The sequence below is a fragment of the Rosa chinensis genome, chromosome 2 (assembly GCF_002994745.2).
Source record: "Rosa chinensis cultivar Old Blush chromosome 2, RchiOBHm-V2, whole genome shotgun sequence".
In the NCBI taxonomy this organism is placed as follows: domain Eukaryota; kingdom Viridiplantae; phylum Streptophyta; class Magnoliopsida; order Rosales; family Rosaceae; genus Rosa; species Rosa chinensis.
In genome coordinates this window covers 26,986,349-27,058,437 of record NC_037089.1, presented here as the reverse complement: position 1 = coordinate 27,058,437, position 72,089 = coordinate 26,986,349, and the positions used below count along the sequence as shown (strand labels likewise).

The 72,089-nt window shown below is 39.7% G+C and overlaps 1 protein-coding gene and 2 long non-coding RNA genes across 5 annotated transcripts; 2 read left to right on the top strand and 1 right to left on the bottom strand.

The window, feature by feature from the left end:
- Positions 1-23,489: 23,489 nt before the first annotated feature.
- On the top strand, positions 23,490-27,053 carry LOC112183990. 2 transcript variants are annotated; one of them, XR_002930000.2, is made up of 4 exons: positions 23,490-23,559; positions 23,944-24,128; positions 26,158-26,346; positions 26,499-27,053. It is a non-coding gene; the product is annotated as an uncharacterized LOC112183990 (long non-coding RNA). The 2 variants fall into 2 exon arrangements; XR_002930001.2 differs by lacking the exon at positions 23,490-23,559 and adding an exon at positions 23,650-23,808.
- A 15,290-nt stretch (positions 27,054-42,343) lies between these two features.
- Positions 42,344-44,088, top strand: LOC112187239 (ethylene-responsive transcription factor RAP2-4). 2 transcript variants are annotated; one of them, XM_040514823.1, is made up of 2 exons: positions 42,344-42,521; positions 42,702-44,088. In XM_040514823.1, exon 2 carries the CDS (start codon positions 42,734-42,736, stop codon positions 43,742-43,744), a length of 1,011 nt encoding a protein of 336 aa, XP_040370757.1. In that variant the 5' UTR covers positions 42,344-42,521; positions 42,702-42,733; the 3' UTR covers positions 43,745-44,088. The 2 variants fall into 2 exon arrangements, with proteins under 2 accessions (XP_040370757.1, XP_024181717.1); XM_024325949.2 differs by having other exon boundaries at positions 42,344-44,088.
- Positions 44,089-58,484: 14,396 nt separating this feature from the next.
- On the bottom strand, positions 58,485-61,223 carry LOC112188287. The gene is made up of 2 exons (XR_002931381.2): positions 60,716-61,223; positions 58,485-58,820 (listed from the first exon to the last, which is right to left on the bottom strand). It is a non-coding gene; the product is annotated as an uncharacterized LOC112188287 (long non-coding RNA).
- Positions 61,224-72,089: the final 10,866 nt, after the last annotated feature.

Genomic DNA, 72,089 nt, shown 5'->3' with positions numbered 1-72,089 from the left:
TCATTTGCGCTGCACCAGATATGGCTGTAATTGTAGCTTCCTCAGGCCTCATCTCCTCTGACTGGTCCCTTCCTAGAAAGGGCTCAATATTTAACCCCATCTTCTGTTTTCGATGAGAAAGTTCCGACCTTGATATGCATTTAAGGCCCCTAAAATCTGCAAGCAGTTCCCTGAGTTGTCCTTGAGTCAGGACAGCAGTAATATTAACATCATTTAGCCCACATTTCTCCTCGACAAGGGATCCTAGAAGAAGAGTGGCCGGCTTCCTAAACGGGAAGTCTTCATCAGGCAACTTGTGCATGTCTGCCAAGTTCTCTAGCGTGCCCCTCATGAAGTAAGAAGCGTATGCCCCTAATTTATCAAACATTGTTGAAACAACTTCAAATGCAAGGTCCATGCTCAGAGCAGGAGCATTTGTGCTGTGATAACCAAGTAAGCTTTGAACAGTAGAACACAGCTTTTCAACTATAGTTGGCTCCTGTTCGATCAAGCCTTGATCAATGAAAGCATGAATAAGACACTTGAATGCGTGTGCTGCAGCGTCAATATCCTCTGATTGCTATTAATAGGATTCCAATTTTATCGATTGTAGCTTTTTCTTGATTATGTTTATATAGAATCTAGTCTGTTGTTTTAAGTCCCACTTCATATCGCATGCCACACAACGTGGTTGAAGAAAATTACCATTCTTGTGACATTAGATTTGTGGTATCCTGGCTCTTTGTAATACTTTACCTACTGTATGTGACTATGTCTCATAGACTCATAGTTAATGTCACTGTCTCCTTATACTCAGTTTAGCTAAGGCTACAGGATATTTATATCGGGGATTGCGATCTTTTCACTATCTGTTAAATGTTGGCTTTTTCTTCTGGTGTCTTATTGTGATTTGAGAGGCAGTAATGTGCAATCTGATGCTTGCCTTATTTTAAGATTGTTGTTGCTTCAGATTGTGCTTACTTGTGCATGTGTACAACTGCACAAGTCTATTCTTGTGTTTTCTAAATTTTTTTTAATTATTTTTTTTATCTGAGGTCTATTCTTGTGTTGTTTTGAGGATTATATAGTGTTCTCACCAGTTTTCTTAATAAGCTGCTACCTTTTAGTGAATCTGTGCACTATCACTTCGATCACATGTTGCAGGGACATAATCTCCCTTCTGTGAAGGATACTTTGCCTTCAATCTACATTCCTTTCTTGTCATTTTTGTTCCTGTGGTGAGTTGCTTATATTTTTTTCTATTGGATTTAATTGATGGTTAAGGTAATTCTTTTCTCATATATGCGTATAATTCTTACAAATGAATGGATGCTGCTGTTAGCAGCCAACAAAAAGTAACCATCTATTCATCTTTTTCATTTCTGCACAATTGCTACAATCTGTACACAAGATTGGATGCTGCGTATATGTGTACAATCAATTTCAAAAAAAAAGCTACAATCTGTTAATGTTAGAAACCGAAGACTCTAATTAACGTTAGAGAGAGAGAGAGAGAGAGAGAGAGAGAGAGAGAGAGAGAGAGAGAGAGAGAGAGAGAGAGAGAAGAAGTATAGTGGTTCGTCTCCCGCCTTAGCTTAGCGGGAGACGAACTATGTCCACTTGAAAGCTTAACTATGTGTGTTGGGCCTTGCGGCAAAAGAGGATTACAAAGTGTGTAATGGAGTGAGTACCTCCTCAATTCTCAGTGACCTCTTTATTACTTCCCATCTATCTTTTTTAATGTTTATCATTTTTCATTCTCTGATTGCTATAAAAAAATCCCAAATTAGAGTAGGCCCAGTTCTCTCTTAGACTCCCACAATCCCACTTCAAGTCTTCATTATTCAATTAGAGACTTTGAAGTGTAGAGTAAGTGGGAAGGAGGCTCCTTCCTTTACATGTTTTCCAATGTGGGACAAGAAGCCTCTACTCTAGTGTAGAAAGCTTATCATGGAGGCATCTTGGCAAAGGCCTGGAAGGTGGCTTCCCGATAAGCTCTTGGTGGCTTCTCAACATAGAGCGCCGTAAAAGACTTTCTGTGGAACTCATTTACGGCACACATGGTATGCCATAAAAGAATACCTGTAGAGTTATTTACGGTCCACATAGCACGCTGTGAAAAACTTTAGGCATAATTCTCAATATCATTTGTGACACACACTGCACGCCATTATTGGCATTTCTTCTTTGCAAGAAATTTTATATTGCTGCTCATTTGCCAAATATGGCAGTATATTCAATGTAGCTGCTCAACTAACAATAATTCATTTCAAAACCTTATATAGATTGTCAAAGAGCAAAGGTGAATTAACATATATGATACATGAATTGAAATAGGATATCTATACAAACTTGTTACCATGCCATATGCAACTAAACTACAAAACAATTGCATTTGCATGTCCCTACAAACTTCAGTTTAATTAAAAGTAACATATTACAGTTCAAAAATATATTGCAGGGTAATTGCAAGGTTTCAAGCACCACTATCCAACTGCAATTTGTATCTCCCAATTAGTTCGAGCAATTTACCAACAGTACCAACATAAGGCATTAATCTGCATACACCACAAAATTTGGCAGTACCTGCTGGAAACAAGATTGAGAATATATGTTATACATTGGCTGCACTGTTTTCTTCTTCAATCAAGATAGAGTTAATTAAATAAGATACGCAAAAGATTAGAACAGAATCTAAATCACTGAAAGCATAGTACAATACTCAAAATAATAAATAAGATGAGTTCATGCAGTTTCTAAATCTTTCCTCCTTTCAGATATATTTGCATCCAATATTTGGTTTTCAAAAGAGATTCTTATCTTCACAAACTACTTGAACTAAAGTTTCTGAAAATACCCATAATTTCAATTTGGAAATTAGCATTCACCCGACTACAATGGCATAGTCCTTGTATAACGACCTTAATTCTACAACTATAACTAAATTATAAGCATATCCAGAGAGTTGCAATATGAGAACAAACCATAATACAGAATCTAGATGGATGTTATTTAACCACCAAAAACAAATAACACTTGTCAAAACAAAAATGAAGAGGTGATTAGTGTTAGGATATGTTACCGAAAAGTTCATAAACTAAACTTGTTTGATGTACTTGATAGGCCATGCAATTGTACTTCCTTGAGCCATACTCAGTGTTCCAAACTCCCTAGTTGGTCGATATAAAGCTATATCCTCAAAAACATCAAGCACCTAAACTTTCCAGCATTCATGACCAAGGGGCACATGATGGACCTTTACATTTGGATCTTTTGACTCAAGTTTTGCAATTGCAACAACCTGTTCTTCCATCTCAAACCAACTTAACAATTCGATTCTATTCTGATCATCCTATGTAACTTTGGTCCTTTTACCTTCCTTGTCTTTGCTTTTTGACCCATGATCAGCATAATATTGAATACTTGAAGTTTTCTTTTGGTTGTTTTGCTTGCTTTGTGGCCTCCCATTGTCATAACCTCGAACACTTGCAATATTTTGGTTGCTTTGTACTCTATCACTACTATGATGTTGAACACTAGGATTTTCATTATGCATTTGTAGTTTAGCAGAATGCTGAACACTGTTACTACCCTGCTATTATAACATTAAGGAAATCAGTAACCTAGTTGACTTATCGACCCAAAGTTAATAATTACAAATAAATAAATAATTTAATAGATGTATTTAAAAGACTTACGTGGTTATTCCCTTCTTTCTCTAATCTTGCTAAAAGAGTGGCAACCACTTCTTTCAATCGTTCAATCTCTTGTGATTGAGAAAGCATATTATGTGCTTGAGTGGACACTTGTTTCTCTAAGTTAGCAACATGACGTTAACTTGTCCGTTACCGGGATGGCAGGTGGCATATTTTTAGGGGTATAACAGTCTGTTCATGTTTTCCCGCTTGATATTGTACAGAGACGTTACCAGTTCATCATGTTTCCCTCCAAAACTTGAATCTCTTGAATCTCTCGTATAGATTAATGAATCCATTTAATTTTACCTCCAAAAAACAGAGTTGGTTTTATTTTATGTAATCAACTCCAGTATTGTTGACCATGCAAAAAAAGGAATTTTGGGATGGAAATAAAATGATAAAAACTGGGAAACATTTCCATTCTAAACTGTGAAACCAATATATAATTACTGATGGCAATGACATTGTTCAAAATGAAAACACCAATATGTTACACAAAAGCTGATCAAAAGCAAGGCATTTCAAAGTTAAAGCCCTAAAAAAAGGAAAAAAGATAGAAATGCCATCATAACAGAGTGTTTTACATGCCAATATGCCTAACTTTGGTTTCACCACAAAACATAGTTTTCTTATCAACAACCTTCAAGGTCTCCAGAGTCTCCTTTGCACTGCCTTTTTGGAACCTGAACAGTCTGGTTCCTTTGAGAAGATGCAGCAGCAAGCTGGGCTGATTTTCTTATCATTGGCTTGATCCTTCGTGCCGGCATCTTGTACCTCTTGCTTGATGAAAATGGTCCAACTGATCGTCTCTGTGACATTTCAGTAGCCTAGGAATGTAATGCACAATTGAATGAGCATTGAAACATGAAAATAAATGAAATTTTAAACTTACAGCTTCAAAACTCATACACAATCATGGCCTACCTGGCTGTTTGGTTGCACCACATTGTTGTTGCCTTGAGAAATCACAGATATATCACCTTCATCTTCAACATCTGCATTGAGGTTCACATTGACATTGACATTTTCAATCCCCTGCTGATTGACATGATTCTGATTTGGGAAAACTGATGAAGCCTCAAAGTTTGATTCCTGGGTCGGCATTTGATCCTCAGCTGCAAGCTGCTGTTGATCAGGCACATCATTTTCAACATTAGCTTCTGCCACAGGTGGTTCAACTCTTTCATTGGCACCCTACAATCAGTTTCATTGGTCATTAGCAATTAAATCATACAATTGGACTCCCACAACAATTTATACAATTCACTAAATTGTACCTCATTTCTTCGCACACAAGTTCTCTTGTTATGTCCTTTCTTTCCAGATATCCCACACTCCACTTGAGTATAATGGCTCCTTGGCAATTTTTCAGTTCTAGGAGCTGGTGGCTCTTCACCTACATTTAAAATCAATCAATTTGGTTTAAAAATTAATGCATTAACCTGCAATTGAACTATCAGAAATGGAATATTACCTGGTTCCTTAGTCCTCTTGGTTCTAGGCCTTCCTGGTTGCCTTCTGTGAAGTGGTGGTGCTATGGGTCTCTCTATAACTTCCCATTCAGCAGCTCCAGCAATTGGTTGCAGCATCACCTCATATGCCTCCATAAATTTCTTCTAAGTGTACCATTCAAATACAAAATCTTCTGGAGACCATCCCTTTGAGTAGATAACTGATATTGCATGTCCACATGGGATTCCTGACAAATCCCACCTTCTACATGTGCAGCTCTACAAATCCAACTGTATTGAATATTGAGCAATCACTCCAATTTGACAGCCTACACCTCTTCCATGCAATTCAAATCTCCATTCACTTGATTCTACTGGCATGTACTCAGTGGCCCATTCTGCATTTTTCTTCAACAATTTCTCTATTTTGGGTCCTACCTTTGACCTCCATCTTGGTGCAGAGTTCCTTCTATTTGCTAGCCTAACCATACATCCAACCCTTATTTCCTCAAACATGGTATTATTGGCTTCTTCCTAGCATCAAGGATACTCTTATTGAAGGATTCACTGTGATTGTTCAACAAAACATCACAGTTCAGGATCTCATCAAAGTGAGACCTGGACTAGTGAACAGCAGGCCTATCATTACACCATTGCCAAGCTGTGAATGAAACTTTAGCCAAATCATTCATAGCCTTTGTGTATTGTGTCATGGTACTTGATCGTGCAATAGCCCATAGCCTTTGCTTTAACTCCAAACCAGTATGGCCATCTGATTTGAAATTATTGTGCAAATGCCTCACACAATGCCTGTGGTGTGAGTGAGGAAAAAGATCCTGCAGCAGAAAAGGTAACATTAGTTGGCAAACATTGACATGTCAACAAACACACCATATTGAAAGTCATATTGAATTTACGTTCATGGCCTGTTCAAGCCCTTTCTGCTTATCTGATATAAAGGAATAGTGTACAGAATGATGAATTTCCAAGTCTTCTATGAGAAAAGTGAGAAACTAAGTCCATGAATCCCTGGTTTCTTGCTCAACTATGGCCCAAGCAATGGAATAAATCCTGTTGTTTCCATCTATGCCAACTGCTGAAAGTAACTGACCCTTGTGCACTTCTTTAAGATGACATCCATCCAACCCTATGAGTCTGCATCCAGCCTTCCATCCTTCTCTCAGAGCAACAAAACAAATGTAGATTCTCTTAAACCTTGTTGTTTCACCATCCAGCTCAGTTTGAATCCAAACTGATGTCCCTGGATTTCTCTTCTTCAATTCATGTGCATAACTTTCCAACATATTATATTGCTCTTCAATACTTCCTTGTGCCTGCTTCAAAGCCCTAGACTTAGCCCTATAGCACATATGATATCCCACATCCATACCAAAATCCCTGTTAACTGCATTTTGAATACGCTATCTAGACCATTTACCATATGCCATGAATTGTCTTTATACTCTTCTGCTAAAAAAGGGGCATGACAATGATAGACTCTCTTCACAACTGAAGAACACTGGTGTGTAGGTCTGTATGTCCTAATCTGCAGTGTAGGAGAATTCTCATTCGGGCTGCTGGCATATAACCAAAAATGGCAACCTGGGCTAGTCTTGCACCTGATCAAAACCTTATGCTTTGTGTTTCTTTGGAATCGAAGCTCTCTCTTGGTCAACACTGCATGCTTCCTTACTGCATGCTTGAAGACCTCAGAGTTGGAGAAAATCATTCCAAGCTGAAAATTGGGATTCTTCATATCTGTCTTTGCATTGAACTCTGGCCAACCCGAGAATCTCTTCTTTCCTTTTACCCTAAAAGGTCCAGTAGCCTATCCATCATCATCTGTATCATGAGCACTCTGCATTCCATCAGAATCATCACCATCATTTGATATCTAGCCACCGAACCCCATCTCTTCGTATTCTGGCACCTTATTAGTGTCCCCATCAACATTCTTCTAAAACAGCTCCTCGTCTTCTTGATCATCTAAGTTATAGTCTGAGTCCACGAAGTCTTCATACTCTGGATCATCTGAATCATCTCTCTCCAAACTATACTGTTGAGCAGTTGCAGCACTTGAACACTCACCACCACTTCTAGTATTATAGGTCCTCTTCAGCTCTTGCCTAGGCCTCCCCACTTTTCTTTTTGGTTGCTGAACAACCTTCTGCTTGCCTTTGTCCTTGGTACTTTGGTAGCCTTAAAAGTAGGAGCTTGCCTTGGCTGACCATCACTTGGTTGTGGTTCTCTAATCCGAATTCCTGCACTTGGTCTTTGTACTTTTGGCCCATCACTATTTAAATTTGTTGGCTCAATTAACCTGTTCATATTCCTTGGCCCACCTCTGTTGACATTCCTTGGCCTACTCATGTTCTCATTCCTTGCCCCATCACTTGGCACCTCACTTGGCCCATCACTTAATTGGCCCATCAAATGGTTGGCTGCTTCCACCCACATCTGGCCTAAGTCCAACACCAGAACTTGGCTCGTTAACTTGAGCAAAGTTGAAAACATCTTCCAAATTCACCTCTTCCTCGTCTGCCACTACTTCCTCATCATATGTCAAGGGCAGGTCCCTTAATAAAGTGACCGAAATACAGCAAATGGTCAGGATCTCCATCATTCCACTCCAACTCCCATAGTGCGAAGTTTATCCTTTGAGCTAAACACACCATATAGACATGCAAAATCTTCCTTCCAGCTGGAATGAACTGTAACATGTCAACTGTATTTGCATCGTTTGCTATAGGTAAGTACCCAGTCCCTGCTTCTGACCCAGGTATTCTAAACCAATAAGCTATTGGGCCTTGCATGTAACCCAAATCAAAAGCCCAATAATTAAGCCCGGTAAAAGCAATCTTATCTAGGTCAACCCCATCCACATAAACAACTGGTTCATTTGTTCTGTACTCCCTATTCATACCACTTTGACTATAGAATCTGCCTCTATGATGGATGGCGACAGTAAACACATCCATGCCTGCAATCATAAAACAACATTTATTCATCAACATAGCACTTTTCCAGTTTCCTTCAATATATACCCTCTCTATAACATCACCTACCTATTTCGACTGCCCTAAATTGCTATCAACAACTATAAGAAAACCATAAAAATCCCACCAACCCAGAAACCCTAATAACAATAAATTCCATATTCAATTCATACCCTATTTCCCCAAATGGAGTTGATGTTTAATTAAAAAGCCAGAACACGACAACAACAAATCTATTGTATATGTACAGTACCACAAAACCCTAGAAACCCAAACTTTGACCCGCATAAACAAATCGATTCGGTGGACCACCAGCCACTCAAAACCACAATAAACAGAGACAAAACCCTCAAAAGGAAACAGAGCATGTTTTCCATACCTCTATGGTGGATCTCCATCAAGCCTAAAATAACGCCAGTAATTCGCCATTCTACAATAAAGGAAAGATTCCTTCAGCAAAAAATCTTCTTTATCAGATACACGGATCAGTTTTCCTCTATTCACTCTGTCCTTATTCTCTGCACTCTTTGTTTCCCATAGATTGGGTGAGGACAAAGGTAAGATTCTGTGTCCTTCGTCTTTGAAAGGGAAGAGAAAAGGGTTGACTGAAAATGACCCCATCTGCCTCTTAAGTATCAGATAAGGATAGGGTTATAGGCAAAATACAATTTTGCCCTCGTTTATTTCATAATGGCATCAAACGTTACGGAAAAGTTAACGACATGTACTGAAATGTAGTAGGGTTTCAAAGTCCGGGTACCAAAGTGTAGTTAGTGTAAAGTTAGGCACGTTAATTCATAGTGACCTTTAGTTCAGGTACTATTTGAAAAAATTTCCCTTTACTTTAATAGGTGTTATTTGTTGGAAATTACTTCCTCTTTCTAGGGAGAATTCTGCTTCCCTAAAGGCTAGACTCTAGTCGCCTATCGGCTTCACCACTCCTGATCATCATTGTCGTCCTACTTCTTGGGCTCGGTCCATGCGCTGACATCTATGTAGACCCAGGTAGTCGCTGTTCAAGTATTCGTTGTTTTATTTTTTTTGCTAAAGAGCCGTGGTCTTCTATCGAATGATCACCTATGATTGTGGCTGATTTTTACGTTATGGTGAGTGTCGCGAACCGGGTTCCGACCGGACTTATTGCAGCCTGCCAAGGAAAGATAGAGGAATTTGGTGGTCCTCTACGTACGACTATACTTGATCTGAGGAACATCTTGACATTTTCAGTGAAGACTATAACAAGAATGATCAACCCCAAAACGAGGCTCCCCTCATCAATGTGATTCCAATCAGATTTGGTGAGTATGTCCCTATTGGGAGTCGGCTTTAAGATGGATGTACAACACATGGGCACTTCTAAGAATTGCACAGTGGTCCTCGATGTGGTCTTGACAGCATCTGGTCAATGCTGTAGCAATGCTTGCCTAGGCTTAGTGGGTTGGATTGCTCTCTTTGGGGTTGGGATAGGACCTTTGGGCCTCAAGGGAGTGGGCTAGCCTTTTAAGGCTTGCTTTTATTAAATTCAGTGTTCAATGAGTTCATCTATCACAACTTCTTATATATCTTTCCATCAGTGGAAGGACGTTATTGGGGCTGGAAGTGGCCATGACTTGGTTGTCTATGATTGGCTGATGATTATTTTAAAAAATTGAAAATAATTGAGTTATAGGCCCCCATTGCTCTGTTTTATATGTTTTGTGAAATGAAAATATTAATTAATTCCTCATTATTGCGCCTAATTACTACTTCACCTAGTTATTAGTGTTTTGGAGAAAGAAATTTTTCAAAGGAAAACATTAATACATATTTTAATATGTATATTCTTAGGAAAACAGCAAAATTTTTATTTTAAATAATAATTATATTATTTTCCGGTCCCTTCAAAAATAACTTTCAAGTTCCGCCACTGCTTTCCATAGATGATAAATGGAATGTATGTATTATGTAACGATCATTCTAGCTTCAGTTAACTAACAAATTGATATATATGGAATCAAATGAGCAAAGAATTAAACCCTATAAATATATAATCCCTAAATTGATGATGACATGCACTAGCAATTTGTACCACCGCAAGCCATGATCCACTTTTGATATGGATCGCCTTGCGAGTAGTCCAATACTACTTTATGCAACTTGACAATCTAGATTCTCTCTAAACTTCAAGTAGAACATGCTAATAGGGAACAGCGGCGGAGGCATCCTTGGCTAGCCTAGGATCTCATTCGACCGAGCAAAGACTACGACTTGGCCTCATTGAATAGGAGCGCGGCGCCTCAAGTGTTGTTGCTTAGTAGCTGTTTGGCTGGGCAGCGACGGATTGATGGTCTGCATCAGTTGTCGGTGTTTGTTGAATTTGGGCGGATCCCGCAGTGGTTGATTTCGAGTTTGTTTTGGCAGCCGAGGTTTGAGGAAGAAGATTATCTTCTTTTTTCCTTCTTCTCTCTCTGGATGGGGAGTCACAGCTTGTGCCGGAGGTTGGTGCAGTGTTGCTGAGCTTTGGCGCTTGGTCGGATTTGGTGATCAATCGATCTGCGCTTAGTCGGATTTGTTGCCAATCTGATCTATTGAGAGTGGACCGGTGCTTGGATACAGAAGGGAGGCTATGGTCCCCTAGAGAAGACAGCCGTTGGACCTTGCAGCGGTTGTGGAGTTGCTCAGAGTGGTTTCCTGGGCTTGGAGTTGGGCCTGGGGTTCTAGGTCTGATTTTGAGCTTGGGCTGGCTGGGCCTAGTTCATGGGCTATCAAGGAAGGTGCATCACTTGTTAAATTAGTGACTTGGGCAGGACAGGCCCAAGAGTGACCTACTTGGGCATATTTGGGGCTACTTATGGTTTTCAAGTGCCAATCTATTCAGATCATGACTTCTTCAAGAGTTAGTAATTATATTTGACGTGATTGGTGTATTTCAAGCGACTTATGGATAAAGAGGTGCTCCTTTTGTTGGCTAGGAAGTGACTTTCTGTTGGTACCACAATTGCGTGATTGACTAATAGGAGGCTAGTGAATGATTTTACCTTATAAGACATGAAGTTTTTTTGTTGTAAGTTCACTAATTATAGTGAGCTTATCATTGACTTGTAATGAGTTTGCTTAGCTTAGATTATGGTTTCTGGATTTTCTTGCTTTTATCTTGTTGTAAGTGCAGTTAGACTCTAGCCATTGACTAAATGCCGTCTATTGATTCTAATGATATATATAAAATAATAATAATAATAGTAATAATAAATTGATATGACAAGGGGCAGCCTGATATTCTATTACAAATGCAAGGGCAAAAACGACCTTTCACTGTTACATGAACAGTGTAACAGTGGAACTCAGCTTTCGTATATTGTATAATTTATTTTAAAAAAAAAATATATGTGATGTCCAAAATCCTAATAACAAAATTAAGCCTTAATTATATTAGGAAAGTGTTTAAGTAAATCTCCATTTTGTGTCTGACCCAAACTCTAGGTTACTTGGCCTAGTGGTAATAGGGTTACATTAGAAGGATCTAGATTCCTATTCAATGTATGATTACTTTCCTTGTATGATTTGGATTCTATACATTATAATCCTCTATATAAAGAGACCCCTATTATCAATGAGAATATACAGCAAATTCCTCTCAATTTCAGTTTCTCTACAACACGTTATCAGCACGAGCCCTAACCCTAGCTTTAGAAACCAAAACCTTAGAAATTGATCAAACTCCACCGGACTAGCCTTGCCTGTGCTACTACTACCCCGCAACCCCGCGTCGCAACTCAACGCTAACCCTACCAGGTTAGCCTCGTTGCCCTTGCAACGCCCGCAAGCCCTGCTTGCCTTCTGCACTAGCACGCGCTCACCTGCCCTCGCGACCGCTACTCACCAGCGACCCTGTGACCCCAGTGTCACTGCAACTCACCAGCGACCCCGCCACTCTGCGACTCTAGCGACCTCCGCGACTCCGCACTCTCGCGACTCAGCAGTCCTGCGACCCCTGAGACTCTTCCTCGACCGCGCGACTACTGCTACTCCGAGACCGCCATCTCCCTTGAATGCTCGCCTAGGACTGAAGCTCGTCTGCAATCCTTCAACGAGGATCGAGTACGCCCTGCAATCCTAAGAGGTATGTTTTACTAAAAGTTTCCATTTTTGAGTTTTTCTTCTTTTCTCGGGGACTTGCAACCTCCCTTCTTCTACCCCCCTTTCTTCTTCATAGGGGAGACCAATAGCCGAACTATGGGGGTTCGTGCTCACTCCAAGCTTGGAGCTTGTAGAGTCCTCCAAACTTAGAGTTTGTTGAGAAGAAAATGATCGACCACATACATCGTTGTTTCGATCTAACCCAAAACCCCTCTTGGAATCAGATTTTCTTAGAAGCGACTACGCTCAGATATTTCATTGTTTTCGTGGTAGCCTTTTTCGCTCTGAGACTGACCCTTTTTCTTGTTCTCTTTCAGGATGAGTAACCTGAACAAATTGGACTTTGCTTCATTAGGAACAACTGGCTCTGGATATTACAGGTGGGTTCGTGATGTTCGCCAGCATCTCAAGGCCGATGGAATCTTGGATATGATTCTCGAGCCTAGCTAAGACGTTCTAATTGTTGAGCAAGCTCAAGCTTTGGAAGTAAATAGAGCAGCCTTAGAGGTAAATAAGGCGAAAGACATCATCCTAATGACTCGTCATATGGATGATTCGCTCTAGTACGAGTGTATGAATGAAGAAGATCCTAGAAGGCTGTGGGTCTCACTCAAAGAAAGATTTGGCAACGTCCGTCACTCCCTGCTTCCTGACCTAGAGTGAGATGGCATAGTCTCCACTTCTGTGATTTCAAGTCAGTTCTTGACTACAACTCGGAAGCACTTCGCATTAAATCCTTAATGGAATCCTGTGGTCAAGAGATCACAGATGCGATGTTGATTGAGAAGACTCTTTCTACCTTCCCCTTCTCTGCATTGATGGTTGCTAAGAACTATCGAATCGATGTTACTGTAGAACAGATCACAAGATTTCATAAGCTTATTGATGACAAGGCCCGCCCCGGATTCCACCCTGGAATCCGAAGTGGCCCTGCGAGACCTACTTTTAAAGAAGGTTTACCAAAAATTTCGGCATAACTTTCCTTAAAAATGGACAACCCAAAAACCTGTGGAAAACAAATTTCACTTCTAATAATCCAACCACATACTCCTGGAGCCACCCTGCTCCCATAATTCAACCAACTCAAACTCAAAAATAATAATAGTGTATCAAGTATTTCAAGTCTAAGAAACTCCAAGATTAAAGATACTACAATTCACCAAAGTTAGAACGTGGACCTCAAATATAATTCCTTACAAGTCAGGGTCACAAATCCCATAGTAATCAGAGCAATTCTAGGAACATAAATTAACATAGAGTACAGTAGGCTAAACAGGTAACCTACGAAAAATGATGACGGAAGCGGATGCGGTCACTATGGCTCACTCCTGAATGCCTAGCAGCAACACTGTAAACTGGGCATTTGAAACCGAAGGGCCCAAGGGAAAAGTATTGAAAACACGTTAGCGTGAGTGGACAAAAATAAACAATTTTAAACAAAAGGAATTTTATACTTTCCCCATTTATTTCTCTATAAACTCCCGATGCATGCAATGTTTAAGGAAAATGAAACAAGAGAAGTTATGTACAAGAAAAACCGACTAGCTCCGCTAGTCGCAAACTAAATGAAAAGATTGAAACTCTGGTACTCAAGAAAATAAGACCAGCCCCGCTGGTTAAACAGAAACCGAACTAGCCCCGCTAGTCAAGATAGTAAAGTGAGTAGGGGAAGACGATAGCCATACGAGTGAGCCTCCCAGGCTCGGGTGATAGCCTCCCAGGCTAAAGTACTCCCATTACTCCCGTAATGTACCCTTACGCCACTAAGTGTAGCGATAGGATACTGGGCTTCAGAATTACTGTCATAAAGACAGTAACCAGTGCCACAAAGGCGGAGGGCTTCGGTGATCCCATCACCTCGCCACAAAGGCGGAAGATCAATGCTAGCAATGATAAGTCACCCAAAGTATGGCAAAAGAAAATCCGAAAACCACAGTAAAATCATAAATACATAAGGCTTCCCCATCTCTTGCAAAAGAATTCCCATGACGTGTCCCACACGCCAAGATAAACTCAAATTCAAAATAAATAAGAGAAAATAAGCATAATCCAATGACGTGACCCCGCACGCCATAAAATCTTTGAATAATCAAATATCCAAATCCATTTCCGAAAATAACCATATGCTCAAGAAAGTAATACGATAACAAATTATCATCTCACAAATAAATAAATAAATGCATGCATCATTCTTTGAAAATAAAAGTCCACTCACAGTATATGGTCAATCCTGACATCGCTCGGTATTTTCCTCGTACGAAGACTCCTCTCGTCCTGTACGAATAGCACTCGTAAAAATGTATTTACAGGACAGAAATTAACTTTACGATAATTAGAAATTGAAAATTCAAAACGTCCCCCTTCAAAATCCAACTTCTCAATTCACATCGAATCCATCCGTAATTCTCCAATAATATTCATTCATCGCTATATAAATTCTAAAGTGAATTCGAAAGAAATTCGGAGATCGAATTCACGTAAATCGATAATTAACCATTTATACTCAATTCGTAATTCCTCCAATTTCCACCAAACTTCATGTATAAAATTCTACAATCAATATAGGATTTTTGGAGCCAAAACAGTAATTAAAACTCAGCTCTACGCGCCACCACGCGCCACCCACAGCGGCCGCGCGTGGGGCCCACGCGCCACAGGCAACCACCACCAATGGCCACCAAATTTTGGCAGCACCACCTACTCAACAGACCCAACCTCTTTCTTAACTACAACAAGTTCCAATTTTACCTGGAAGAGCTCCAATTTAGCCGATGAAAAATTTCCAGAAAAATTCAAGAACCCTACGATCGGGTTTTGATCGATTCGATCTCCACACTGCAAATCGTGGCTCAAGGATAGGGGCGAAACGATCCTTGGCAAAAACCGCGCCTTCGACAGTGGTTTGGAGGCCGGAAACGGCCAAAATCGCCGGAAATCGACGAAACCTCCGTTTGGCTATAGTGAATTTCACAGCTAAATCCCGAGCTCCTCCGGTCGAGTCACCGCAAAACACCACCCCAGACGTGACAAGGGAGAGAAGGCTAGCCTACCGGTGTCCGAGTTCAGTCGTGGGTCGGCCGGAAACGGAAGAATTCGAAGGAGAACGATATCGGGCCGAAGAGGAAGGAGTCGGGGGAGAGGAGAGAGAGAGTTACCGTGGGTTTCCAAAAATGAAAACCTACAGTGGTAACTTTCCATATATATATATATATATATATATATATATATATTAATTACCATGAACACTAACTTCCACATTTTAGGCCATAACTTTCACATACGAACTCCAATTTTTACGTACCACATATGCACGCGCTCGGTTTAACGTCCTCTACAACTTTCATGAAGGAAATTTTCTCAAATTGTTAACCAAAAAAAAAGTCAACTTCTAGCACCCCCTAAATGATAAAAACTGAAACCAAGGATGGTAAAACATAAAGAAATTCACTTCGACACAGATAAAGGATAAATCGAAGACGGGGCGTAACAATTGAAGCTATGAATGTTGCTGAAAAGCATGAAAATATCCTTGTGAAGAACTATAATTCGAGATCCGTGGAAATAGAGCATATTCCAGAGTCCAATTATAGTCGCGCCCCTAAGAGAAGGTGCCAAGAGCGAAACCCTAATCTCAGGGATTCTTCTGGACGTTCTGGTCCATATAATCGCTCTACTCGGGAAGGTAACCGCCATAATAAACACGGAACCGAAGAGGTCAACGTGGAAAGAGAGAGGGAGGCAACGCCTCTGGCCATGTTGATGGCGCCACCAATACTAAGAGCCATCTAAATGACGCTTTCAAAGCACCTCAATCAATAGAGTCTGAGCAAAGAGATGTATGTTCTCGATATGGAGTATCCGGTCATTGGGCACATATTTGTAGAGCTCGTGAAGAAATTGTCACCGCCTACAAAGCATATTGTGAAGAAAGAGAAGCTCACTATATGGAACAAGAAGGTCAAGAAGATGATCTAGAGTGAATGGTTGAAGACTACAAATCAGGCTGGGATCAATTGATCGCCAATTCTGTTTAAGTCTTTATTTTTCCAAGAGATGTAATTGGCAATTGCCATATACTATGTAGTAAATATCATTTTACATTAGCTAGCATTTGGATTAGATTCCCCTAAAGGTTAAGAGACAATGATGTACTCCGTTGGCTTATGAATACAATTTCGAGTTCCTTTCATTATGATTCCATTTTGATTCTGGGCATATTTCTTTGTGGCTACGATGGCTGGGCCATCAGTATTAATTCAAGGACATGGAATAGCCCAAGTTCCCCTTGCCAAATGGTACCTTGATTACTGTCACAGAAACTCTATACTCTCCTAGGGCAAATCGCACCTATGAATAGCCAACGGTTTCCGTGCGAAACCGCATGAAAGAACGAAAATGAGTTCCTTTGCAATACATCTAATGATTGCGAACAAAGGCTCATCTTAGAGAAATTTATGTGTCTCTCTAGTGGACTCTATGTCACTATTCGAGCTATTGAATCCAATAAAGTTATGAGAGAAGATCTCTTGGATTTAGACACATATTGGCTTTGTCATGACAGGATAGACATCCATTCTCTCGAGCGAAATAAAGCACGAATCAAAAGTTGATTCCTGGACTAAGTTTGGTCGCCGCTGCGCCCCAGGTGATATTGCAATCTCCAACTTTGCTTCAAATAGCGTTTCAGACGCTTAGGCCCAACCAAAATCCTTATTGGTTGATTGTAAGGGCTCTCGCTCATTTTACAAAACCCGTTCCTTAGGGAAATTAGGACTGAGACAGTCCTATGCAAAGGATATGAAAATACTCATTCTATTCTTACATAGAATCCGTGGGGATTCTGTGGACTGATTCAACCAACCTGCGGACGTCTAAATATCTCATGATGTTGGTTGACACGAAAACACGCTGGTCATGTGTTGTGCCATTGTCCACTTGTAATGCTGCTTATGCTACACTCCTAGCACATATCATATGACAATGGGCTCACTCCCCAGATCATCCTATTCATTCAATTGGACTTGACTATGCTAGAGAGTTTACATCGAAGACTTTCTATGGTTATTGCAATGGGACTGATGTTGGACATCACATTCCCATGTACACACCCAAATGGTCTCGCGGAAAGTACTACGATGGTAGTCCGAATATTGGTAATGCGCACTAATCTCCTTATATCCGCTTGGGGTGATGCAATATAGCATGCAGCTATGCTAATTCGTCTACCACCTACCGCCACTCAATGTATCTCTGCGTTACAGCTAGTGACTGGGTACAAGTATTTTGTACTTACACACATTTGAGTGAGCCATTTATGTGCCAATTGCGCTGCCACAACGCTCTATGATGGGTCCTTATAGACGAATGAGAAACTCAGTTGGATTTGAGACTCCAACAATCGTCCTCCACTTAATGCCCTTGCATGGCGATCTCCTTACCGCTAGATTTGCGGATGCCACTTTGATGAGACAGTCTTCCTGTCGTTAGGGGGAGAAAAGAACACAGATGTTCAGCAGGAACGACAGGAATTGTCATGGCCTGTCCCCACTATGTCTCATCTCAATCCCTACTAAAGTGACGAGATCACACATCTGCTGCAAATATTCCTGCAAGGAAGTACGTCCCTACGAGAAGAAGTAGTGCCACCCTACACGGAGGTAGGCATGGTGCCAACGCCAAAGAGAGTGACACTCTGGCGTTATAGGCCATGGCCCCAGCTAGGATGCGTGGGAGGCCTATGGGTTCGAAGGATACTTTGACACATTCTAATCTTTTGATCATCAAGACTCAAAATCCGTCTTATGAGAATCTTCCGGATTATGGTTACCGTTGAGGGACGCCTTAACGTCAGAACCTATTCCTGAGAATATAGAGCTCTATGAAAATTACACGAGTGTACATGAGACGTGGGATAAAAACTCCATCATAATTGATGATGTAGCCGCGCATTTCATTGCGCATGAGTTTGTTGAGTCTGATGATATCGAACCTCGCTCTGTTGATGAATGAATGCCAACGTAGAGAAATTTGACCTAAATAGAAAGATGCGATACAGGTTAAGATGGATTCTCTAACAAAGAGGAAGGTTTTCGAGTCAGTGATGCCAACACCTCCTAACATAAAACCTATTGACTAATGGGTCTTCGTTAGAATGCATGATGAGAAAAAGAGATAGTAATCTCGCCTTATGGTGCAAGGCTTCTCACAAAACGCCCTGGAATCGACTTCGATGAGACATATTGTAATGCCCCAGAAATTCGTATTTATTTTCTGAGGATTTTCCTGAATCTAAATTATGGTTATTCGACGGTTTCGTGGCTCGTGGATGGAGCGGAACTGTTTCGGATGAATTTTCATTCGGAAAATGTGACTTTAGGGGTGGCGCAAAGGATGACTTTTTATTCGTTGGGATTCTCCAAAAACTTCCTTCACGAAAGTTGTAGAGCGTGTCGATAAGAGTTCGTGGACATGTGGAACGCGAGAATCGGAGTTCGTATGAGAAAGTTATGGCCATTGGAAGGAATTTCCATTTTGGTATAAATAGAAGTTTCCCGAAGGAGAAACTTACTATTTTCATTTGTTTCCTTTTCCGGAAACCATTTCACTTCCTCTCTCTTCTCTCTAGGCTGCTACCTTCAGTATCGAAATAATCCGACTGACCAGACCCTGACCCGGTCGATCCGACCCGACTTTTCCGGCGAACTGCGGCGGTCTCCGGCGACGAAACTTTCCAGATAGGATCGTCTCCTCCGTCTGGTCGTCCCTCTGGTGTCCTCTAGCACCGATTCTCCTCCACGGCGGCGCTGCAAGGTGGTGCAGGTTGGTGTTTTCGGACCCGGTCGGAAATCCTTGTTCCGACGTCGGCGAGGCTTCAAGTCTTCTTGGTTGAGCTCAGAGCAGCCTCGTTGATCGATCCTTGGTGGTTGTTTGGATCGATTCACGTGAAAGTTCGATCAACTCGGATTGGATTACTGTTCACGGCTTGTGAGGTAGTTTTCGACCCTTTATGCTTGTTTTCTGACTTCGAGCTAGTTAGGAAAGTTCACAAGCATGCTTAGATGAAGAACTTTGATGTTGGGAGTTTTGTGAAATATTGAGTGTTCCGGCCACTTAAGGAACTGTTTTTGGTATTATATATGTTCTACTCGTTGATAAGAGCGTTTCGATATATAATATGCAAGTTTTGGAGTTCGTTTGGAATTGTTATGATTTTTGCAGTTTCATACCAATCGATTTATGCTATCCGTGAAGATTTGAGCGTCCGATCGACTTGTGGTTTGGTCACATCGATCATGGACGTATTCCGGAGACTTTGAGAGGTCTCGGATGTGGTTTCGCCTCGATTGGCGCCACTTTGGGGATTTTAGTTCAAAACAAGGGTTTCAGACTTAAATCATTTGTGAATCGTTACTAATTTGAGATCATTGGTGATTAGGTGCTTCTAAAGGTGAATTGGACGAGTTGTTGGTGATAGTGTTAGTTCGGTTCTGTATTGAGGACGCAGCGGGATTCTGAGGTGAGTAATCTCACGAAGTTCATTCACGAACGGGCTTACCTTTATCGTTGTGAGAGTTATTTAGTTAACTGCAAACTATAGATAGTATTAGTGGCATTTCTGAGTAGATGACTATGTGTGTATATATATATATTATGGGATGTACATATATACATACGTATTCATATATTAGTAGGCATTCCTGCGCGGATGACTACATATAGATATATGTTTACATTAAATATATATGTTTTGGTGGTTTGTGGATTTATGAAAACAATATGCATGAAATGATGCTTTTTATTGTTTTGGGTTGTGGCTTTTGGAAAACAAATGGTGGGAAATGGTATTTCTATTGTTTTGAAAAGTGTTTGAGGATTTGAAAGTCACAGGTTGTGATTTCTCCTTTTGATTTGATTTTGACGTTTTGATCTGAGGGTCAGGTTGGCCTAAGGATCCGGGGTTGCAGGTTGCATCCTCATGGCAATATTATATCGTAAGATTGAACCTTGGCCGGGTGACAGGTTACGATTCAGTTAGAGCTCTAGTCTGTCTGCCATCGTACTTCAGGGATCTAAGTAGGTTACTTAAGACTCCTGGGTACATATTTTGTCCAGGTTGGACCTATTTACTGTTTTGTCCAGGTTGGACCTAATTATTGTTTTATCCAGGTTGGATCTATTTATCATATTCTACTTGTTAGGTTAATAATAGGTATAATTTATTTGTGTTGAGGCTTTGTCCAGGTTGGACCTATTTGCTGTTTTGTCCAGGTTGGACCTAATTATTGTTTTATCCAGGTTGGATCGATTTATCATATTCTACTTGTTAGGTTAACAATAGGTATGATTTATTTGTGTTGAGGCTTTGTCCAGGTTGGACCTATTTGCTGTTTTGTCCAGGTTGGACCTAATTATTGTTTTATCCAGGTTGGATCAATTTATCATATTCTACTTGTTAGGTTAACAATAGGTATGATTTATTTGTGTTGATGCTTTGTCCAGGTTGGACCTATTTGTTGTTTTGTCCAGGTTGGACCTAATTATTGTTTTATCCAGGTTGGATCGATTTATCATATTTGAATTGTTAGGTTAACGATTTATATGATTTTGTCACGGTGTGACTTTCGTTGTTTTTTTTGGGAAAAGAGTATTGTTTTTGGAAGCATGGTATGTTTTCTTTATTTGCGAGTTGAAAGGTTTTCCTCGTTTCTGGCGTGAGTTGTGCATGTGTGTTTTGAGTTACTCATACGGGCTTGAAAAAGCTTACCGGGTTTGTTGTGTGGCAACCCGGTGCACCATTCCAACGGTGTAGGGGTTAATCCTGCAGGTTAGGATAATCGAGGTTGAGGCAGCGAATTAGCAGTTTTACGGTAGGAAGCCACCTTTGTGACTTTACCTTTGATAAGGACTTCCGTTGTATAGTTACTCTGAGCAGCCTTTACGTTTTATTTTGTTGTTGACAATTTAATTCGTAAGCTTGTGTAATATATAACTCTATGGAGCGAGTGTATATTAACTTTGAGGGTTCAGGGCATCAATATATGTGTAAGTTAAAGGGAAAAAGATTTCAGGTATTTTGTATTGATGACTGAACGTTCACGCATGTATAATTATGGGATTATATATATCGATTTTCATGTGTGTAAAATCAGGGGCGTGACACATATTTTCTCGTAATGGATGTCATTGCACTCCACTACCCTGTCAGTTTGGTAGTTTCCGAATAACTGAACATGCAGCTTACAAATATTGTCACTATGTATCTCTATGGGGATCTAGATACGAAATGTACATGAAGGTTCATGGTGAACTTCATTTACCCAAGTCAAGTGGCTCCAGACCACGGAGCGTGTTTGCAATAAGATTGAAATGCTCACTAAAGTGACTACTTGATTGGGAAGGGATATGCTCACGCGTTTCCATAACAAGTTTCGGATTCTATCGCGGTTCATGTTGGACATGATCTTCATTGGAAACCCTTAGAGCAAGTTCACCCGTTGGGTCACCATGTCACCCACTATTCACTACTTTTTAGTGTTAATTTCACCCTCTGGGTCACGAGCACAGTGTATTTCGTGCCCTGGGTCACCCTGTACAGTGTTTTGGGTCACCATAGTGACCTACACAGTGTATTTCGTGCCCTGGGTCACGGGCATAGTGTATTTCGTGACCCAGAGAATGAAAATATACACTAAAAAATAGTGAATAGTAGGTGACCCGGTGACCCAACGGGTGAACTTGCTCTTAAAGAGTTAAGGGAAACCGCTGAACACTTGAAATCCGAGTTTGAGATAAAGGATTTTGGAAGAACACAATTATGTCTCAGTTTGGAACTTGAGCATCGTGTTGATAGATGTTTAGGCATTTTGACAAGGTCAAGCCTTCAAGCACCCCCATGATCATCCGTAGTCTTGATCATGAAAATGATCCTCTTTGTCCAAAGGATGATGACGAAGATGTACTAGAGGCAGGAGTGCCTTACTTAAGTACAATATGCGCAATATTATACTTAGCTCCATGCACAAGATCGGACATCTCATACGTTGTGAACTTGTTAGCTAGATATAGCTTTGCGCCAACGCGACGCCATTGGATTGGTGTAAAAGATGTCTTTCGATACTTGAGATATGTACGATTGATATGAGCTTCTTCTATCCCTACAGGGAGGTGATGGATTCGGACCCATCACATACCAAGAAAGCCGCTAACACTGGCCTGCGTCCCCTCTCCCCATCCCAAAACTACGTTAGCGTTTTGGATGGTTTTGCTGATGTTGGGTACCTCTCTGACCCTCACAAAGGTTGTTCCCAAATGGGTTATGTGTTCACTATGGGTAAAAACTGTGATATCTTGAAGGTCTACAGAATAGACCATAGTCGCTATATCTTCGAACAATGCAGAGATTATTGCTCTTCACGAAGTGGTTCGTGAATGTATATGAATTGGATCCATAATTACGCATGTTCGAACAATTGTGGTTTGAAGTCTACCACAGATGAGCCTACGAGCATTTAGGATAATGTTGCTTGTTTTGAACAAATGAAGCAAGGCTACATCAAAAGCGACAACACCAAGAATAATCAGCAACAATAGAGATCTCCTCAAGATCAAGCTGAACTAGGTTCGATCTGAGGACAGTATGGTAGACTTGCTCACTAAGTCATTGCCTAAATTCCACTTTCGAGAAACATGTTGGTAGCATCGTTTGCGGAAGTTATCCAAACTCCCATGACCATAGTCATTAGGGGGAGATGCAGACATCAGGGGGAGATGTCTACATGCATGGTCTTGAAACGTGAAGGGTGTGTTGTGCTCTTTTTCCCCTTCGATCGAGGTTATTTTTGTCCCACTTCGTTTTTGTTACTCGGCAAAGTTTTTAGCGAGGCAACGAGAGAAGCATCGTGTTTAGGCGACAGAAGGGGGAGTGTTTAAGTAAATCTCTATTGTGTCTGGCCCAAACTCTAGGTTACTTGGACTAGTGGTAATAAGGTTATATTAGAAGGATCTAGATTCCTATTCAATGTATGATTAATTTTCTTGTATGATTTGAATTCTATACATTGTAATTCTCTATATAAATATATCCCTATTATTAATGAGAATATACAACAAAGTTATCTCATTTTCAGTTTCTCTAGAACAGAAAGTATATTTTTATTTATCAATATGACAATATGGTAGCTTTTGCCCTTTGTAACAAAACTTAGTGGCTCATCAAGTGTCGTTCATTCACTTTCCGCGAGAAACAGAAACAAAGAGGGTTGGGGGGGGGGGGGGTGTGTTGTCAGACTCTTCCTCTTCCGCCGATTCGTCGAAGTCCAGGTGGGTCCTCACTTCTCTTAGTTACTTGTATTGAGGAGTGTATGTGGGGTTTTACTACTCTTAGATTACTGTTTTCCATTTCTGAAGCATCTGTAATCTCTTTCGAAATTTGATTTATTTTTCATTAAATTTTTTAGCAACAAATTGATATAAACCCCCATTGTGCCAGACCAGTTTATATAACGCAAAGATGTAATAGATGAAAGTTGGGTATTGGTAAAAGATTTACATTTTGCAAAAACAAGGAAGGTGGGTGTTGATAAAAGATACAACATTTTGCGTCAACAAGGAATTTGTTATTATTATTTCTTTTGGTTCAAGGAATTTGTTACTTTTTAAATTATTTTATGTATATAATTATCTGTAATTTTAATTGCAATTCAGGGGCAAACCGCAAACGGAATTGCTGACTAAATAGCAAGCCTTGAATCGTAGCTATAAGAGGTTTCTCTGCCAATCCAGAGAAAAGAGATAGGAAGAGGGACAAGGTGAAAATAGAAGAGGTTCAGTCCACTACCAAGAAGCAGCGCATAGCCACTCACACCCACATCAAAGGCCTTGGTCTTGAGGTTTCTCTCTTTCCCTTTCTATTGTTTTTGTTCTAAACCATGAAAAGATACTCTTGTCAGTGGCATATTTCAAACTATGTCAAAAATTCTATCTTTATCTGCTGTAGAAGTGTTTGCTTTCATAGGTTTTAAGGTCTGTTTGGTATGCTATGTTTGGTGACGTTCTTCTTAGATTGCCTGTAATATTACGTCTTCATTTTATTTTATTTATGTTCACTCAATGGAATACTATTTCCTGCTTTACACTAGTACACACTGACACTCCATGTTGGATACGGGTGTATTTGAAATTAGGGTCATTGCAAGATCAGATTATGTTTTATTGATGGTAGTTAGTAAAAAGTTATACTTCTGCCTCCAAAGAAACCTTAAAATAAAGTGGAGAAGTTTATTAGGCTGTCCCTTCATACCCAGTAAAATGATTACCAAAATATTCTGTAGATTGCAAATGCAAGAGAATAATGGGGGTTTGAATACTTGGGGTTTCCATTGGGTGGGAATTCTAAGGCTGCCTTGGTTGGAACCCTGTGGAAGAGAGATTTGAGAAGAGATTTAAAGGATGGAAGAAAGCATTTTTATCCAGGGGGTTCATTCAAGCATTTGGCAGTAGAGCCTTCCTATTATTTGTCTTTATTCTATCCCTGTTAGAGTGGCAAAGAGTTTAGAGAGGATGAAAAAATTTCTCTGTGAGGGAGTTGGAGAAGCCAAGAAGGGCCCAGCTAGTTAGGGGATGCAGAATCCAAAAGTAGGGAGAGAGGTGGGAGTTTAATAGCAAGGGAATATTTCTCTGCTGGAGAGTTAACTTTGGACATTTTCATTGGAGAGGGATGAAAGTAAATATGTGTACTGTGAAACTGGTTTTTAGAGGATCAATTAGAATCCCTTGGGAGGACACTTCTGCTGAATGAGTTTGTCCAAGTGTTTTCAGCGTTTGGTAAAAAGGGAAGAATGAGATTTTGGGATAACTTTTGTACGGGGGACCAACCTATCCATTAATCTTGTCCAAGGCTGTTCGGATTATCAAAATTTCTTAGCAGAATAATAGGACGTATAGCTACACAACACTTTTCGTCAGAAAGGTGAGGTGAGGTCTGTCATTGTTGCTGTTGCTAGAAAGAATCAGTTTCGTGCGTTTGATAATGAATGAGAGGAGATGGAAGCTACAGTTTACAGGTGCTTTCCCTTGTAAGCATTCTCACAGGTTTTTGATTGATAATAATTCAGATCCAGTTTTCTATCCTGCAACTTTTATCTGGAAAACTAAAGTTCCGCCCACGGTGAGGGTTTTAGGCTTTTGGTGGCAGATGGGAGGATGAAAACTTGCAATTTGATTCCATGGAGGGCAAATTGCTGCTTTTCTCCTCACTTGTCTGTTATGTACAAGATGCTGGGACAAGTTGTTAATAATGTTTTTCTGCATTGTGAAGTTGCTTCTCTTTTATGGCCAAATTTTTGTAGTGAGGCTGGGTGAGCTGGGAGATCCAGCTGGAAGTCCTGCTCTTTTATGTTAAGTCCTGCTTTCGGAAAAAGGAAGAGGGACAAATTCTTTGGGGTTACAGTCTGTTGGCTATCATTTGAGTGCTTAGATATCATCATCTGCATCCAGCCGTATGTTATGGAACAAGCTTGTACAGTTTGGTTAGGGAATGTAAAGAAATGGAGGGATGTTTCAAAACTACATAGGTACACAAGTGAAGGAGCCGTGGAAGAGAGTAATATTCTGGTTAGCTCTTTGGGGATCTGTTTCATTGGCGTTCAAATACTGATTCCTTATGTACCTATTGGAAGGCAGCTAAAGTATAGGGGGTTTTTCTTAGTTGGTGGGGGTGATTCTAGTTGCTTTTGTTATAATTTTCTGATATTTCTGCTGCTGACCTGTTGATCATCAACTGCGTTGTTCTTTTTGTTTATTACAGGTTGTTTCTCTTAAAACAAAAAGGCTGGTTTAATTTCAATATTGCATAAATCATGAATTATCTGTTTATAAGAGGGATCTCAACCTGAATGAGTTACAATCTTTCTGTTCCAGGCCAATGGAAGAGCAGCACCTTGGGCTGCTGGCTTTGTGGGTCAGGGGGAGGCCAGAGAAGCTGTTGGTCTTCTTGTTGATATGATACGGCAAAAGAAGATGGCTGGTAAGGCACTTCTGATGGTTGGACCTCCTGGAACTGGAAAGACAGCACTAGCTCTTGGAATATCCCAGGAGCTTGGCAGTAAGGTAATTCTTACAGTTTTTCTTAGCTATCCATTATTCGATGTTAAAAATTAACGCAAGTATTTTTACGTACTCTGTATTAATGCTTTTATAGTCCTTGATATGGATGTTTTGTTTTGTTCTGATTTTACATGGTCAATGGTCCTTATTTATAGGTTCCATTCTGCCCGATGGTTGGATCTGAAGTATACTCATCAAAAGTTAAGAAAACTGAGGTTTTAATGGAAAATTTTAGATGAGCTATTGGTCTACGTATCAAGGAAAATAAAGAGGTCTATGAAGGAGAGGCAAGTCTCTAATGATACATTCCCGACGAGGAACACAGCCACACGTGGGTGTCCAGAGAATATCGGCGGTTGCTGGGTTTTATGATTCGCAGCAGGCACAGATGATGACCAGCGGATGAGCTAGAGATTTTTGGCTAGCGGTGGCTTAGCGGAGTATGACCAGTGGTGGTTGGCCAGAGGTGGTGGCTAGCGGAGGAAGCTTTGTCCAGCGGTGGTGGCCAGCGAAGGAAGCTTTGGCCAGCGGTTTTTGGTGCTGCGGTGATTGGCGTTAGCGCTGTTTGTTTTTGGTAGTTTTTCGATACCTCCACTATTATGGAGGATTATACATAACAAATCCTCCATAATAGTAGAGGTATGTACACAATCGATAAACCTAGAATCCTATTACATAACAAAATTTTACAACCACAATTATAGGATCCATCTAAAAGCTTATTTTTTAGATAAAGAATTTATCTGCAAGTCCCTTGAAAGATAAACCTAGAATCCTATTACATAACAAAATTTTACAACCACAATTATAGGATCCATCTAAAAGCTTATTTTTAGATAAAGAATTTATCTGCAAGTCCCTTGAAAGATCCTACAGAACCAGCCGGTAGTTCGTAGAACCAACTCAAAGCCGCCCCGGAAAGTGTTTCCTGGAACATGTTGCAGCAAACCGCATCCGTGTACCCCTTGGCACTTGTCTACGAGCGAAAAGCTCGTAGATGTTAATACGGGTCTCCTACTCCTATGTAATCTATCGTTAGTGGTTTCGAAGCATTGGAACGAACTGCACCCAGTACTGCCTGGGTGAAAGGTCTCAGATGGTCCTCAAAGGTGGTCAGAGGATTCCACGTGTCCCTATTCTCCGTTGTTTCCACTCTTGATTGGAGGGCCGTTAGTGAATTGCTCATCTGTATGAGCAATGCCATGTTGGGGTCTATTATTGGTGGCTCAGCTTGCTCAATCATGGGTAAGGGTGGGGGTGGTAAACCTCTTAGGCTCTCCGGGTACAAGTTGACTGGCATGTGGATGACTCGTTGACTGACAATATTTGCTCAATCATTGGAGCTTCTTCGGATTATCTCTGTGAAAGTTCATGTGTGCCTGGAATCTATAGTAATCTATAGTGTCCCAATGTACGTATTGTCTTTATTGGCAGCATCCCTTCCACACTTGGACTTGTGCAAAATCTTGAGGTAGTGTGAATAAATATTTTTATCCTCAAGTGAATCTATACGAAGACTATCAGAGATGTAGGAGGCTTCAATCTTAATTGTTCTAGTTTTTTGTTGTATCTGGAGAAGTCTAGGCCCTATGTCCCTTTCTCCTTCCCTTTCTCCTTACTCTTTGTACCACTTCTTTTTATCAATAATGTTAATGAATATTAGAATTCTCTTTTGCTTACCACTTATATTTCCATTTTGTTACTTTTTTAGCGAGAAAAGTGATCAATGAGAGCAAACTGCTTATGAACTAGAAATTGAAGCAAAACAAACAAAAACATAACAATTTGAAATAAAATTCTTCGGATATCTATTTTTTAATGATTCGATATATTACAAGGTATTAGACATCGTTATTTTACCAGAATCAATGTGGTATAAGATAATTAACATCATTTTTTTTCTAGAATCTGATGTTAATATAAGTAACACTACTACATAAATTGAAACAGACGACGGGCAAAAACTGTCGTATGATATAGAGGCTGACCATCGTATATCGAGGCGCCGTCTGATGAAGGTCGATTGTAGGGAACCGTCATATGAAGGGATCGACAGCGTGGGGGCAGCATGTCGACAGCATGCCGGCAGCCTGTCGACAACATTAGCTGTTGTGTGACTGTTCTTTAGACAACGGGCAACTTTAAAAACTGTTGTGTGATTGCGATTCAGATGTCGCTTTATTTTATGGTCGTTGTGTGAGTTTTATTCAGATGACAGTTTTTATTTTGTAGCTGTCGTGACTTTTGTATACATTCGACAGTTCTTTTGACAAAAAATGTGGTGTGAAGGCTAACAATTAAATGTATTTGTGCTTTGAGACGACACATTGAGCTTTTACCATTGTGCTATAACGTGTTGGACAATACTTTTCATTTATTCTTGTTGTCTAATTGTTACAAAAGTTCTAAACAATCAAATTAACTCAAATCCCACCATATATAAAATGTATTCAGTAAATTGATATCAAAAATGGAGTATTTTCCTCTCTGATCCTAACATGCCTAAACAATCCCCGCAACAATTAACTTTTTCTTCATATTCTGAAACCACAACTTCCTTCTCATTTTTGTTCCTTGTTGCTTGAAATCTTTAGCCTGCAGCACAGCATTAAAGCACCAGTCAATTAACATTAGAAAACACATGAAATGTGGCACAAGGGTAATTATTTTTAAGAGAAGGCTTTAATAGGGGAGGAAGGGGTCCTTCATTCAGAGTACTAATGGAGCTTATTGAACTAACCTAGGTTATCAGTTTTATCCACCAACAGCTCAATCTTCTCACCACAGTCTAGAACCTGCATAATAGATGAATCTCCATGACTTAAATACCTGATGAATCATTGCTATATACGGAAAACTAAGACACACAAAAAAGAAAAAGAAAAACAATAAAGAGATGTAAGCCACAATAGTATAAAGAAAATTAGTCAAAGATAACACACAGAGCTCAAAAATCATTTTGGAAAGCCTAGTAATAATCAGACAGAAGTACGCAAATTAGGTTGTTACTGAATCAGTCATCAACTGCCAAATTACTCATACAACTATTCTAAATTTGAAATAGGATAAAACAACGGCAACTCTTTCTACCTTCTCAATATTTTCCATCATAACACCCTTGACCTCAGTAACGTGAGCCTTCACTTTTGCAAGCTTGTTGATCTCTTCAGGATGATCCACACAGTACTTCATGTGCTCCGTCAGCTTTGGTCTAAAGCATCCACATCAAAGTTAAGCATATTAATGGAAAACTGATTGTTGCACCATAATCTTCATCAAGAAACCCAAACTCTCTGTTCAGTCCATTGGCTGTTGCAGTCCAACTTTTCCACCAACATATCTTCTGTTGAAATCATCCTTGATTCTCTCCAGATAAGCAATGGGAATTTGCCTACCTGCAGATTCAGCTGCAAATACATAGTAGGCTGTAGAGTAGAAAATAGAGAATTTGAAACCATGTCCCTATAAGGTGTATGGGGTTATCAACTAAATAAAATATTTGAAAATAAACTGATCAAGAGAAAGCTTGTAAATCACGTCAATCAAATCAAATGCCCAAATTACTTATCTAACAGGGAATACCATTATTTTTGTTACTAATCAAATACTATCCTCGTAAAATCAACCACAAAAAGAATGCACATAGAATAAATAATGGACTATTCATCTATTATTACTGCAAAAACATCTTTGACAAAATGTGTCTTTTGTATGCTCGATTACTCATTATCAAAGGAATGTAAAAGGGCAAAATAAACCAAACTTCACAGAAACATTCTCTTTTGGATTTGAGAAATACAAACTAAAGACGGTCAGTAACATAATTCTCAAAGCATTTTTCTTTTGATTCTAACATGCCTAAACTTGTAACTATTAACACCTTGGAAAATAAGAACCATATGCCAAAACATAATCCACATTTGATCTATTTGAGCAAATTAACTACCTTACCATACATTCGAGTAAAAAACCCTCAACAATATCAAAACTAACCACCATTTATGCCAATTATCTTAACCCAGAAAGAACCAACTAAGCAATCACATCACACCTACTGAACCTAAAGAGGAAATCCACCCAGAAATTTCAAAACCCACAAGATCTTATGAGCTTAACAAATTGCAAGAGACAAATGAGGTCCAGCTACCCCAGATCTGAAAATCACTTACCAAATGTAGAACCTTCCAAATCCCTAAACCAACTTTCCCTGCAAAACACAAATCTCAAAAAACAATCAGACCCAGTAAAACACACAACAACCAATCATCCTCCCCTCTACTCCCTACAAACACCACTTGTACTAATCAGCTCCGAACAACATAACCCCCAAAATATACACTGAAAATATTCGAATGGAATAAAAAACATCATAACCCACTTTTTTTCTCTCCAAACTTCCACCATTCTGGTTCATACCACCTGTAAAACACCAGCAAGCAGTTATATGAGACATAAAAAGATCATGAAATTCATTATGATTGTAAACACTTGTTTATGAAGTTCTAAACTACTCATAGCTCAGAGAAAACTTCGCCTGACTGCATGCACCCAATATAAACGCAAGGCTTGTCTAAATGAGTTGCAAGTGCAGCTCCCAGAACATCTATGCAAAACAAAAAAGAAGTGAAATAATATAAATCATAAAGAGCCATCTGCAGTGTAAATATATGCCAATGAGAAAGATCTCTAGCATTAATCATTGGTAAAAGCGAATTTTCATTAAGAACTATTAGACACAATCTTTTCTATTGACAAAGAATATGGTGTTTTCCAATCTACATTTACAGAAATCATACCTCAAGAACATGATAAACACATTAAATAATAGAATATTAGCTAAAAGAAAGGGAGGGGGTAGCAATTGTGAGGAAGCAAAGCTGGTACATAAACAAATCCTATTGAAAAATGAGTCCATGTAATACTGACCAATATTTAAATAAACATCATCATTGACTTTGGCATAAAACTTATCAGCAACATGAGCAAAGAACAGTGTAGCCTTCTTCGAGAACTCTTCAGATGCCTCCAGATGGGTATCCTGCCAACAATAGGGTGAAATTCATAAGAATATTGACAATAGTATACCATTTATTTGCGCACACCTACAAATTACAGAAAGTAAGTTTTATGGCACGTTTACTTACTTGGAATGGAAAATAATCATGAATCGGAGACAAGTGGAATTGGAGAAGAAAGGAATCTGTATTGATTCCGGAGAAATGATTCCTAAACCCATCTCCCCCCTTCGTAATCGAATTCCTGAGTATTCAGGAATCGATTCCTGATAAGGAGGTGAGACCTATATCTATTCTGATTTCTTCATGTGTTAGTAAATGCAGGAATTCTTTTACCCGGAATCATTCCGATTCCTTTATGTGTTAGTAAATGCAAGAATTTTTTTACCCCGTAATCATTCCCTTTCCTTCCAAGTAAGTAAACGTGCCCTTACTTTTCAGCCTATTTCCATGATATAGCACTATGTTCACATCTAACATTGAGGTAACGATGTTTATTGTGTAAAGGACCAAGCGCATGGAACAATGGGAACATGCCTTCTCTAGGTGAAAGTAGTCAACTAGTCATAACATCTCAAGTCTAGAACTAATACAGCAAGACCAATAAAGGAAAGAGTTATCATGCACAACAAGATCTGGATTTGAGACCACTATTTCCTTATACAACCAGCCAGATGAGAATAGAACAAAATCGAGATTTCTTAATATATAGGAAGTAAATACAGAGACTATAAATTTAAACCTTCACTATTGCCAGCAACATTGCTAAGCAGCTGTAGGACTCTAGACCTGAGGGCAGTTTCACTCTCGAAAATCAAGTAGCTTCCACATGTATGCTTCCAGCTCAATGAAACTCCAGGCATTCTTCCTAGAGCTAATTTTCTCATACTGCTTGCTGCTCAAAACCTAAACTAAAGTAGTAGGAGACCTGATACACATAAGAAATTTGATAAACAATTTGGCTCAACATCAATGATACCATCACAAAAGAGACATTGAGACATTGAAACTACTGGCTTACGATTAGTTTTTCGTAACCACTGAAGAAACAAAAGAACATAACATAACCACACAGCGAAACCTCAATATTTCCACTGCACCTCTCTTGGTTATGTTCTTCTCGAACCCCTACACCTTCCTATCAGCAAGTTGCCTAGAAGTCATCTGTGCATTTGTTCAAATTCCCAAATATTTCTATTAACTCAAATGTCCCCACCTCTAAATCTCCAGATCTACGCAGATCTGAAATTGCACAAAACTGAAAAAATTGAAAAATTGAACTGATCTAAAATTTCGTTCGAAACGTAGATTTCAGAGAAAAATTAATGACAAAACAGATAGAGGAAAGAGAAATCAAATGGGTATTAAGGATTTCATACCTCGGCTCTGAAATCAAATGGGAAGAGCAAGCTCTCTTTGTCCACAATGAGAGAGATACTAAGTTTGCTTTCTCAAAATTTCTAGGGTTTTACTAGACTTGAGGAGTTTTGAGTCAGCTCCGAGTTCTGAGTCTTCGCTCCAATAAGCTCATCGGTTCGCCAATAGTGCTTCGAAATCTCTACCTCCAAGGGAATGAGTTATCTGGTGAGTTTCCGCCCTGGTTGACTCGGTTTAAGAGGCTGAATCGGATTGATCTCAGTTCTAACAACTTCACTGGCTCAATCCCGTTCGCGGTCAATAATCTCACGTAGAGAGATGAGATTGGTTAGAGAGAAGAATGAGGGTGTAGGACAGTGAGGGTTTTGATTTTGGTTTTGGTTTTGGTTTTGGCTTTGGCTTTGGGTCTGTCGAGAGTGAGGCGAGGCGAGAGAGGGTTTTGGTTTTGGGTCTGTCGAGAGTGAGACGAGTCAAGGGTGAGGCGCTGTTGGTTTTGGGTCTGTTTTGTTAATTTTTTTTTGCTTAAGTGGTGGGGGTTTCAGTCGGGTTTGTAAGGCCCTATCAATTTGGATAAGGAGTCACACAACAGATTTGTGTAAGAATGTGGTCTAAATGCAGCCATTTAAATTTAGGGTTTGTCTCCTATTAAATTGACTTCCCTCTTTTGGGAGTTGGAGAAAAATGGTGGTGGCAAATCTCCCTCCTTTCTGTCAAACATATTAATTAGACCACAGTTTTATTGTTTCTCGTCGTATGATTAATATATGTTGGGGAAAAATTTGGGGTTTGCGATGGGGTTTGGCACCACATACATGGTGGGAAACTTGCCGCTCAATTTTTTTAGGGTCACACAACAGTTCTATCCTTAAACGTCTTCTGAACTAACTCATAATTCGACATTAGACGACTGATTTTATAAAAATGACGTCCAAAAAAATAAAAATCAATCAACTGACAGAAAACTATGATGCGTCGTCTGATTCAATTTTTGTAGTAGTGTAACCAGACCGGTTCATACAATATTAGATTGTGTATATTGAATTTGAAATAGTGGGATAAGAGGCAAATTACGCGTCTAAATCATGAACAACAAGAAAAGTTCATTAGAACTGATGTGTGAAACAATATCAGTTAATGTTTTTGAATGAATAACGATGTTAGAATGCATAGTTGTGTTGTAGGATATATATTTCTTTAAGCACTAAAGGTAATAAGATGAAGATTTTACAATATTTAAACATACAAGTTTATTATCAATTAAACATATTTACATCATTTTATAATGATGATTAAAAACTGTTTAGTCCCTGTACTTTGCATCTTTCATCGTTTTAGTCTCTGACATTCTAATTTAATCTAAAACTCCCTGATCTCACAATTTCCCTCTAATAAGTCTCTTCCGCATCAAATTAAGAGTTGGTTTTGGGTGAAATGTCCAATATACCCCTCTGTTATTTCTTTTTCCTTTTTAATTTCTTTTTTTTCTTTTTCCTTTTTTTATTTTTATTTTTTCCTTTTTAATTTCTTTTTTTTCTTTTTTCTTTTTCCTTTTTAATGACCATCATATCATGCTGTATCAGTAGCGCCACGTCGGCGAACCAATCCAGATCAACCCGAAACCCCAATTATTGTTCTCCACGCCGGCGGCCATTTTGTCTTTTCCATCACTATTCTTCTTCTTCACTTCTGGTTTTGGTCAACTTGGCCATCAAAAACTACCATTTCAACCAGACCCAAAATCCAAATCACCATTTTGGGCAAGACCCAAAAACCTCAGAGTGTGAAAAAATGGTAGTTTTCAGTGAAAAGTTTCCAAATTGAGGCTTGATGTGGAGAGAGAAAGTGGGAGTTGAGTGGGAGTAGGCCTGTAAATGGACCAGGTTCGGATCGGATCAACCTAAATCCAAACCCATTTACTAAAAAAAAAAATTCGATCTAAACCCGCTCCGTTAACCCGGCGGATCATTGATACCTCGATCCGAATCCATATCCGTCGGATTAACGGATACCCGATCCGCTAATCCAATCCGTTTATAATTTCAAATATTTTTAAATTTTAAATAGTAATATTAAATTTATATCATAATATCTCATAAGATATTAATAAAATATTAAAATAACATGATCTACATGAAGAGTATCACCAAAAATAAAATTACATTATCAAAATAAAATTACGAAGACTGCCTCTTAGATTTCTACAAAAAAGTAATATTAGAAATCTTTAATATTTTATATTTTATATTTTATATTTTATATTTTTAAAAAATAATAATATATTAATAAAAATAATATTTTTTATTACTAAAACGGGTCGGATCATTAACGGATCGGATCGACCTAAATCCAAATCCGATCCGTTTATTAAACATGTTAACGGATTCGGATCATTAACGGATCAACGGATCAAAATGTTCGATCCAAACTCGTTTAATAGCTACGGATCTGGAGCGGGTGCGGATCAAAATCCGGTCCATTTACAGGTCTAGTTGAGTGGGAGAGAGAGAAATAGGCTATGACAACAAGAGGGGAGTGGTTGAGCGGCGAATTTCCGAGCTGATTGGGATCTGCTTATGTTTGAGAGATGGCGTCGGCGACGATGGAGACGAGGACGGATCCTCTAAGAGACAACAGAGGGAGTTGGCTTCAGAGAAGGTGAAGAAGTGATCGATTAGCTCCTAGCCGCTTGCTTTTGCTTGATGTCCATCTATACACCGCCAAGCTAGGTCTTTGCTGGGTTTGGTTTCAATTTGGGGAGAGAAACAGATGGGTTGTGGAGTTTGATCGGAATGGGATTGGTGGGTTGAGGAAGGAGAAAGTAGGCAGAACGAAAAGAAAAAAAAGGAAAAAAGAAATTAAAAAGGAACAAGAAAAAAAGAAGAAAAGGCAAAAAAGAAATTAAAAAGGAAAAAGAAAAAAAAAAGGAAAAAAGAAATTAAAAAGGAAAAAGAAATAACAGGGGGGTATATTGGACATTTCACCCAAGGCCAACTCCTAATTTGACACGGAAGGGACCAATTGGAGGGAAATTGTGAGGTCAGGGAGTTTTTAGATTAAATTAGAATGTCAGGGACTGAAACTATGAGAGACGCAAAGTACAGGGACTAAACAATATTTAACCCTATAATGATTAACCGATGTGTATACTGATACTAGACATCGGCTAAAAACCGATGTCTGGATTTTCCGGACCTTTCTCATCACCTACTAAGACATCGGTCGGGATTCTTTTTTAATCTATTTTTGGTCGATTTCTGATGCCATTTTTCTAGTAGTGCGAGTTGTTTGTAGCATCCGTTGAAGATGACATTAACAATGGACCCACTATCTACCATCACTCTTCCCAGTGACCATTTATGGAACATTGCATCAATTGGGAACGAGTTGTCATGGGGAAGGTGAACGCCGCATTCCTCCTCTTCAAAAAAGGTTATTGGCTCCCAGCCGGATTTGGGTATCTTGGAGGATCTTTCGTAGCGGATGTTGAAGATTTCTTTTGGGTGCTTAGCTCGTTGATAGCGCTTTCTTGCCATGTGCGACATGTTAGTGATGGGAGCACCGTCATCGATAGTGTTGATGCCGCGCATAGCCTCAGTGTTGGCGACCACTGGTGCTGGCTAGCAGACCTTGCACTACTCCAATTTTACGTCACGATAAAGGGTTTTTATCACCGTCTTGAGGGCTTTGCAGTCATTGGTGTTGTGGTCGTTGTCCTCGTGGTATTTACACCACTTGCTAGTGTTTCTTGGTTTGCCCATCCTAGGGAATTTTCTTGGTTGTGATGGAGGAATCTGGTCCTTGCACTGGTCATAGATCTCTTCATAAGAAGCTGTGAGGATCGTGAACACTGCATATCGCTGAGAAGATGTCGCATGCTTGTTGTTGTGGTTGTCATTATGGAAGGAACAGTTGCCCTTATTGTGGTATTACTGATCTTTCTGAAGTTTGTCTTGATAATTGCTTTACTGCCACTCTCTTGTCTTACCATTTGATTGTGTAAGGGTGGTGGTGGTAGTATTGGCGGTTTCATGCTGAGTGGGGGAAAGCTGGGTTGTCTTGGCGGGCATTTGCGGTGGTGGCGATGTGGCACCATATGTGTTGTACTCTGCCTGTGCATGGATGAATGCCTCATTCATGTTGTGCTCATAGGTGGCGTTTAATCAGTTGTAATTAAGGTGATAGAGGAATGTTCCCTTTACTAGCTCTTGCTTGAAGGTTGCTAGCGCCATTGTCTTTTTAAAGTCTCTGCACCTAGATGTAGAGGTTCTCCACCTTGTAACGAATGCCTTTAGTGACTCATCGACGCCCTGTCTGATATTGAACAACTGGCTTACACTGTGATGCCCCTCTATCATGAGGATGAATCGTGAGAGGAAGGCGTTTGACAATGCTGAAAAGGAATCAATGGACCCTGGCGAGCATTCAAAGAACAAGCTCATGGCCTTGCCGTCTAGCATTTTGCTGAACAAATGGAACAAAGTTGTGTCATTGAATCCTTTGTTGTTAATTACTTTCTTGAATGTGCCCATGCAGACAAAGGGATCCATCAGGCCACCATACTGGGAAATTTTTCGCATTTTGGCTTATGTTGGCCTGATGGTTTGCAGGATCCTCGCAGTGAATGGGCCTGAGCGTGCCGCGGATAGTGGGTTTGAGGCTGGCGCCAAGGAACCCACCTCTGCCCTACGAAGTCATTCCTCCAATTCTCTAATCTTTTCTAAGATTAAAGTAGTGGCATCAACGGTGGGTCTTGGTTGTGGTTGATTTGGCAGCTGGAGTTGTTACTGCTGCTGCTACTGGGAAACTGGGACATTTTCCACTGCCCCTTGTTGGCTTGCATTGCATGAGTTGTCGTGTGGTTGTGATTCTGCTACTTGTTCTTGGATCAACCATGGCAGCGGGTTGGGTCCATTTTAGCAAGCTCCGGTGGATTAAGTGTTATGCCCATCTGAATGGTTGGCGGTACAGTTACCCTAGCGCCACTAGCGTGACTGCTCCAGGCACTTTGCGATTGTCCCTTCGCGCTGGGTTGGCATTTACTGTTAGCGCCCTCTTAAGTTCATCGAACTTGCCCATCAGTGTGGCCACTTGATCTTGGGCCGCTGCCTTTTCTCTTTTCTCTTGTTCTCATTCCATGTTTGCCTTGTGTAAGTCTGTGAGCGCCAACTCTAACTTAGCTGCCAGATCCTGTGTTGGCATCTAGCAACTTGTGCCAATTTGGTTCTCTACCGCTGACTAGGTGTAAGGAATCGGAGGAGTAGTCTGGGGTCCACCGCTGACGTTAGCCGGGGTGGTAAACAATACACTATTAACGACGATAGCGGAATTGGTGGTTGGGTTGGCAGATTGATCCCCCTGATCATCAGTGCCCTCCCAGCTACTGATCGTCATGGTAGATTATGAGGGAATGACCTTTTGCTCAAGGGTTCCCACAGAGGCGCCAGTGTTAATGCTGGTGATTCAGCGGTAGCCAAATCTCGTTTAACACTAGTCCTGGTTCGAACCGCTAACTGAGGTGAATGTAGCGCTTGTGTCACCTATCAAGTGATATACACAGGCCGTCAGAGGGGAGACCGCGGTTGGCGGTCTTCTCTGCTTGGACTCCTAAGTCAGTTAATGTATTTGTATTAACAGAGTAACGTTAGGTAAGATAATTAATGTGTAATCAATGAGAAGATAGATGTGGACCTTTTACAAGCGGAGAGGAGACTGATCTCTTTCTTGCTTTTGATATGGGACTGATGTGCATCAGGTTTCAGCTTCTAATGCCTCAGCGAGGTGGCTTTGGCGCGGCTCGTCAACGGTGATCTTGGTCTAAGCATGAGCTCAGGTGATAGCCTGCCTAGTGGTGTTCGTGGAGGTATCATCCTTGGCGGTCCTGGTACCACTTATGATAGTATGGAAATGGCCCACTATAACTAATTATGCTTAAACAAATGCTTATATTAAAGCTAGGCAACGGGCAACAGTCGCAACACAAAGTTAAAGAGCTAGTTACGCTTGCTTAATCACAAAGACTTAATGAGCCAATTATTCTTTGTGGTTGGAGTGAGCCCATGGTCAACGAACTAAGAAAGTAGACCACAAATTATAGCTCAACCAACTTGATCTAAAGCAAAATTTGGTTAAGCAAAATTCTCCCATTTGATTAATCAACTGGAAACGAAAGATAACAAACAAATAACACCACAGTATCAAAAACAAAAAACAAAAAAACAAATAACATCAGTAATTAGTCATCGCTCAGCGGATCAAATCACACAGACAACAAATAAATAAATAAAATAACACGAAAAACAAAAACCTTTCAAAGTGTAAAACGAATTGGATGAAAAGCACAGAATACAGTTCTCCAAAAAAAAGAAAAGAAAAGAAAAGGGGGGAATACAATACAATGGATATTGATAGACAGATGAAGATAAAAGACAGAACCTGCCGTCACCAGATGCCCCCACTGCTTTTCATCACGAACTGGTTTTCACACCTCTCGATGCTTGCTTAACGCCGAATCCTTAATTTATTAACTGGAGATTAGCAAAAGAAATGTATTAATAGACTAGATATTAAGTGCAAAACTTCTTCACAGACTCGACAAAGGGGTTCTCTCTTAGATGCAAGGCTTGATTATTACTTGAATCTCTTCCTCGTTTCTGCAATTCATTGGTAAACAATTGATCCGTCTTTGTTTGTTACTATGTTGTACGTGTCACTAATAAACGAACTTGTCCACACTGGAGTGTTGAAGAAAACTCTGAGAAAAGACATGGGGTTTGTGAAACTTTTTCGGGTTTGCTAAATTCTGTCTCGCAATGGATCAATGCATGCATGGAGAGGGCTCAGATTCGGTGCAATGCACATAAAACTCAGGCTACATGCAGTGACAGATTCAGTATTTAAAAATGAGGTGGGTTAATCTAAGGTTACTTATAAGATTTTTTTTTTTTTTTTTTTTTTGAAACACTTAAAAGGAAAATTACAAAACAATGGAAGAAACTCATCCCAAAGAAGTTAAAGATACGGCAACTTAACCAGTTGAACCACAATTGATTTCATGAAATGATTATCAGATATGATATATAATAGCTACTAATAATTTTGAGTTGGGCTATAGCCTAAGTAGCTTACAATGTGGATCCGCTTCTGACTATATATCATTGTCTTCTACAAATTCTAAAAATAGATTGACTAACTTCTTACAAAGAATCATATGATAACATACCAACTCCAAATAATTATAAATCGATAAGTAATTTATCAAGCAGCATGAAATAGCCAACTCTACAAAAGCAAATAGCTAGTCCTTCTCTATCAAAGCTAGTCTATACTATTAATGTACTGAAAGGAACCGTGATTTTGATTGCATGGTATTATTATTCACAATTAAGAAGGGTGGAGGAGAGAAAATTAAGCAATGCCATGTGCTTAGGTTTGATATACGACCCAAACAATGTGCTAGGGTTTGATAGTGATGTCCACGTTGGAGACGACGTGTTGCCACATCAAAGCAGGCCCCTAGAGATTCTAGTAGAAGAAAGAACCCACCAGAATGGAAGCAAGTAGGCAGTGAACCTCATCATCATCATCGCTTCGTTAACACGCAACCGTAGCAATTTGCAGTAAAAAACAGTTTCAGAGCTATCAAAATCGTAGGAGCACAGTTTTCCTATCACCAAAATATGGTCAATTAAGTTTTTTTTTTTTTTTTTGGATTGAGATATGGTCAATTAAGTTGATGGGGGCAGGTTCATTTTATTTGGCTTATAGAGATTTGCGTGATGATTCTATATTGGCCTTTCGCCAACCCCAAGAATCCATGCAATCAGATATATGAGCCAAAGCTATATAGAGCTAGCGCCGCAATTGGCTATGTCATGTCCCTGTCAAACTGTCGTCATTCCTTACGGCCCAACTAAACCCTAGTCAAACCCTAATTACACAACTCGTTTATTATTGACACATTAGTCTGAGCTCATGATGATAATGACAATGCTAGCAATCTAATTAAGTTTCATTTATATGTGGAAGGAACTAGTAATCCAGTTCAAATATAATTGACCAAAAAAAAAAAACTTAACAATTCCTAGCTACGATGGAGTAGATAGATGCATGCATGATATGAGAATTCGATCAGATTGGATAAGATAAGAATGACATCTAAACATATCATCACCATTTACGAACTACACTAATGCTACTTTATAAAATTAGAGAATGGTTTTAGAATTTAATTAGATAGGGAGTCCTATTTACTACTTAACTGGTTTTTTTTTCGATGAGTTACTTTACTCGTTTTGTCTGCAGCCTACCACATGTTCATGTTCATGTTCATTCATACTGAATGGTTTTTTTTTTCCCGGTCAATAGATAATTCAGACCCGTGTACTTGAATCCATGTGCTCTTCATAGTAATGAAGTTATTGCAGTACTATCCCACGTGGATATACTGATCACACCATCCCTTGCTCCACAACATCTATCGATCTATAAGAAAATAAAAGAATTGAATAGACTATCGAATTCCCTTCATATATTTGAAAGTAGTGCATTTCATTCACCTAGCTACTTGATCTATCTTTTTATCAATCACCATTCAGCAAGCAATGTTAACGTAAGGGTTGCTCTCTGGCACTATATAGTACACATGCTTTCTCAATCGTAGAGTTAAATTCCTTTCCGATAGAGAGTGCTCATGCTTTTTTCAATTGGATGGTTGATGTGCTTACACCTAGATTCGTGTGGGTGGAGAGAAATCAAAATTTTGGTTTAATGGTCACAATGTCAAGAGCTCTGTAGAATTTTAACCTCGTTTTAAGTATTATAACAATGACAAATAGATATTTTTTATTTATTTATGTAAATTAAATACAATCTAAAAACTTAGAAACAACCTCGCCTTATATAAAAAATCTAAGGTTATTATCATACACCATGTGTGTTTTTGGACGACCAAAACATAAATTTATTTACATTTGACACTAATTCAACCTACTATTATTAATGTAAGAAATTTATATAATTTTTGATTATATAATAAATCTAATCATTCAATCTCATGTTAGAATATTAATACCATCACCGTAGCATAATATATATGAGAATTGAGGAAAATTGATCATTCATTTTCAATTTGTTATCATTCCATCTTTGACATATTCAAATTGCGTAAGGATATCAAATTCCTCTGACGTTGAACATATTTTCATCAACAAAATGTGATAGTTGCGGATCAAAAATTAAAATTAAAAAAAAAAGAAAAAAGAAGGGATGGTTGAGCAGCTCGACACTGACTCAGTGCTCACTAATAACGGCGAGTCATCATAACACCAATAACAGACAAAACGTATTTCCCAACTCCCGAAAATCTCCAACGGCAGCACATAACAGTCAAAAAACCCCTCCAACCGTAGACCACCACGTGTAAAGCCCTCACGTCACTAAATACATGCACCCCGAACGTGGCACCTTCTCATTGGCCGCCTGCATCGAACAAAGGCATCTCTGAAGTTGACGAGGATGGGAGGTGATTAATTAAGGAAGAAAAACGTGATTAGAGAGAGAGAGAGAGCGTTGCCACATTGGGTTGGAAAGGTTATATAAAGAGAGGGCAAGTGACCATTGGTATGCAAGAGAGCCAGAAACACAGTGAGTTCACAACAAAATCGAGTGTTTGATAATTCTGATTTCTATTCTCCTTAGAATCCCTTTCTGTCTCACAAAGATTTTGGGGTTTTGTTTTTATTGAATCTTCATTGGAACAAAAACGCAGAAGGGTGATTCTGAAAGCAGGTGATTCAGAATACAGAGAGATCCAGTTTTTGGTTGTAAAGTTTGGAACCTTGTCTTTTATCTGGGTTTTTCTTGCTTTTGTCCTAAACCTCTACCTGTTCTTTGATTTTGGTGAGAATCAGGTTGGTTTTCTTAGAAATCTGTGGATTTTAGCTTACCCTTTTGTGATTGAAATGGCAGCAGCTGTAGATATTTACAGTAGCAGCAGCTCAATGTCACCAGATTTATCAGAGGAGCTTATGAGAGCACTTATGCCTTGTATGAACAGTGCTTCTTCAACCTCTTCTATTTCTCCACCAACATCTCCTTCCACTTCTTATTATTCTTCTTCTTCCTACACTCCATTTTACTCTTCTTATCCCAATTTGTACTCTGACTTTTGCTCAAACACCCAAATGTTCCCACAAGTGGGTTTTGAGCAAACAGGTTCATTGGGGCTTAACCAACTCACCCCATCTCAAATTCGTCAAATCGAAACCCAAATGATACTCCAACAACAACAGAAGCAGCAAATTGCAGCTCTAGCTCCACTACCAAACCAATATCACCACCAACACTCTCACACCCTCAACTTCCTTGGCCCAAAAGCAATCCCAATGAAGCAATCTGGTACTCCCAAGCCCACAAAGCTCTACAGGGGAGTGAGGCAGAGGCATTGGGGAAAATGGGTTGCTGAGATTAGACTCCCCAAGAACCGAACTCGCCTCTGGCTTGGCACATTCGAAACAGCCGAAGAAGCAGCTTTAGCTTATGATAAAGCTGCTTATAAGCTCAGGGGAGACTTTGCCAGGCTCAATTTCCCTCATCTTAAGCATCAAGGAGCTCATATCACTGGAGATTTTGGCAATTACAAGCCTCTTCCTTCCGCAGTTGACGCCAAGCTCCAAGCAATTTGCGAGAGCTTGGCTGTTAATTCGCCGAAACAGGGCAAAACAGAGGAGCTCTGTTCGGAAGCAGAGACAAAGCCAGTGATTTCAGCTCCAAAGATGGTCTTTGATGATTCATCGAGTACAGATTTGAAAAGAGAATGGGACTCTCCTAAATTGGAGGCCATTTCATGGTCATCTTCACCCTCTCGATCCTGCGATGAGTCCTCAGCCGGGTCATCTTCACCGGAATCTGACATTACATTCTTGGATTTCTCAGATTCTCAGTGGGATGAGAATGATACTTTCGGATTGGAGAAGTACCCTTCAGTGGAGATTGATTGGTCTGCTATTTAAAGTCTCTATGATGTTGTAATCTTTGTTTATTTAGTTTCGTTCTAGGTTGGGTTTTAGGTTCAGTCTGGTGGATCCAGTAGCAGCTTCTGCAATGAAATTTTTGACATTTGCAGAGGTTTCGCTCAGTTCACCTAGGGTTTTAGTAAGTGCAGTTACTTGGTTCATAGTTCAATGGTTGTGTAATTGTGCGACTTCTCCATCCTGGTCTGCTGGTAATTTTTTATCCTTGCAACCATGGAGATTGTGGTGATCATTGTAATATATAATTGTACTTCTTTTCTGTATTTTGTGTAACATGGTGAGCATGTGATGGTGTTTGATTCTATCTTAAGCAGAGTTTTCTATGTAGCTTTTCCATTGTTAACAAGGCAATCAAACACAAAATGCAACAATAACTGTCTTTTCAAGGAAAATTATGAGTTAAGTACTCATGGAAAGTGGACTTGGGGGAATTCTTTATAATTTGATTAGAATAATAGTACAGGCATGACGCGAGAAAAACAGACTAGAATCATTTCATTGTGGTAGTTCTTGGTAGAGATGAAGCTGAGCATTTTGTCCATTCGTTCATATATAGTCTGTATTATTATTCTGGCCTTGGAGCTGTGCGTTGTGGAGTTGGTATCATAGCTCCTATGCTACTACTAGGAGCTATGATCCATCTGCATGGAAATAAAACAAGTTTCTGAGTTGCTGACTTGTAAATCCGTATGAGATTTAAACAGCTTAAAGTGAGATAAACGAATGAAATATTATCACATTTTTTAAAATTCTACGCTTTAGAATTTGTTTTGGTGCGTGTAGAGTAAATGAAACCTAGCCGTGTCTCCTCACTACAAATTTTGTTATTCAGAAGTACATAATTGCAACTGTTGTTGTTTCAGATCACCTTCTTGGATTGTCCATGAACCTTATAGCTGAAGTTCTCTAGAATGGGATTGTCAACTCCTAAAACATTAGGAGTTTTTACTCATTCATTCTCTTAAAGCAGAGAACACCCTCTTGGATTCAAAATGAGCTATAGAGACTAAAACATCGAGTTAGTTGGTGGAATATAAAAGTTTGAGGTAGTTATCCAAGTCTTATCTGTATGAAGCTTGCAAATAAAGATATATTTGTCTGTATGATGAGAAATCATCAGTCCAACTTTAGAACAAGTCAGGGAGATGACTTTGGCAGCATTTCCTTGAGCAATTTTAGAACAATAAAGAGATAATGAAAGCATCTTGGATCACCCACCCTCCCAACTTTAGAGGATTCTATAATTTTTTTATTTGCAGGCTAGAATGAGAATGACAAGTGGGAATGGCCAAACCATGGCTTTGCTGCTAAACCCACTTTACTGCATACACTATCTTATCCTTCCCATTTGTGATAAGAATTTATTGAAGCCACCATCCCAAAAGAATTAAAGATTAAAAAGACGAAAGAGTAAATAAAAATATAGATGCATAAACAAGTTCAATATTCTTTTCTTTCTTCTCAGCTTGCAAAGAGACAAGTTCACATTGCCAAAGACGGTGATGAGGAAAAAGACCCTGAAAGCCCATGCTGGGCCATCAGGAATCCTTACAAATCTTGGAAAACTCCTTCTTCGTTCATGATATTTGTCTTATGAATATTTGAAGATGATGTCAAATTTTTCTTTCCTAGTTGTTCACTTTGCATCCAGTTTTGTCCAAAGCATCCAAAAGGGTGTGTGAATGGGAATGAAACTTGCATGATCTTAAAGTTAGTAAAGGGATTCCTTAGAGGGGAAAAGGGTCATGACCCAAGTTGGTTATTCCACTTTACAGGTTTTAATGATGTGGCTTGGTGAGGTGCCGAGCTTCAACTGTAATATAACCCAAGATTCCAGTTCTTAATCAATAATTATAGATAGCTTTTGAGGTACCTACAACCTAAGGTCTATGATATAGAGGGGAGAGGGAGTCTTGGCATCCATGCCTAGTGAGGAACTATCATTTCAAATTTCACAAGAGGAATTTAATCATGGTTAACCTTATACGTGGCCAAAGATAAAGTCTTGGTAACAAAGGAAAGGTAACCATAAACAGGAAGATGTGAGTCGCCTTCCATGTGACCCGCACGTAATGGTCATGATGAGAACGGAAACACTAAACCAACCACCAAAGCTCCTTTGTGTTTGGAATTGCCATGATTTTGGAGTTGTAATTTGCATTTGCAACTAGCTTTGTGCACCCCTATTTGCACCAGAAACGTGATGAAAACCTAAGTTTTAGGAGGAGTACTGCATCAAAAGTGTGATCACCTAATTAAACTCTGGAATACTTGCACCATCTGCAAAAGATTTTGAAATTTTGAAGTCATGCAGCATTGTTAGTATGCTTTTTTTTTTTTTTTTGGAGCAACTCGATGAACTTTTTGGCTAGAAATAGGCAGACACTCACTCAGATAGAGAAAAGAGATAGAGGATCGGAATGCACAATAGTAAGAAAACTGGGAAAGAGGAGATTTTAGCAAGGAGTTTCCTTTGATAAAGAAGATACGGAATGCAGAATGGGATAAGTGAAGTAATTATTCTTGTCAAAAGTGTTGTAGGAGAATTGTAATTGTGTTTATTATTGATAATAGGAGCCTTTTATATAGGGAGTTACAAGGTACACAATAGGTAATAGAATCCGAATACAATTGAATACCTAGAACACTTTTCTATTACAACTCTAAACCCTAGTTTGTAGGGGCACACATTATGTCGACATCCTTCAACACTCCCCCTTGTGCCGCTCAAACTTGGTGATGACGCTTTAATTGTTGCCTCGTTAAAAACCTTGCCAGGTAACAAAAACCCTGTGGGACAAAAATAACCCTGGTCGAAGGACAAAAAGAGCACAACACGTCCTTCACTCTTCGAGATCGAACATGTAGACATCATGCCTCCCCCTGATGTCAATATCTCCCCCTGATTGCCACAATCATGGGAGTTCCGATAACTTTCTCAATCCGATGCTCTTCACATGTTTCTCGAAGGTAGATTTTGGTAACCACTTAGAAAATAAGTCCGCTACATTATCCTCTAATTGGATTTGGTTCACTTCAATATTTAGAAGTGCTTGTTGTCATTTTGATGGAGGGGAAGATGAGCACGGAAGGTGGCATTTTGCCTTGTGGGGTCCGATCCCACACTTCCGTCATTTCTTTTCTCTCTGTAGGGATAGAACAAGCCCATATCAATAGTACCTCTCAAATATCGAAAGATTGTCTTTATTTGGTCTAATGGCGTTGCGTTGGCGCGGGGCTATATCTAGCCAACAAGTTTATAATAATTGAGGTGTCCGATCTTGTATTGTGATAAGTACAATAATGCGCCTATTGTACTCAGGTAAGCACTTTTGCTATTAACATGTTTTCGTCTTCATCCCTGGGACGAAACGGATCCCTTTTAGGGTCAAGACTACGGACGACCATGGTGCATCTTTGACTTTATCAAAAATGCCTAAGCATCTATTGACATTGTATACAAGTTCTGAATCTAGACAAAACCTTGTTCTCCCAAGGTCCTTCCTCTCAAACTCGGATTTCAGGTGTTCAGCGGTTTCCCTTAACTCTCAAGGGTTCCAATTATGTTTATCAACATAAACCGCGACAATTGCAAATCTGGAAATTTCAGGTGTTCAGCGGTTTCCCTTAACTCTCAAGGGTTCCAATTATGTTTATCAACATAAACCGCGACAATTGCAAATCTGGAACTTGTCATGGAAACGCGTGGGCATAGTTCATCATATCCCTTCCCAATCAAGTAGTCATTTTAGTGAGCATTTCAACCTCGTTGCAAATACGCTCCTTGGTCTAGAGCCACTTGACTTGGGTAAATGAAGTCCACAAGAACCTTCATTATATTCCGTATCTAGATCCCCATAGAGATACGTAGTGACCACATTCGTAAGCTGCATGTTCAATTATTTGGAAACTACCAAACTGACAAGGAAGTGGAGTGCAATGACATCCATTAAGAAAGAATATGTCTTCTCGTAGTCGATTCCAGGGCGTAGTGAGAAACCTTGCACCATAAGGCGAGATTACCATCTCTTTTTCTCATCATGCTATCTAACGAAGACCTATTAATGTCAATAGGTTTTATGTTAGGAGGTGTTGGCATCTCAGGCCCGAAATCCTTCCTCTTCATTAGTGAATCCAATTCAACCTGGATCGCATCTTTCCATTTAGGCCAATTTTCTCTACGTTGGCATTCTTCAACAGAGTAAGGTTCGATGTCATTGGTCTCAACAATTCTGCGTCCTCATGTACACTAGTGTAGTTCGTAGAGATCTTCATATTCTCAGGAATTAGTTCTAATATTGAGGCGTCCCCCAACGATGTCTCTTGGACATAACCACAATCCAAAATATTCTCATGAGACGGATTTTGAGTATCAATGATCAATGGATCAAGTTGTGCCAAACTCGCTCTCTTCTTAGGGCGAGAATCCATCGAACCTATGGGTCTCCTACTCTCTCTAGCGGAACCCATGGCCTATGACGCCATTATGCCACCTTTGTGGCGTCACCATACCACCATCCATGATGGTGTTGCCGTACCCATCTTCTCTGGGTGGCACCATGTCCTCTTGTGGGGACATCAATCCTTGCAGGCATGTTTGCAGCAGGTATATGTGATCTCGTCACTTTTAGGGGATCAAGATGAGACATAGTGGGGACAGACCACGACAATTCCTGTCGTTCCTGTTGAACATTGACGTTCTAATCTCCCCCTAACGACGGGAAGACTGTCTCATCAAAGTGATAATTCGCAAATCCAGCGAAATAGAGATCGCCTGTCAAGGGTTTTACGTAACAGACTTATAATTGGAGGCCTATGGCCAACACAAATATATATATATATATATATATATATGCATTCATTGCAAGGACTCATGTTGATGCGATGTGGCGGCGCAATTGGCACATAAACCGCGCACTCAAATATGCATAAGTACGAGATATTTAGACTCGAACCCAGTCACTAGCTGTAACACAAATAAAAGTTGAGTGGATACTATGAATCGTAGACGAATGAGCATAGCTGCATGCGATATTGCATAACTGAAGCGAAAATATTGGTGCGCATTACCAAAGTCCGGGCTACCATCGTAGTCTTTTAATGGTGGCTTTTCCGCCAGACCAATTGGGTGTGTAGATATCAATACCCAATGATATGCAATAGTCATCGAAAATTTTCGATGTAAACTCTCTAGCATTATCAAGTCAAATTGACTGAATGGGATGATGTGGGTAGTGAGCCCGTAGTCATATGTTATGTGCTAGGAGTGTAGTATAAGCAGCATTATGAGTGGATAATGGCACAACACGCGACCAACGTGTTTGCGTATCAACAAACACCATAAAACATCTATACGGTCTGCAAGTTGGTTGATCAAATCCACATAATTCCCTTAGATTCTTTGTGAGAATGAAATTATTTCCTCAATCTCATTTTCATAGGATGGTCTCAATCCTAAATAACAAGCTTTACAGAATGAAACATGGGCCTTATAATCAACCAATGAAGGTTTTGGTTAAGTCACAATGTCACAATGGACTTGAGAAGTAGGAAGAAGAGTTGAATAAGGGTTTATGGCGTCAATGCCATGTATTTGCCGCAGGGGGTAGGCGGCGCTGGCCATGTGTGGCCGGTCTTTGCACAATCATGGCGCCAAGAGGCGCATGTGCAGCTCCTCGAACCAATTCTTAGTTCTTACTTTTCTTCGTTCTAAAAATGGATGTCCGTGTAAAGTCTTTAATACACGGATCATCATGCCAAAGCCTATATGTGTTAGAATCTCATAAGTCGTCTCTCATGACATGGTTGGATTCAATAACTAGAATAGTGGTTGCATACAACCCACTAGAGCGACACATAAGTTTCTCTAATACTCGTTTATGTCTGTAGTCATTAGAGGTGATGCAAAGGAACTCTGTCCATTCTTATAATGTGTTTCCACATGAAAACCATTGGCTCTTATATAATAAAGTTCTAATTAAGGTATGTCCAAGACATTAACTAAAAGAATTGACACTTTATTAATAGCCGATGATTACATCAAAGTTTCCAAAAATCTAATCCAAAATAAAATCAAACTAAGACACATTGTAGTCACTCTCTCCGTTTGGTAACTCCAATCAAATATGACCAGGAAAGTAGAGAGAGATGTTGGTGGAGCGAGGCTCTCTTAAGTACCAATAATCTCAATGAATTTCCTAGACATCACATTTTATTGGGTCCGCCACTGATTTGGGTGCTTAAATGCAACTTACGCGCAATAAGGGCACGGTCATCAAAGAAGTGGGAAATATTTGGACCCGAAATTATCGTACCACGGGGATTGAAAAGCTAACTACAATCCTTGGTTATGCCGATTACTAAGTCACCAACAATTTAACAAACAAAACCTAAAAATAGCACCAAGCTATTTACATGCCCGGCTCGGAACAACCAAGCCTAAAATGGGTCAAGAGAACCACAAATAAATGCGGAAGCTCACAACCAAATGGTATGGACAATGAAAGTGGTTTGTGAAATTTGATTTTTTTTTAATTGCGAAGAAAATAAAAATGACAATTGATAATTAAAATTAAAAATAAAGATAATAGAAACTTATAAAGAAATGGAAATTAGGTCACTAGGGTATCCTCCTAGCCAAATCTAATGCATAAATATGCTCCGACAATGGTCATTCAATTCATAATGGCATCAAGAACCGTACCCAAGGCTTTTCAAGGCTCATGGGTCATTAAATTCCTTAAAGGGTATTCCTACTCCGGATCAAGGGTCGTAGAAACTCAATTGGGACAATCTAGAGCCTTGTTAGGGCCTCTAGTTGCACCAAAAAGCGAAGAGTCCTAAAATCAAGGTTCCCAAGCTAGCCAATACGGCAATCGAAATTGGTATTGTAACTAACCATGTTCTAAACAAGTGTCCTAGCCATAAATTAGAGAAGTGATTAGGTCCCCTAATTTTTCTAGACATCCTCATCTACACATTCAAGAGTTAATCAAACTCCTAAGCATGCATCTAAGTCAAATATTATAGAATAGAACATATGCCAAACACGAAATTGAAAACCATTAAATCAAAACATATTTATTACATTAAATCCATGCCAGGGCTCAAACCCTAGCTTCCTAAATAGACTACTCACAACCCATCCACAAATCAACAACAATATTCATTAATTAAAAAGGTAAAGGTGAAGAAGAGTGAAAAGTAACAAGAATAAGTCACAAATTGCTATGGAGCAATTATGACAAGCCTTGATTTATGGCTTCCCACTATACCCAATCTCAAGTCTTGATGTAGATGAGATTCCTTGAAGCTCCTTGAAATCCCTTTGAGAAACTGATGAGGATTTGATGGAATTTTGGTGAGGAGGAAAATAGATCTTGGTGAGGAGAAATCTTGGCGAGGTGATTTGTTGGAGAAGAAGAGAGAAGAACGGATGGAATGGTTCTGGTGGTGTGTGCGGCAGAAGGGGTTAGGGAGAGAGAATGATGGGATGAATGATGGTCTGCGGTGTTTCTAGGTTGAGTGTATATATATATATATATATATATATATATATATGGGTGCTTGGCTGCCTATTTGGTCGAGAGAGAATAGAGTCAATTGAGTCGTCATGGTGAGAGAAGAATGCAAAGGAATAGATGAGGAGATTGTGAGGTGGCACAATCTGATTGGGGAAGGAAGAAAGAAGGAAAATGTGGCTGATGGGTGAGTGCACGTGCAGCTCCATTCTTTCCTCTTTCATTTTCCTCTATTTTTTTAATTTTTTTATTTCTTTTCTATTTCTTCTTTCTTCTTGTTTTCTTTTTCATTCTTTTCTCCCCCATCTTTTCCTACGACCACAATATATTTTACCACACACCATCAAGTGAGTAGTCGGGCTCCACTATCTCGCTGACATTGACCAAGGTTGACCGGAGCCACTACTACTTTGTCCTTTTGTCGTAAATTCTGAATTGGTCCATTTTGGGGTCATTTTCTCTCGATTTCCGCAATTCCACTTATTTCCTACACAATAAATAAAATTGGATTAATTACATCATAATTGGCTCAAGGATTAGCTTATTTTTAGTGTTTTAGATACAATTACATGCATATAAATGCGTGTAATCAGCCACATAAGAAAGAGTTAATGCAATTATCATTTATTGACTAAGGCATATTGCCATTACAAAAGTTCTTGGAAAAATAAAAGGACTAATCTAATCAAAGTCTATTGCATCCTTGTGCACTTCATCTTCAGCTTTGAAGTCCTCTATGGTGAGATTGACATCTCCACTATCTTCTTCTTCTTCTGCAAGGTACACTTCTTGCTCCCTCAGGTCCCTGTATGCCCTGTATCTTGCAGATAGTTGCTCGCTTGCCTTGCATTGCTTGAACCAATGCTCAATTGATCCACATCGATGACACACATCATTGTGGTTGCCTCCCTTTAATTGAGGTGAACGTTGTGCACGTTGCCGGCGTTCTCTAGAAGGGTTGGTGCCACCACCACGACCCATGGCGCCACCACCACGGCTAGGGATACCACGACGCCCTCTCCCACGTGTGGCATTACCACCATGTGTATCCACACCAAACTTGTGGTTTCCTTCCTGGTTAGGGCGGTTATATGGGCCCATACGTCCCTCATTCTTAGGGTATGCTCCTTGCGCCCTCCTTTGGGTGCATTATAATTTGCCTCATGAACGCTCTTAGTTCCAATGGGCCTTGAATTATAATTCCTCACGAGTATGTTATCATGTTTCTCAGCTACAGATATAACATTAATAAGCTGATGAAACCTCGTGATCCGTCCAGCATTGACTTCAGTATGGTATTGCTTTGATACCACAATGGCTGAAACGGGGAAGGTGGAGAGAGTTTTCTCAATTAATTCTTGCTCTGTGACAGGTTGTCCACAAAACCTCAACATGGACTGTATGCGAAGAGCTTTTGAATTATATTCAGCAACAGACTTGAAATCAGCAAAGCGCAGATTGTTCCATTGAACCTTCAAGTCAGGGAGGAGGGAATCTTGGACATTGCCAAAGCGCTCTTCTAGCGGTAGAGTGCTACCCATAGCTCTCTTGCATTCTTGATCGATATATACTCCAATCTGAGTGCCTTGTCCATATGGCGTCGCATCAAGATAACTGCTTGAGCATCCTTTGTAGGTGTTCGCACGAACACAAGATCCTGGTTAGGTGCCTGGATTATGGGTAATATTCCCTTTGAAGTGAGATGGTTCTCAACATTGGTTACCCAACTGTGGTAATCCAAACCTATTGAGTCAAGCATGGGAAAGTCGAGTCTAGGTTCATTCGACATCCTGAAAATAAGAAGAGAAGATATATTAGTTTCGGAGTTAAACTTCCATGAAACTAAAACAATAAGATTTCCGAGCTATGCCACCAAGAAGTCAATTTCCAAGAATCTCTTTTGGATTAGACCAAACAATGATGTTTTAATATGATCACAATTTGATGCTTGTGGACGCTCTTAGTCCAAGCATTATGAACACTCTTAGTTCATACGAACGCTCTTAGTTCGTTTAATTACGAACACTCTTAGTTCGTTAAGCGTGAATCCTAACAATTCCGCTTTGTTAAACACTCAAAACTATTTGGCAAGATATATTCCAATATTCTGCAGAAAATAAAGGGAATTTAAATACAAGAAAGCAACAATTTTAATTATAAAAACTTACGTGATGATTTTGGGCTTGAGAACACGCGCGTGTTGAAGCAGGCGTGTTGGGGCAGCAACAGTAACAAGTGGCAGAAAACTGCAGCAGCAGCAGATGGTGACAGCAAGCGACGACAGCAGCAGTTTCTGCAGTAGTTTGGACAGCAGTAAACAGCAGTTTCTGCAGCAGTTTGGACAACAGGAAGCAGCAGTTTCTGCAATAGTTTTGGACAGTAAGAAGCAGTAGTTTCTGCAGCAGTTTTGGACAGCAACAAGTAGCAGTTTTGGACAGCAACAAGCAGCAGTTTTGGATAGCAAGGGCTACAGGCTTGCGGCAGGAGCAGCAGGAAGGCAGCAGGCTTGCTGTAGGAGCAGCAGGAAGGCAACAGGGGCTGCAGACTTGCTACAGGAGGAGCAGGGAGGCTGCGGCAGATTTTTTGTTTTAGGGTTTTTAGGTTTTTTTTTTTTCTTTTTTTTTTTTCCGGCTAGGGTTAGAGTATCGTGCTGATAACGTGTTGGAGGAGAATTGTAATTGTGTTTAATTGATAATAGGAGCCCTTTATATAGGGAGTTACAAGGTACACAATAGGTAATAGAATCCGAATACAATTGAATACCTAGAACACTTTCCTATTACAACTCTAAACCCTAGTTTGTAGGGGCACACATTATGTCGACATCCTTCAACAAAAAGTATGATTTCGTTATCATAAATAAAGGGGAGCAAAATTCACACTCTCATTTTACAATCCACACTTTGAATATCTAAACATCACATTTTTACAATCCACATTATAGAAAGACAAAACTTAAAATATTAAAAAAAGAAACATGGAGTGTAGATTGTAAAATGAGGAGTGTGAATTTTATTCCCCTAAATAAACAATACATCAGTTATACATACAATACATAGTTAACTAAAGTGCCCCATCCACATCCAAAAACATGAAGGCAAGTAACAAAAATGGCCTCCTAATCCTAAAATCCTAGGTGTGTTGTTTGAATAAACTATATAGGACAAAATAAAATACATAAAACTATTGAAAGTAGTGAAAAATTGTCTTCACTTCTCGTCTGAATGCTTTGCTTCTAAGTTGGAATTGCGACATAAAGTGGCCTCACTAAAACCTTGCTACGAATAACCACCATACATGCATAAATAGTTGTGATTATAGGTACACTGTTTTGGAAAATAAAGCAACTGTTGCTATAGATAAAGTTATGGTATGTTAACATTTCTCATACATCAACTATTTTTACCACTTTAAAGACTCGTGTTATCACTTTGAGGACTAATATTACTATTTTGAGAACTCATATGGTAAACTAAGAAAATTTACCACTTTAAGGACTCATGTTACCACTTTGAGGACTAATATTACTATTTTGAGGACTCATGTGGTAACTAAGAAAATTTACCATTTTAAGGACTCATGTTACCACTTTGAGGACTAATATTACTATTTTGAGGACTCATTTGACCATTTTTAAGGCAATTGTATGCATGTCATACGTTAACACATTGTAGAATTTTCCCTGTTGCTATAGTAATGTTAAATTCGATATCTTTCTCTTGTTTATCTTTCAGCTACTTATTTATATAACACCCAAATACAAAAAGATTTTATTTCAGTTGGGATTACGATACAAATCTACAATCCTCATCTATATTTGATTTTTTTTTTTTTTAAAGATGACTGCTCATGTATAAAACTATAAATATAGTACATTGAGAACCACATCAACTATTGTAATTTTTGCAATTTGAAAAGGGAAGAGAAGTAGAAAACACTTTTGTTTATAGTAAAAGTCAACTATTTTATTAATAATAATCATACGAAAAATTACAACTTATAGATGTAGAAACTACATCAAAATATAAAATGGCAAGAGCAATACTAGATGCAATAAAGCATCAGAAATAAAACTTAACAAGATTACGAAGGGATGCAATTAAGCATTTGATGGGGCACCGGACAGAATCCGGGTTATGTAAAACGGTACCAATAGTATGGTCGACCATACTTCTACACAAAAATATATGTCGAATCGAGGGTAACCTTCTATCAAGGTAACCGGCGGTAGTGTGACCGACCTTGCCTACTTCACGCAAAATAATGCGCTAAATAGAGAGCAATCTTTTACCTAAGTAACCAAAGAAGCAATTCCAACATGTAGATAAATTTAGGGCCTTTAAAAAGTCTCCCGAGTCCCAAATGAGAACCATAACAGCATCAGGCTCATTCACCAGTTGCAAAGCCCCAAGAAAGAAGGCCCAGCCCAAAGCCCTACTTGAGCAATCCAATAAAGCAGAGGCCCAGGCCCACAAGGTTTTACTTTTGGCACCCAAAGCCACACTGGGCACCAACTAGAGGTGGCAAATGGGCCCGGCCTGGCCCATTTTAAGCCGGCCTAGTCGTGCTTCTTGCAGGGCTTGGGCCGGCCCATTTATAGTGTCGAGCTCGTGCCGGCCCATTTATTTAAACATTAAGCCTGGCCCGGCCCATGGCCCGAGCCCATATTATGGCGGGCCGTGCTCGTGCCGGATCAATAACTGGTCGTGCTCGTGCTCGTGCCTACCCATTATAAAGCACGATTTTAAAATCTTAATTTGAACAAATAAAAATTAATTTTATTTAACTATTTAGAAAATTAAAATAAATTAAGTTCTACAACGTTTTTCTTAATCTTAGCTTTTTAAGATTAGATTTCTAATAATTTTTTATATTCCACTATAAGAAAGAAAGAAAAAAAAAAACTCAAAATATATTGTTTTTAGTATATTATTGTGAGATTAATCTTTATTAATATAATGAAGATTTAGTATCTATTATTATTTCCTTCAATCTATAGTTGTATTATTATGAGATTAGTCTTTATTAATAAACATATATTTAATATTTAGAAAAAATACTTATGTCAAAACAAGGATATAGTGTTTTGTTTCATTATTTTGATAATATAAAAGAAAGCATTGGTGGAATTGTCATGAGATTTTAAATAAAAATGTCTTATATTCAAATCTCATTATTGTAGTTTTTTAATATTTTTTTAAAAAAATGGAATTTTATGTTTGTAACGGGCCGGCCCACAATATGTCGTGCTCGGGCCTTGCCGGGCCCATTACGGGCTCGGGCCGGGTCGGGCCAATGGGCCAATATTTTTAGGCCCACCCCGACCCGTTATTCTAACGTGCTCGGGTCGTGCCGGGCCACTAACAGGCTTGGGCCGTGCCGGGCCGCTTTTAAGCTTGCTAGGCTCGTGCCGTGCTCGTGCTTAGTGGCCCGTTTGCCACCTCTAGCACCAACCTTGACCCTGGCCCCGATATCTGCTCCACCGCCCGTCGTCAGAGAAGGCACAACCCGGCTCCACCAACGCCACTCCACCCGAGACTAGATCGGAAATGATCTGAACGTTTAGACTCCAACCAACGTCGGAATAATTAGACGTCAACCCCCTTGAAGTAGATCTCTGCTCCGATCGAGAATCCCAGCGATAAATCCTCCAACCACCAATCACTAATCACAGCCGGAGAGGATCCGCATGCATTACAACCATCCACCGCCGTCCTACAGCAGCACCTAGAAGCCATCTCCTCCCAAACCGAAAGGATTCAAACTCAAAACTGATAAACCCGAGATCCCAAGTTTGGTTTGGATCTACCAGATCATGGCGCCTCCCTTCACCACCATCCTTGAAACATAGTGCAGCACAAGCAAAGCCCGAAGGGGTTGGATCCCATAGACAAAAAGACGAGGCTAGGGTGCAGCAACCCGAAGGTTGAAGAGGGGAGATTCTTGAGTCCAAAAGACTTGACAGCCAAGGACCACGGCCATCACTGCAATCCAAGAAAATCGAACGGTAATACCCTAAGGTTAGCCGCCATAAAGAGGAGAGAGCAAGAGCTCTCATTTTTTAGGTTTTATACATGGCCAACGAAGTAGAAAACACTTGATTGAGATACAATGTCATACATGTATCTTTTCGTTGTGCATGCTTAGAGACGCTTGAGATATTGATCAATCTCAATTTTTTTTAGGGCCAATTACATATAAGGCCATTTTTGAATGTTTTTTTAGCCATAGAGCCACCACCTTTTTTTTTTTTCTCTCGTAAGACCACTAAATTTAAACCCTGTTTGGAATTGCTTTGCTTTTAAAAAAAATTAGCTTTTGTTCAAAATTTTATATTTTATTGTGTTTGGTAAATAAATAAAAAACAGCTTTAATTGAAAGTTATAGGTCATTGGCAGCATATTTTAGAAACAGGCCAGAGGTTGCTTTAGAAGCTGTTGTGGATCAAAACACACTCTGCAGTTGTTTTATGTACTGACAGCACTTTTAAAAATATTATTTACCAAACACGAAACTGTTTTAATTCATACCTGATTATTCTCACAACACAGCAGCAACAATTTTTTTTAAAGTCACAGCAATCCCAAACAAGCCCTAAATATTGTGTTAAATTTTGAATATAAAAATCAATATATTTATGTAAATGCAACTAGAGTCAAAAGTCTGCAATCACTCTCTCTCCCCCCTCTTCGGTGAGGTCTGCGACACACTTCGACCAAATCCGGCGGATCTCTGACAACTTCCGGTCATCTTCGGCGAGATCTCCGGGGACCACAAAAGCTATTGTTACTATCACCAAAACCTACTGTCACTAGCAACAAAAACTACTCTTATGAGATTTCCGGCAACCTCCGACGAGGTCACAAAAGCTACTGCCATCAGCAACAAAAACTACTGTCACCAACAAAAGCTACGCTCCCAAAAACCAAAAGTTACTTACCCCACCATCAAAAACTACCGTTACCAATACCAAAAACTACTCTCACTTACAACAAACACTACTGCCACCAATACCAAAAAGCTACTCTCACCAGTAACAAAAGCTACTCTCACTGTCACCAAAAGTTACTCTCATCAACGCAGAAAGCAATAGTCGAGCAAAACAAAAGCTATTCCCAGAGACTGAGAAAGCTATTGTCAGAAACTAACACAACTATGGAAATATAAAGGATGCAATCAAAGTAAAAATGTTACTGCAATTGAGAAAAGAAAACATATTCAATGATACAAAAAGTATGTAGGATTCAACAATGACATAGCTATGTAAAAACCTACTTCCATAGTTATAAAAAGCCACTACCATAGTTGTGAAAATTTATTACAATATTTGAATAAAGCTACTGTCAATGTTGTAACGCTATTGTCATTTTTCAATGGTGACACTCTAAACCCGTAAGCATGATTTTGTCACCTACAACAGGAGACCTCATTTCAACATGTGCTTGGCCGAATGATCTCTTGGTTAATGGAGGCTTCAATATCCAAATTTACATGATTTTCGAAAACTACTACTACAAATGCAAAGGGAAATAATTCTGCAAGAACAAAGATACAACATAATATTAGTATTTGAAATGAAAAATAAAAACAGCAATGTACTGCTGCACCACAAACGTGGCATTCTTTATTAACTAGATAACTAAACCTAAGCAATCTGAAAAGCTACTGTCTAGGTACAAAAAGCTACTATAACATATGTACAAAGCTAATGAAGCAGTAATAAAAATCTACTGACATAGGTACAAAAAACTACTCACATGTACAAGGCTACAGAACTAGTAATAGAAAGTTACTGACATAGGTACAGAAAAAAAACTATAACACATGTAGAAAGCTACTGGACTAGTAATAAAAAACTACTAACATAAATACTGACACACAAAAACCAGTTTTTCCAATTTGATGAGCTATTGACAAAAGACCACTTGAAATCAATCAAAATGAAAAAAAAAAAACTACTGATCTTAGATTGAAAAGACATAACATTGGGATAGAAAGCTACTATCACTGCGTTAAAAAACCATTGTAATAGTTATAGAGAGCTAATAACTTGAAATCAATTAAAACAAAAATAGAAAAGCTACTAGCATCAACTTAAAAATATACTACCGTAGCCATAGAAAGGTACTACTTCTATGTTGAAAAGCCACTATAACAATCATGGAGAGCTACTGACTTTAAATCAATCAAAATGAAAATAGAAAAACTATCTCCAAACCCAATAATTTGAGAGTCACTGTCAAGTTACACAATATGATTTATCACAAATTGTTTCAATGTTCAATACATAGCATATAGCCAAACCAAAAGTGCATGCATCTCTTTCAAATACAACCAAGTATTAGGCTTTGATATCTTTCTGTTTTCCTGTATCTTGTCCCACCACATGAAACTACATGTCTACATACCTTTCTCAGCAAAAAATTACAAGCATTACGTCGAACAAATAGATAGCTTTATCAGACAAATAAATGTAAAAAGATTTTGATAAGAGGAAGGAAACTAATGATAGAATTTAGTTGATTGCCGCAACTAATAAAGCCAAAGCACAAAATTAAACCCTGCCAGTTGCACTTGCAGCCATAAAAAAAACAGAAAGGACTTGCCAACCCAAAGCCATCTCCAAACTCATGCTCGCAATAACAATAAATTAGATTCATTGCAGGCCAAAGAACAAAGAGTCGTGTATACTTTTAGGACGCATAAGATCAATAAAAGAAACCAATAAACCGTATCAAATAAGCATTCTCCTTAAAACTAGTTATCTATTTGTTTGTATTGATAAGTACAGCTGTGAGAATAAAAGTAAGAACCAAGAACTACAGCAGCTGCTAATGTTCAATCTAATCTGATCACAAGCTCTAAATGTTATCTCACTACAGAAAAACAAAAGAAAAGGTACAAAAAGAAAAATGTCACGTTGTTCGCACTCAATCATAAATCACACTTCATTGATAAATCCAACATGGAAAGCAGTAGGCAATCAAAAAAATCATGGAATGCAGTAAAAACCATACCATATAAAGCCAAGGAAAAGATCAAAACGTCTTGGATTAGTTGGACCTACCTCAGATTCTTCATACTTGGTTCTCATATCTCAATTATCATTCTCCTATTTTTGTTTCGTTATTAAGAATTAGATGGAAAATCTAAAATGATATTCGCTACTATTATATCCAAATGACCATCTAATCTCTCTTTATTTTCTTTATGACGCTTTGTCAATCTATGAACGCACTTCGAATTCATTTTGGTTAAATGGAATATGAACCACGTTTACCGTTAATAATTCATCACTAGAAATCAATCTCTTACAAACATCAGCAGTCATCTCAAACCCTAAGAACAAACTAACAACAAGAATAATCCTGTGATATTTTTGCTGATGAATTACAAACAAAACGAAACAAGAGGAAGAAGAGGAAGGTACCATAGTAGGATTTGGAATCGCTGGAAACAAAGCTTTGATCTCTGGAATTAGTAATCTCGAGTAAGTGATTTTGCCAGTGAAGAAAGATGTGATTTCGTGGTTAGTGTAGTGTAGACAACGACGGATCAGCTGTAAAGGAATGTGTTTGAGTCGCTCCTGCTTTGAGCTTCACGCCAATCGCACCAGCAATCGGAATCATCGTATGATACTCGCCGCCAAATCTACCTTAATCTTGATGCAATCGGAATCGTCGTCGGAGACTCACTGCTTCTGCGAGGCTCGATAGGCGAAGGACTGATAGAGGACGCCGAATCGACCGGTACCATGATGAACTCCGGCGATCCCTTGGTGAGGCACTGCGGCGAGAAGCCTAGGAAGAGCTCTCCGTTATCCGGCGAGACCGAGTACCGAGTTGAATTCAAATGAGAGAGAGAGAGAGAGAGAGAGAGGATGAGGTTTGATTTTGAAACAGATGAGAGAGCTGAGGGAAAAATATGGTATAAGCTGACGTTTTTAGGTCCTAAAATGGCCTTCTTTTTTTCTCTTTTTTTTTTGACATAAGGGCTATGCGGCTGCCCTCAGGCCTTTGTTAATGAAACGGATGAATACATAGAGGGGGACATGATGCCTAAACCCCTGATTACAATACACCTCAGGAGAACCTCCCGAATAATAACAGGATCCTCTACAACAATAATATATTCAAACATGCACATAATATCAAAGAGTGTCATACCGACTACTCTATTTGATTTACAATAACGGTGGCATATTGGAAAGTTAAAACAGTGTCATAGTACCAATAAATTAGTAGCTTTCCCAATATGCTGCCAATCGGAAAGAAAACCGACTACACGTCGTTTCATCCCGCCACTAGGAGGTTGCAACCAATGCATGATCCACAGCTTCGCTAGGGCAGACAAGGTATACTGAGTATGCAAACCTGGACATCGCCCACATAACCTTGCCAAGAGTTGCCAGGAATTTATTGTACAGAAAGTACTACACCTAAACCTAAAATAGAATATTAAAACTACATAAAACATAATATAAGCCCACCAGTGGAGGCCCAAAGAGTGAAGACAGACCAATGACCCATGATAGGCCCACAATCCAAGTTGACCAGGCCTGACAACCTTCCTCAGTAGGAATGTCGGCACCGCAACCAGCAAGACGCCGTACAATTGAATTGGATCGTCGTTGATGTCGAGGAAGCATTTAACCGGTCGTCGTCGTTCCGGCCAAATCAAAGCAGGAGCCATTGCCAGATCGAGGCAAGAGCCAAGGCAACGGACCACGACCGTCACCAAAGCGCCATTGCCAGATCCACGAACCTGCAGCAATTGTTGCCGGATCACCTTTGATTTCAGACTATCATCAGAGCGCCTCCTCGATGGACCATCACGGCCACCCCTAGGCTTCGGTGACGCTGGTGGTTGCAGACTGGCATACCTCCACCGACACTCGTCCTCATCCAGGCCTAAACTCCACCATGCGCCTTCACCGGCGGACTGAGAAATACTACCCACCCGTCCGACGACACGGAACATGGGAACAGAACGGTTTTCTCTTCTTCGAAATCGAAACCTCTTCTCCGAAAAGTGCAGAGCAAAAACTTGTAGGCACTTTAATATATTTAGAATATCTAAAATGGCCTTATGAAGACAAAAAATGTTAGGTGGTTTTATGGCTAATTAAAGTTTCAAAATAACACTTGTGTGTAGTTTTTTTTTTTTTTGTTTTTATGAGAAGACGACAATATATGAAGATCAAATATTACACATGATGTCATACTTTTTTTAAGGCACGACAATAAGAGACATCACTTAAATAAGTTTATCGAGAGACAATTTCATACATGTATCTTTTCGTTGTCCATGCTTAGAGATGTTTGAGATATTGATCAATCTTGTTGAAGGAAAATCAGTTTTGTATGCCTATTCAAACTAGGATTAGTTTCATGGTTGTAATAGGAGAGAAGTTTCTAGAATTCCTAGTCCTACTCGGATTAGTTTTCATTGTAACATTAGAACATGCACTTTGTAATTCCTATATATAGGGCTCCTATTCTCAATAATGAAAGACAATTCTCTCATCAATCTCTCTCAAATCTATTATTCTTAAACACGTTATCAGCACGAGCCCTAACCTTGAGATCAAAAATCCAAAAACAGAAAATTCTTCAACATCACCTTTTCACCGTTGCACCTAGCCCGTGCTAGACTAGTCGCTGCTGCCCACCGGCGTGCCCCTGCGCTGTACGCTGACCCTGCAGCTCTTACACACACACACACCTGTGTGCCGCCGGCTGCCCTTGTAGCACAGCAGGATACTCGTTCCTGTGCAGATCAGCCTGCTTGCAAGCCCGGAAACATCTTGATAGGGACCTCATATCAAAATGCTACCTGCATCAAAGTTGTTCGTCTCTGTCTCTTCTATCTGACTTTCAAATTTCAGCCTTATTGGAGTTGTTTTGAGACCTGTATACCAATCAAAGTGAAAGCTATTAAGAGGCAAATCTGCTCCAAATTTCAAACAAAAAATCCTTGAAAACCGCTGCTACCACCTTCAAGCATCGCTGCAGCAGCTCCTAGCCCACGCTAGCCTCATCTGCGTGCCTGCCCTTGCAGTGCCTACACCCCCTGCACACACATCTGTCAGCCAGCTCCTCGGCTTACCTAAGCCAGACCTGTATCGGCCACACAACAGGGATTGAAAGATAGTTTGCAATCCCGACCCAGGATCTATAGCACTCCTACAATCCTACACGCCTGCATCAACACGCGCGTGTATTGAGAATTTCAAATTCCGAAATTCATGAGTAAGTTTTCACAAGTAAGTTGTTCCCGTTTTTGAAATTTAAATTTACTTTTCTTCAAGGACTTACAAAATCCCTTCTTCTACATCCCACCTTTCTATAACGTGGGTTCGATTTGCTAAAAGCGGAATCGTGGGGATTCACACTACATACGAACTAAGAGCATTCGTAATCTTCGGACTAAGAGTGTAATGTCCCGAACCTGAATTCATCGGTTTACTAGTCATTTGGACGGTAAACGATCTTTACTTTCACTTTTACTGTCGTTTTAGTACTTTTAGAGGCCCTAAAAGTTGACTTTTTATTCGGATCAAAATTTGAGAATATTTCCCTCATGAAAGTTGTAGCGGACATTAAACCGAGCGCGTGTATATGTGGTATGTAAAAATCGGAGTTCGTATACGAAATTTATGGCCAAAATACTAAAATTACTGTTCATAATAATTTTCTATGAAAGGCTGAGTTACTGTGCTTGGAAATTTACCGAGTCTTCCTCTTCCTCTCCGACCCCTTCACCTTTTTCCAGCCATATCTCCTCCATCTGGCGACGGATTTTGACGCATAAGGTGTCGTTCGAAAGCTCTCTTCCTTCTCTTCATTTCTGGGTTTGTTTGGTAGCTTAATTTGAACTGTGGAAGGTGCAGCAATGAGAAGAAGAGGACGGTCACTGTAGTAGATTGAGGTCAACGCCGGTTTCTCCCGATTCCGGCCACCACAGATGACAAACCTTAGTCTTTTGGAAGCGGCTTGAGACGTAGATGATGCTCCCCAAGTATTTTGCAGCGATTTGAAGCGTGGAGGAAGAATCGACGGTTTGAAGTTTGGGGTTACTATTCACAAATCGGGTTCAATCTTCTCCTTAATTGTTGAGGTACTTCTACTCATTTTCTGACTTTGTCTCAGTTGAGAAAGTTGTTGGGCCTGTTGAGTAGGTGCTGCTACCAAAGTTTGATGGGCACCGGCACGTGGGGCCCACTCGCTGCCACTGTTGGTGGCCCGTGGAGGCGAGTAAAGTAGGTTTTTAATTTCTGTTTTGGCCCAATTAAATCCTATAAATGTTGTGGAGTTTGTATGTGAAGTTTGGTGGAAATTGGAGGAGGTTTGGATATTAATTGGAATTTTTTTCCAAAGTTCAATGGTTTGGTTATTGATTTTCGAGAATTCCACCATTGTATTTCTCTCAATTTTACCCTAGAAATTTCACCCCGAAATCTGAGGTGGTCCTGTGGGGCCCACCTTAGGAATAGCTATACCAAAAATTCGGCAGAGTCACCCCTAAAATGGACTACCCAAAAACCTATAAAACACACAAAACACTTCAAGCAAACTAACCTTAAACTCCTGGAGCCACCTTGCTCCCAATTACCATCAACTCCACTTTCACAAAACATAAAACTCAACTTAACAATACTAATCCCAAAGGTTATCAAAGCAATACTAATACACAAGGATATAAAAAGAAGAGTAAAGGATCAAGGGATCCTACAATGCGGAAGTAGTGACAATTATGCCTCAAATGCTATGTACGCCCGACCTCCACTAATTCGCCTGCAAACTAGGCATTTGAAACCAAATGGCCCAGGGGAAAGTAATTTAAAACACGTTAAAGTGAGTGGACAAAAAAAAAATAAACAAGATAATTCAAATAAAAGTAAAGCTTTAATACTTTCCCACATGTTCATCTTTTAAAAACCTTGATGCATGCAACGTGGATAAAACATATTTTTGCAACATGAAAATTCGTAAAAACATTCTAGCCCCGCTGGTCAAAAGAAATCGAGCTAGCCTCGCTAGCTGAAGGTATCAATCAAATATGGGGAAGAAGTTCTCACCATACAAATAAGGAGCCTCCCAGGCTCAGGTCGGAGTGTCCCACACTCTAGAGCATCCCATGCTCTGCTCTACTCACCCACGAACACATAATAAGCAGGGAGGAATACTAATAGGCTAGCTAGCAATAAATATGATGACCCAGGTATGGTGGGTTAAAATCATACGAAAACCGAAAATTAGTAAGGCTTCCCCAAATCTCACGAGAAAAACAATGAATATCACTGACGTCCCGCACGCCAAAATATTATCGAATTCATAAATAAATAGGCGAGGAATAATAGATGAATAAAATTCTCTCGAAAATCCCATTTTCGAAAACCTTTCAGAAATCTCAGAATCGACAAATGACAACAATATTTAATTCCGGAAACCACCTCGGAAAATAATTCGTCGAAAATCATTAATAAATCGCAAATCATACTTTATTCCGAAATTCGCAATATCCTTTTAAAACTTAGAACCAAAATCATTCTGAAATTATAACCAAGATAAATCAATTTTTATTCTCAAATAAAGAAACGTAATAATTAATTACGAAACAATATTGCATGCATCACTTAAAATCAAAAGTCCACTCACAGTACTATTTAGGCAATCACGCATACGAATTCCTTCGTTAAGCAATAGCTCGATACATTGCCCTGTACAATATTATAATTCGTGAATAATGATTTGGCAATTAAATACGATTCTAATATCTTATCCTCCTAAATCAAACTTCCAATTTCTTTTCCAATTTAACCAAAACTTCACCATTAACACCAATTATTTAATTCAAAGTTTCTAGGGCAAAGTTGAGAGAAATCCAACGGTGGAATTCTCGAAAATCAATAACCAAACTATTGAACTTTCGAAAAAAATTCCGATTAATATCCAAACCTCCTCCAATTTTCACCAAACTTCACATACAAGCTCCACAACACTTATAGGATTTAATTGGGCTAAAACAGAAATTTAAAACCTACTTTACTCGCCTCCACGCGCCACCAACAGTGGCAGCCCGTGGGCCCTACCTGCCTGCTGCCACCACCTCCGATGGCCACCAAATTTTGGTAGCAGCACCTACTCAACAGACCCAACAACTTTCTCAACTGAGACAAAGTCAGAAAATGAGTAGAAGTACCTCAACAATTAAGGAGAAGATTGAACCTTATTTGTGAATAGTGACCCCAAACTTCAAACCGTCGATTCTTCCTCCACCCTTCAAATCGCTACAAAATACTTGGGGAGCATCATCTACGTCTCAAGATGCTTCCAAAGGATTAAGGTTTGTCGTCTGTGGTGGCCGGAATCTGGAGAAACCAGCGTTGACCTCAATCTTCTACAGTGACCGTCCTCTTCTTCTCATTGCTGCACCTTCCACAATTCAAATTAAGCTACCAAACGAACCCAGAAATGAAGAGAAGGAAGAGAGCTTTCCAAAGACACCTTATGCGTCAAAATCCGTCGCCGGATGGAGGAGATACGGCTGGAAGAAGGTGAAGAGGTCGGAGAGGAAGAGAGAATCGGGGAGAGAGGAAGAGGAAGACTCGGTAAATTTCCAAATGACTAGAAAACCGATGAATTCAGGTACGGGACGTTACAAAAAGCACCCGTGAGCATCGATTTATATGAACTAAGAGAGTTCGTAGGCTACGGACTAAGAGTGTTCGTAAGCATAAAAATTTGACCATATAAACGTCATTGGTTTCAATCCAAATCCAAAAAAATTTGGAAACTGTCAACAAAGACATTGGTTATAACTCTTTCTCACTAGCCGTACTCAAGAGTAATTGTGATGTCTAGGAAAGATTTGAACTGAGAGAACGGTTTTAAAAGTGAGCAACGCTCCACCAAAATCTCGCCTTACCTTACCTAGTCACAACCAAATTGGAATTACCAAACGGATTGAGTAACTACTACTTATCTAAGCTTGATTATCCTTTTTGGATTAAATTTAGAAACTTTGACATAATCATTGGCTTTCATTGAAATAAAGTGTCGATTTTGATTCGAACTTTATTCATTCAAGTATGTTTCCCGGAAAGCTAGAATGCCTAGTGGATAGTGCTACTACGCACACCATACTTCGAAATAGGCAGTTATTTCTTGAGATGACGCCTACTCGATCTTCAGTGACTACGATGGCAGGGTCATCTAAATTAATTCATGGTCGAGAACCAGCTCAATTCTTGTTGCCATATGGCACAATCATTAATGTCACTGAAGCTCTCTATGCTCCTAGGGCTTAAAGAACCCTTTTCAGCTTCAAAGATATTAGAGCCAATGGTTTTCATGTGGAAACACATTGTGAGAATGGACAAGAATTCATTTGCATCACCTCTAATGACAACGGACATAAAAGAGTCTTAGAGAAACTTATGTGTCATTCTAGTGGGTTGTATGCAACCACTATTCGAATAATTGAATCCAATCATGTTATGAGAGATGATTTATGGGATTCCGACACATATAGGCTTTGGCATGACTGTTTGGGATACCCAGGTCGTGATATGATGATCCGTATATTAAAGACTTCACACGGCGGACATCCATTCTTCAGAATGAAGAGAAGTAAAAACCAAAAATTGGTTCAAGGAGATGCACCTCCGCCTCACGGCACCAAGACTGTGCAAGACCGGCTACTTAGGGTCAGCACCGTCTATCCCCTACGGCAACAACATGGCTTTGACGCCATGGACCATTGTTTGACTCCTCCTTCTACTTCTAAAGTCAATTGTGACTTCATGGCTCAACCAAAATCCTCATTGGTTGTTTCTCAAGCCCATCATTCGTTCTGTAAAGCCTGCTCTTTAGCAAAATAAGGATCAAGACCATCCTATGCAAAGGACACTAAAGAAAATATACCATTCTTGCAGAGAATTCAATGTGATATTTGTGGACCTATTCAACCACCATGCGGACCATTTAGATATTTTATGGTGTTGGTTGATGCATCGACACGCTGGTCACATGTCATGCTATTGTCCACAAGGAACACTGCATTTGCTAAACTCCTAGCCCAAATTATTAAGTTAAGGGCTCACCACCCTGATCATCCTATTAAGTCTATAAGATTAGACAATGCTGGGGAGTTTACATCAAAAACTTTTGATGATTATTGCATGTGTATTGGGATTGAAGTTGAACATCTTGTTCCTCATGTTCACACCCAAAATGGTCTCGCAGAATCCGCCATTAAACTACTACAAATGGTCGCTAGAGCATTGGTAATGCGTAATGCGTACTAATCTCCCTATTTCTGCTTGGGGCTATGCAATATTGCATGCAGTTGTGCTTATTCGTCTGAGGCCTACTGCCACTCAACCCTTTTCTACGTCCCAAATGGTGACTGGGTATGAGCCTAATGTCTCACACTTACGCATATTTGGGTGTGCAGTTTATGTGCCAATTGCACCGCCACAGCGCACCAAAATGGGTCCTCAAAGACGATTAGGCATTTATGTTGGATATGATTCTCCAACGATTGTCCGCTACTTAGAACCCTTGACAGGCGATCTCTTCACCACTAGATTTGCGGATTGTCACTTTGATGAGACAGTCTTCCCATCGTTAGAGAGAGATAAGAACATAAATATTCAACAGGAACGACAGGAATTGTCATGGTCTGTCCCCACTCTGTCTCATCTTGATCCCCGAACCGCACAATCCGAAATTGAAGTGCGGAGAATTCTCGATCTTCAGAACGTAGCAGAATCGACGCCTGATGCGTTTTCTGATATCGCTAAAGTGACGAGATCACATATACCTACTGCAAACGTGCCTGCAAGGATTGATGTCCCTAAAATTAGATGGCATGACGCCATCTCAAGGGCAACTGAGCATGGTGCCAACATCCCCTCTCACAATGATGTGACGTTGTGACTAGGCCCACGGCTCCTGCCAGGAAGTGCGGGAAGCCTATAGGTTTGATGGATTCTCGCCCACAAAAGAAAGCGAGTTTGGCACAAAATAATCCATTAATCATTGATGTAAATAATCCATCTCATGAGGATATTCTGGATTATGGTTATGTCCAAGAGACATCATTGGGGGACGCTCCAATGTCAGAACCAATTTCAGAAAATAGAGAGATCTCTATGAATTACACTAGTGTACATGAGATGATGGATAGAAATTCTATGGCTATTGATGATGCATTTTCATATCATGTTGCAAAAGGAATCATAGAATATGATGATATCGAACCTCGCTCTGTCGAAGAATGTCAACGAAGAACGGATTGGCCTAAATGGAAAGATGTGATCCATGCTGAATTGGATTTACTAGCAAAGAGACAAGTATTTGGGCCTATAACACAGACACCCCCAGATGTAAAACCTGTTGGCCATAAATGGGTCTTTGTTAGAAAGCGTAATGAGAAAAATAAAGTGGTTAGATATAAAGCCCGCCTCATGGCGCAAGGTTTCTCACAACACCCTAGAATCGATTATGAGGAGACGTATTCTCCCATAATGGACGTTATAACGTTCCGCTACCTTGTCAGTTTGGTAGTTTCTGAAAAATTTAACATACAGCTTATGATGTGGTTACAGCATATATATGAAGGTCTCAGATGGACTTCAATTAACTAAGTCAAGTGGCTCTAAACCACGAAACGCGTTTTCAATAAGATTAAAAACGCTCACCATATGGATTAAAACAATCCGAACGGATGTGGTATAACTGTCTAAGTGACTACTTGATTGGGAAGGGATATATTAATAGTGATATACGCTCATGCGTGTTCATTAAAAAAACAAGTTCCGGATTTGCAATCGTAGCAGTTTATGTCGATGACATGAACCTAATTGGAACTCTAGATGAGTTAAAGGAAATTGCTAAATATTTGAAATCCGAATTTGAGATGAAAGATCTTGGGAAAACACGATTTTGTCTCGGTTTAGAACTCGAGCACCGTAGTGATGGAATTTTGATCCATCAGTCTGCATATACTCAGAAAATTCTAAGGCGATTTAATGAAGATAAAGCAAAGCCTGTGAGTACTCCCATGATTGGTCGTAGTCTTGAGCTCGGAAAATATCCGTTTCATCCAAAGGATGAGGACGAAGAATCATTAGAGGCTGAAGTGCCCTATTTAAGTGCAATAGGCTCATTATTGTACTTAGCTCAATGCACAAGACCAGACATCTCCTTCGCAGTGAACTTGTTATCTCGACATAGCTCTGCGCTAACACGCCGCCATTGGATTGGTGTAAAGACAATCTTTCGATACCTAAGAGGTACAATTGATATGGACCTATTTTATCCCTACAAAGAGAAAAGGAATGACAGAAGGATGGAATCGGATCAAATTGGCTCAAGAGCCATCGTCCAAAACGCCATGGCCGGCAACATTGCCGCTGCCACTACCAAGGGTGGCCGGCCTCACCCTACTCCCCTCCATCAAAACGACAATGATATTTTGATGGGTTTTGCTGATGCAGGGTACCTCTCTGACCCTTACAAAGGTCGCTCCCAAATGGGTTTTGTCTTTACCATAGAAAGCATTGCGATATCTTGGAGGTCTACTGATGTAGGACGAGAATGGACCCAGTTTAGCCGAAAAACCATAAAAGTAAAGAAGCACTGTAGAATCAAGAAGAGTGATTGGAAAATAGGTAACTCACGCGTAATCAGGTTACTAGCTGCTGGAATATTAAAGAAGATTTGGTTTTGGACTTTTAGGGTTTCTCGTGTGAAAAGTCAGGTTTTGATTTTGAATCAGATTTGACTAACTTTTGGTCAGAATGTCCGTTTGAGACGCATGATAGCTTTCCAGAATGGGAACGACGAGATCTTCAAGACTCACTTTAGTGAGCCCTATCAGATTTAAGCCAAAATGTATCGTCTTAATTATCCGATTCGCGATTTCATATTTTTAGGCTAGTTTTATATTCTTTTTATTTTAGGTTTTCTAGTTTATTTTGGATTTGTTTTGTTTTAATCCGTGGGCTTTAGGGTTTCATTGTTAGTCGCCCTAAGGTTTATTTTCTTATAAATAAGCCGCCTTAAGGCTGCAGAACGTATCTTTCGTCTTTTATCAATAAAATTGAGATTATTCTCTTTTATCTCTGGTGGACTCCAGAATCTTTTGCTTAGGTTTATTGCTGGTAAACCTAGTTATCAATCCGACTGCGTCAGGTGGTATCAGAGCAGGTCTTCCCTGTCTCTCCTATTTACCTTGGTAGCAATGGGTGAAGTTACAAAATCAGATATCGAAGCTCTCACGGCAGCGTTTACCGCTGCCATCAACACCATGAACAATCGGATGGAGCAGCAGATTGGAGAAATTCGTGGGATGTTGGGAGAGAGAAACAACCACAACAACAACGATCGAAATAGAGGCAGGGAAGGAGGCCAGCGAGTTAGGGCTCCACGTAGAGAGGTTGTTGTTCATACTTCAGAATCTGAGTCTGAAGAAGAGATTGTGCAATATGAACCACAAGGACAAGCTGACCAAGATTACAAAGTCAAGGCCGAAATTCCTTTCTTTTCAGGCAACTTGGGTGTAGAAGATTTTCTGGATTGGCAGGTTGAAGTGAATAGATTCTTTGAGACCTTGGAGGTTTCAAAACACAAGCAGGCTAAGATGGTTTCTCGGAAGCTAAAAAAAGATGCTGCTTATTGGTGGGATCAATTGCAGAGTTCTCGTCAGAGGCAAGGAAAAGAGCGTGCTCAAACATGGAGGAAGATGAAAGGTCTTCTTAACGAAAAAATTTTGCCAAGAGATTTTTCAATCAA

Coding starts and splice junctions, on each gene's coding strand:
- LOC112187239 (XM_024325949.2), top strand. CDS start 42,695: ATGGCAGCAGCTGTAGATATTTACAGTAGCAGCAGCTCAATGTCACCA.